The following is a 72,089-nucleotide window of genomic DNA, read 5'->3' as shown; positions in this document are numbered from 1 at the left end:
CCTTGATGGAATTGTGAATGCAGAAATCTACCATCAGATTTTGATCCACCATGCAATCTAAAAACTGTCTGGTTGGCAATGACTTAACTTTTCCGCATGACAATGGTCCCAAACACACTGCCAGTGCAGTAAAAGCATACCTAGATAGAAAAGCACACAATGCACACACAATCATTTATGGATTGGCTTCACAAACCCTGGGTCACAGTGATAGAGAAGCGGTGTGGGATCATCTTGATAGAGAACAGAACAAAGAGAAGAGCTTTGAATGTCCTTCACGAAGCCAAGAGATCTATTCCTGAAGACTACTTAAAGAAATGACAAGAAAGCTTGTATAAGAGAGTTTAGACAGTGTTGAAGAATAAAGGTGGACAAATATTGACTTTCAAGCTCATTAGAATTGTGTAAACTCTGTTTTTACCTCATATTCTGTATTTCCATGTATGTTTGCACACGTTTCAGTAAATCATTGCACCTTTTCCTGACTGACTCAAAGCTTTTGCACAGCATTGAATTATGTCTTGTGGTGTTTTTGTTGTCATTATCAGCTAATGACTGATTTCTCTGACCCTGACTAGTTTTTAGCTCTTGAGTGTAAAATGATTGTCCTAGCTAGCAGCTACATCTTACTGAAAAACAACAGAGAACTGCAAATCAGAAAAGATGTATAAGAGTTGATGAAATACCGCCTGACACAAGGTTTGCGGGAGACACTAAAGAATATGGTAATGTGTGTTCATACCACAACAATAACAATATAGAAGCTAAAAACCACTGGCTGAAAATTGGATGAATGCACTGTGGGTTGGGGTTTGATGGCATTTCATAAATTCCAAATTCAGTATCAAATCCACTCATCACATCCAAATCGAATCTCCGAGTTCATCCTTTTTAAATAACTATATAAATATAATAAAAGCTCTCAGGATGTTCCATTCCCCAACATAAGCAATATTTATAATATGCATTTGTCAGAAATATTGAAACAAACTTCAGCTACATTGTAGCATCCCCAGGGGTTGTTCTGGCAGGGGGCATTTTGCCTGCTGGTTTTATGTGCTGACTAAGAGTTCAGAAAGTATAGTGTATGGGATTTGTGATGTCGAAAGAGACAAACGCTCATGGCTTGTCCTGGGTGTTTTTTAAATGGCATATCTCTTCCTATAAAGCCATTGATTTGTCAATGACTTGTATTGTGGCAGAGGTACGTGCACTACTTCTACTGCAGTTTCTCAGTAAAAGAAACCTTTATATGGCTTCATTCTTGGCACTACAGTCACAATCAGGCAGGAGGCAGACTGCATCCAAACATATTGAAAGGATTCTTGTTATGCATGCTACACATTTTCCCGCATTCATGTATTTGGTCACGAGGGCTTTCTGCCGAGAGGGGTCTAGAGCACATTAAAAGTTGCTGTAGGGTGCGTTTTAATCAAAAGCATTTTCCCCCCAGTCAAAATCGAACCATTTTGTTTTGTTGTCTAAATTAACCATAATTAAAAGAAACCTCATATTGTAACTTAAACTGTAAATAATAATAAGTCAAAAAGTCTAAGAAAACAAATCACTTCTGAACTAGAATCCATATCTCCTGGGTGTAAATCCTGTGTTTAACCCAGTCATCCTGTGCAGCCTGCTGCCTCTGCGACCCTTCTGCCTCTGGTACACTCTTTCTACTATCTCACCTGACTTCCTGAAGGCTTTCTGGCAGGAAGCCTTGAAGACAAGTTTCTCCCAACAGTGGCATATCTCGGAAGAAAAGTTTGTCAGCACAAATGGTATTTTCCTTTCATTTTAAGTCTAATTCATGTTATTAATTCACATTACGGAGAACTGCTTTCCAAGTCAGACTTCATGATGCACCCCAGTAAGTAAAAATCCACAATTTCCTTTTGGCTCATATTTCTAAAAAGTAATTTTACAGTATTTAATCAGAGATGTGTAAAATTGGTCTTTTCTTCGCTGGATTCCACTCACTGCTCTCAGGTAAAGACAAACTAATTAATCTGTAATCCATGACAGGCTGTATTTTATTGAGATGAAGTCACACACAGTGATTCTTCTCCACTCTGCCAATATCCACACTCTGAGTAAAGTATAATCTACAGGGAAACCGTGCTACAACAAAGATGCAGATTCTGGAGAAACCAGCAAATATACAGTCGGCTTCCTGCCCTCTTCAGTTAAATGTGCTTGGTAATTCATCTTGTTGAATGTTGCTCATCTTTTATGTATATAGCTTTGCTGCGTTGTGTATATTTTTGCTTTTTCTTCAGTGGCTCAGGGGATATCAGTGTTGCCTCTCAATAACAACACCCCTGTTCTGATTCACATGGTGATTTTTTGTTGTAGTTTTCTCTGAGTTCAGACTTCTATTTGATGGATTGCTGTGAAATCTTCTACAGATAAATTAGCAAAATTAGCATGCTAGCACGCTAAACTAAAGCTAGTTCCAGGCTCAATCAACAGTATCCTGCATCAATCATGCACTCGTAGTCACTTCAATCTATTTGCTTGAAGTTTGTCTCCATTAGTCATAATTAATCTGTGGCTCCCTCCCAACACCTCCAACCGTTCCCTGTGGTTAGTGGCTCCACAGGGCGCTAATGCGCCTGCCACAGCCCCATGAACTCAGGCTTGGCCACCAAATGCTTACCTGCTCCAGGAGAGGGCCCAGTCTCTCATTTTCAGGCAAGGTTACCAAGCCTCAAACTTTTAGCTTTATTGGAAATTTCTGAAAAATGTCACACAGTGTTTGGTCCAAGCTTCTAAAAATGTGAGACTCTCCTCAGGGACAGTGTTTTGTGGACCAAACAAGAAATGAAGTAGCTTCATTGTGGACTGCAATATAAAATCAATTTCATCACATATGAGACTGGCAGAAATTCTCTAAATAATCAGTCAATTAACAGGCGTTTCACCCATCAATTGAAAATAGTTATTCATTTTTCACTAGCTACTCAAGGGAAGACAGCATACAGACAATCAATGAATCTTCTGTATTTCACTTAAGTATTTAAATTCTGAGCAATCGTCTGATTTAACTTATTTATTCACCCATTATTTATTCAGCGAGATACTGAACTAGCGGCAGCTCATCACTCACAAGAACACCTGGTTTTCATGAAACACTCGATTCTATCCAACTCACATCCAGCAAATTAAGTTTGTTTGCAGTGTTCAAACAAGGAAAATGAAGTGATGATTTAGGTGTTTCAGTTGCTATTTGTCGGCTGACACGAAACAAAAAAACAAGACCATTAATGCCACGTCAACAGACAGTGCAGATGGGAAATACATTAGATTGTGCTCATGTATATCCAATGGAAACATAAAAGGAACAACTGAGTGCCCTTCATAACAATAGACAGTTTACAATGGCCCAGGGGGATGGTGACACAACAGGGGAGAGGAGACACAAGTGTCTTGATTAGTAATACTAATTATCATCAGACCGTTAGCAAAGACGAGAGAGCATTAAGTTAAATGGCCTGCTCCAAATTCTCTTTGTTTCAGCAACATAAATAGCTCGACGACAAATCAGATCTTCATCTTTTTCTCATTCTCTCTCTCCCACTCCCCACTTTCGCTCCCTTTGAGGAGAACAAAATGAGTCAAAATCTTGTTCGTTACAATCAAATCAGACAACATTAAATTGTTCGCCTATTAAATCAGCCCTTTATCAGACGAGATATTTTCAGTACATAATGCACAAAATGACAACCAAGTTCACACAAACGCAGGTCTCTGCAGACCAGGGAATGGACTCCAGCTCTGCTGCCACACTTAGATGATAATTATAGTATATATTGTCACAGTGGATGCATCCTGACAAAACACAAACACACCATATGCAGATTGGCCAGTTTAACAGGCTGAGGATAAATCAACATTTAGTGTGCAGCAACGCTGGAGAAATATTTATCCTGGAGGACAAATGATGTGTGTGACAAAGCAGCCATATTGGGCGAAGTAAATAAGGCAGATTAACCGTTCTGTTGTTCTGGTGATGTTGTGTTCCCAGACATGTTCTAGTAGGACAGATGGAGGCAGTGAGACATACAACCCTCATTGTTATCACAGACTGGGCAAAGCTGCATTAGAATTAATTAAACAAAAATAAACTCAGCATGAGGAGGGCTTCATTACTTATCATGCAAGGACCTAAAATGAGAATTAAAAGATCAAAGTTATTACAGTTAAGATGCAGAGAGAGTAGAGTATTCACAAATAATAGTTTTTTTGCTACTGCTGTATATTTGACCTTATGTGTCAATACAAGATAGCCTGTACAGCTGTCACCACCTTGGTATTTTGGAGCCAGAATAAGGGATGTATTTGGATGAGAGGGAGAACCCAGCCATGGAGGGGCCACAAGCCAGTCCTTCTAGTGCCCAAACCACCAGATAAATGGGCAGAGTTGTGTTCAAAAAGCGCATCCGGCATAAAACCTTTGCCAAATCAAACATGCGGATCATCAAGAATGAGATTTCCATACCAGATCGGTTAGGGCCTGGGTTAACAACGACTGCCTCCGGTGCTGTTGGCCAACAGGGTGGCAGTGGAGACTGTTGGCTGAAGACAAAGGAGGAGGACAGGGGGAAGGCATGTCCAGAGGCAACAAGAAAGAAGGAAAGGAAGAAGTGCTTTGACTAGTAAAGGGAGAGAGCTGCCTGATAGGACGTAGAGAAAGAAGGAAGATAGATATATTGCGTGCTCAGGAGACCTTGTGGAAGGGAAGCAAGGCCAGGAGTACTGGAGGTGGATTCAAGCTGTTCTACCATGGTGTAGCTAGAAGGGGCAATCCTGAAGAAAAAGTATGTAACAGTAAGAGTTTTGTGGAGGTGAAGTGAGAATCAGACAGGATCATGAGCTTGAAGTGTTAAGTGTTATCAGTGCGTATGCCCCCACAGGTTGGATGTCAGTTAGAAGAGACAGTGGAGTTCTGTGATAAGTTGGCTGAAGTAGTAGAGTGTCCCCAGGAGGGGGAGAGTGGTGATTGGAGTGGACGTCAATGGATGTGTAGGTAAAGGGACCAGAGATGATGAGGTGTTGGGTAGGTATGGAGTTAAGGAGAAAAATGCAGAAGGGCAGATGATGGTTGACTGTGGATGAGAATATCAAAGGGAGACATCACGTTGAGTGTTTTGGAGAGGCATGGTGGGGATGGCTCTGACATGGTGGCCAACGGATGTTGATGATAGAGCTGCCAGGAAGACCCCAGGGCAGAGACATGGATGTGATGAAGGAGGACATGCATAGGGTTGGTGTGAGAGAAGAGGATGCCAGAGATAGGGTGAGATGCCGAGAGAGCCGAAAGAAAAAGGAGATTTGGATGAGAGGGTGGATACAAAGTTGCAGTTAAGCTAGTATGACACATTCACAGACTGCAAGGATGTATCACACAGCAAGAGATCTTCTAATTACCGCTAAATAATATATTATTGAAATACTAGAATTTGACTCATAAACGGTGGAGCAGGCTTATTAGACGGGGTGTTAATTAACCAAACGAGCCATATTACTTGCTTGATTATCGCCTTAAAAATGATGCATCATCACTAGCAACACAAACATGGTGAAGAGGTCCATTTCAGTTCATTCAGTGAGCCTAGATGAAGGCTAGAAGACTGCTACCTGTTTGTCAAAGCAGAGATGCCTGTAATGGTAACATTAAACATTCACAAGATTTAAACAAGTGTGTGTAAAACCATTCAACCCTATAGATTATATAATTCACCCCAGATTATTTAATGCAAGTATTGTTATAAATTAAATTACTAATGACTAATTGGCTCTTTCCTCCTTTCTCCTGTTTTTTAGAGCTCTGCCACTGTTTGCTTTAATTCCACAATCCTACTGTGTCACAAAAAGGGTGCGAGTTGTTTTTTTCTCTCTCTTTTATTTCTGTCAGACAAGTCAGTCTCATATTGATGTCAATCCATTGGTAAGGTCTAGCCAGTCGAATGAAAGGTCAGAAGACAGACTCTGTATTCCTTTTCAGTAGCAACCAAAGCCACCCACATGTATTACTGTGCGCTGCATTATCAATCCTGATGAAAAGACACGAGGCAATCTTTCATCTCACCTGGGAAATGTCATCTCTTTCAGCGGGACCTTGCCTGTGCTGAAGTTTGTTTGTCATTTCTGTGTACTGATCGTCCGCTGAAAAGATATGTGTTTCCTTGAGGGATTATTCAAATTAACAGAGTTGAAAATGATCAAGTGGTATTTGCTTCTTCTTCTTTTTTTAAATTCATGCTACATACCTTTGATTGGCTTGGGCTGAGCACACTGTGAGAAAGACTGGTTAAAACATAATGCCTTTTCTAAGTGAATATCATATATTTCCCATATGAAATAATGCACACGCGAGCTTTAGCAGCATTTACCTTCAAGCAAAGATCAGGCTGAGAGCCTGAGACACAGATCAGTGGAGGAGTCTCTGGGGAAAAGTAAGTCTCCCTCCTGCTCCTAATGATAATAACATCCATGGTTACAGAGTCGAGAATGCAAAGATATCACTTTCTTTCTTCTTTTAGGGTCTCTTACACACACACACACACACGCATGCACGTGTATATCGATATATATATATATATATATATATATATATATATATATATATATATATATATATATATATATATATATATATATATATATACATATATATATGTATTTACATAGAAACATTGCAATTACATTCATTATTACCATAAAAACAATCTCTGTGTATATTCACACACCAGAGGGACCTATCTAATCGAATCTATTTCCTTTGCAGATGATGGATTCACCTTCTGTCATGGTGGATGTTGTCACATTTCCATGCTGGTGGAAATATGGTTTTATTTCCCGGCTTATCTCGACTGCCTCTACCTCATCTGCTCCTTGTTCCCGCAGCATCTCACACCCGTCTCTGCCTCTCTCGCTCTCTCTCTCTCTGAATCTCACTAACATTACCACCAGCAGCAAAAAATGATGGTAATTGGCCATTTTGGACTTGGACAGCTGCTAACATGAAAGCAAAAGTGGCTTCAGCTTGGAGTGCTGGGCTCTATAACCTCTTCAACAGTTTTCCCCCTAATAACCAGGATATCTCTTTCCTCTCACATAACCTCGATAAGAATGCATGAAAAGATGAATGTGGAACCCAGGTAATACATACAGGACACACAAACACACACACACACGTGAGAACCATCTCTACTGGTTTTGCTCCGTCTTGGCTGATTGGAACTGAGAGCTGAAACAGAGGTATGTCTCCCCATATACAGATTAAAAAGCCTCTTATCTTGCTTCTTAAAGCCTTTAAGCAAGGACGATGTGCTTCACTGAATTATAAATGAGAAAGTTCCACTTGACTTGTAGTTTTTAATTTAAACCAAGCCATTACCTAACTTGCATCAATTAGGCATCCTTGGATTCTATGGAACTGGCCAGGAAAAAAGTGGCAGATCATGTTACTGTTATTTTTCTCAACATTTTTGCAAACGTGCAAAGCAAATAAAATGATTTCACAGTGTTACATGGGAAAATCATGATATTGAATGGAGGGATTCCACTATTTTGAAGAACATCCCGAGGCTCGGTACCTTGTAACAGAGATCCAATCGATGCCTGTGGCTTTAATCACATCTAAGTTTAATGCTAGCCACATCTCCGAGGTCTAATGCTTTACTTTCACACCAAATTACTTTTTAGCCCAGGGCACATTTTCTGAAAAAAAAAAAGTATCTGTGGTCACAGCTTGAACAGTACGGCCATGATCCATTGATTGACACACGGCTAAAGGCTGAATCCCACTGGAGAGGATTCCTCGTAAAGCACATACAGTAGCAGGAATCCTGCCTGTTTCTGTGGAATTACTGCACATGCAACGAGACCTTTATTACAGAGTACGGTGCCCAAAGCCTTACGACAACTTTTTTTCATTTATAGCGAGCCTAGATTCAGGTGCAGACTAGTGCTGAACACAATCACAACCCCTTTATCAGGTTTGGTAGCAGTTTCTTATTGAACCTCCAACAATTGCCAATAATCCGATGAGAGAGTGAAATAAACCTTGGAACTCTGGTAGTTAATTAAAATCCTCATTGGAAATTTGGTTCATTTCATTTCATCATTTTAGATCCATTCCTCCAGTTTCACTTTATCATTCTGATTCCCCTGAAAACTGGATTTGCCTGTGTGGTATTACTCCTGAAATAGACAATATTCTCAAATGCATTGTATATCTGATTTTTAATAATAAAGGATTGTCTTGTAATCCAAAGCAACTCGTGAGATGAAGCGGCATGCTTTAAAAGAACCAGAGTGCCATCATGTGGAGGACATATTTAACTGCAGGGTGCTGTGTGGACTGCATTATACAAAACTGTTACACTATTAAAAGTATTTACAGGAGAGACAGCATATTTCAGTGACCTAAGTTGTTGTTTTTTGAAACTTATTGTGTATTTTCTGTTTAGGGACTTGATTTAGTAGAAGAAAAAATAGCCATCCCTCATGTCCCTGGTGTAAAAAGAGAACAGTTTCAGTTGGTTCCTCCAGATGTCTCTCTTTACCCAAGTGTATTTGCATATTTGGCAAATCACACAACCCCAAACAGTGAGGATCTAGGGGGGGACAGTTGTTCAGATGGCACTGAGTGTACACAAGTACATGCAAAGTCCAGAATATACAATGTCTGTCCATTTTCCATATATTGTAAATACTGGTATGTTGCCATTTGCACGTTTATGCACTCTTCTCAGCGCCAAGAGCTGAACCATATTCTGCTATTGTAATCTAAGGGTCTGCTGTGGTTATAGAAATAGCACACAGAGCTGGGTTGGCCCATAGACATAAAGACTGCAACTAAGTAATTAAAAATACAATTTTTAGTTTAAAGAAATGAGGCGGGTGTTAGAATTCCAGACAGTACTTAGTAAGTGACTACCAGATAAGCAGCATTTGTTTTTGGATGAGTTTTGTGGGATTACAAAAGAATAATTTAGTTATGCTACTTATAGAGGCATCCTTTTACCACCTTCCTTTATACAGAGTATCTGATGATTGGAAGAGCACTTCCATGTATTTCCCTTTGCCAGGAGACAGTTCACAGAAAGCTGAAAGGACACAGGGAGAAGAAAGGGATCCACAGATAAACGATAGGCCTCATTATAGAGCTATTGTTTCATATCTGTTAAAAACACAGTTGGTTAAACTTGATTTCAACAGCTAAACCAGCACAGCGGACACTGACCAGAAACAATGACGTGGTCAGAGGTCAACATTCATCACGGAGATAAAACAGACAACTCTAAAAGGACTTTTCCAGCGACGACTCAGTGCGAGGAATGCCGGTTTACTATCAATCATGCTACTGATCGTGTAGGAGATCTCGCCTAAGATCTCAGGCCTTGACTCAGCTCAGCTGTACTGACACATTGTGCTGAGAAGATGCAGAATGATCTTCAAAGTTTTTATATCCTTTTGTTCTCCTCAGCCCTCCTCTGCTGACTATAATCCCACCCTTCTTTTCCAAAGTCCCCTGGGTTTTCCCAGTCAGAAACACTGCTCTCCGAAGAATCTGGAAGCACCCAGATGAGTGGAAATGGTGCCAGGGTGCTTTTCTGTCACTTTTACTGACCCAAAAACACAGCCAAGTTCAGTTCACCCCAAGGGCCCGTATAGAAAGATACAAATAAACAACACACTGATAAAGAACTGGGGTGAATATCTGCATCATCGAAGTTTAGATTTTTGACAGCCACAAAACACAGAGGACAAGCAGGAACCTACTGAGCCACATTCAAAACTAGGCCGGACAAATGCTGAATGCTAAAAATGCCGAAAATGCCAAAAAACAAGAACATTTAATGTTTTATGAAGAAAGTCCATCCAGAGTGCACTTATGACTTAAATTCCTAAAAAATCTGCTGTTTCCTCCCTTGCTCTAAAACAGGAAGTAGAACTGTGCTTGCCTTCCGCTCGTCTTGTTTATTGGAACCCGCCTTCCTGTTTTCAGATTCATCCTGATAATGGCTGAAAGTCCCCAGCTGAAAGCCTCTCTCTCTCTCTCTCTCTCTCTCACACACACACACACACACACACACACACTGTCAAATCCCCCTCATTCCATTTTTTTTCCTCCCTCCCTGCGCCTCTTTCTCCCTCTTGCTGTCTCTCAGATCACTGCTAGATAAGTCATTTTGTGAGACCTTCCAATCACCAGCAACATTCAGACCTTTCAGCACATTCCAGCTGTCCGTATGCGTGTGCCGACTGAGGTGGTATTTATGTGTGTGTGTAAGTGTGCAAAAAAAAAAAAAGGCCCATGATTGATTAACCCAAAGTGATTGGAAGGTTCAAAGAGTCAAATGTCAAAGTGTTAGCTTGTAGGATGAGCTCAGATGTGTGTGTGTGAGTGAGATTTGGGGATTGTGCCATGTGCACCCAAGCCAAGGAAATATGCAGGTCAGTGCAGAGGGAATGTCAGGAATGTCAGTGTAATTCAAACTCTTGTCTGCCACCGGAGGCGAGTGCTACCTGGAAATACTTTTTACATCAAAAGTGGGCAAATATGGGTGTGTGTGTGTGTGACTTTACATCAGAGCATGGTCATGCATAAGGAGTCTTATACACGGTCGTGACAGCCCACTGGCTTCTCCTGCCAGCAATCGGTGCCATCTAGGGACATGTGCTAAAGTTCCACAGTGTTTTCCAAACACCTGCACCGAAAAACAAGATTTCCCCGACTTCCCAGCTGTTCTCACATGACCTACACCTCCCGAATCCAGTTCCCAGGCTTTTAGTAAGCCTTTCATTTGATATCACAACATATCGGCCAACCCCTCCCTCCCTCCCTCCCTCCTTCTCTTCCCTGTCTGTCTGGCTTTTTCACGGCAGCTTGTTTTCACTCAGCGGCTTTGACAAAGACTGGCGAAATAATTACAGCTGGGCCTAAACTGGGTTTGTCTCCAGTAATCTCCACCAAAAACCAATGAGTGCGGACCGTGTCATAGGAAGAGGAGGAAGAGGCTGATTGTTCTGAAAACGAGAAGCCAGTGACATCATTTCAAAGAGCTCTGTTCCGAGTGTTCAACACTCGGGGTAAATGGGCAACAAAATAAACTCGCTGTAATGCACGCGGCTCGCCAGACACCAACAGAACTTATCATTTCAGGCAGAAGCCCATCTCCATTCATCACCCATTTCCCCGCTTTCTTTTCCCTCATACAAGATGCTGCTTTAATGAGTTTATTTTCCAAAGATCAGAGGCTGCTTTTTCTGTCTGTACAAACCAGATCTGAGCTGAAACATTTGTCCCGTTTCAGCCAGGATGTCTTTTGTGATGGCCCGGGGACAGCAGGAAGACTGCTTGGGGTTCTGAGGAAGTGTGAGTAAGGGGAGGGAGGAAAGGAGTGAGGGACTGGAGGCAAAGGAGAGGAACAAAGACATAAGTTAACTTTATGAGAAAAGATGAACAGAACACATAAGAAATGACAGAAGGCATTAATTTAAATCAGTCAAATGTAGCTTTCTGTATATATAGTATAAAAAAAGGGGGGGCAAGCCATTAGCTCGGCAAATTAAGACGTGACCTAAGATTCTCCATCATACGAGGGGGTCATATGAAGATGAGGTGGCTTTAATTTGCAGTGACAGCTGCTTATGAGTTATCTGGGGAAGTGTAGCATGTAAATCACCGTCTTGCTACTACTACAACCGCTACACCCTGGAGCACTCCAGGGACAGCAGAGGAGAGGAGTACAGCTCCATGGGCAAGCAAGGGAAGCATGGACACGCAGAGATATTTACATACAGTCAGACAGACTTCCTGGCATTGTCAGCCCGAGAGCGTTGATGTCAGATCCACTCCTTCCTGTGCAGAAGGGAGAACGCTATGCGATGACAATGGGCCCAAAAACAGGACAAAGAGGAAATGTTTAAATTTAGGCCCCCTTCTTCCACCATCTCCTCTTTCACGGCTATGGAGCTCTGGAGCTGTTTAGTTTTGTGAATTCCTTCAGCCCCCCCACCACCACCTCCCTGCCTCTCCAGAGCTCCCTCTCCCCATTGTGTCATTTCAATAGAAGGATTTTCACATTCAGAGCAAATCCCAAAGGAGGATCAGCTAGTGAGACCAGAGTTCAGTCAATCACTTGTTTTCACTGATGTTCCTTTAGAAATTATAAGTGCTTTCTCATAAATCCACCCAACAAATAGAAGAGAAAAGAAAAAACAAAAACATACATAAATATGTGCTTAAAAAAGCGAGTGGAAAACAGATGAGGGGTTTTTAATGAGCTGGAGACTTAAAATGGGATTAAAAATGTGATAAATATTCTTTATAAAATGAAATGTTTCCAGCATAACTTAGTTCTAAACGCGCTGTTGTGAGCCTGTTTAACTCAAATAATTACAGCTGCTCTGCTGGTGTGCAGGCATGTGTGTCTAGGTGTGTGTGTGTGTGTGTAGGGGGTGTTGGTGTGTGTTTCTCTGTCTGCGTGAGAGCTTTATCACAAATCAGAGTGTCGGCGTCTGTAGAAGCTTACAGGGCAAGAGTTCACCGGTTTGTCCAACTCGTTCTCGGAGTCTGAGGATAGCGGACGGACTTCACAGGCAACAAAAAAAGCCCCAAAACACACGTGATCGGCAAAGGAGTCGCTGTAGTCCACGACTTAACTCATGGATAGAAGTTAAGCCCGCAGAGGACGGCGGATAAGTCTGGCTGACGTTAATAGCGACTGCTGTTATTGACTTTGACGACAGCAGCGACGATGCCTGTTTGACACGGAGGGGGGAAGCTTTCTGCTTTCAGGTAAGTTGTGAGCTCCAACAGCTAACTTCTCTTCAGGAGGACTCGGGAATTGTGAGGGAGAAGAAGACAGTTCGTTTTTCGCGGGTGTTACTTGACAAGCAAGTTTATGAAGTTCGTGAATTTCACATCGAAGCCCACGTCGGCTGACTTTTGCGCTATTTCGACTCCTTGTTTTCACTTTTTAAAACACTTTTAAGGTGGTTAAAAACTTAAAAGTCCGTTTTACAATTCAGCCTAGCGTTAGGCAAACGTTAATTTTATTGACGCCATTTTTTTTAATGACTTAAACGCCCAGTGCGGCAGCCGTCTGTCGTTCACTGACAGCGGGGTAGAGCGAGCTGCTGGTGCCCTTAAAAGTTTTGTGGCAGGATAAATACTGAAAGCCAAAACTTAGTGAAACTTAGTGTATATCTCATTACAGTATAACTACCAAGCAGGGTGTGTAACACTGAGCAAAACTCATAATGCTGCTATCAGAGAATAACAGTCTTTTAAAGCCATTTAAAAAAAGGACATGAACTTTTCAGTTTAAATGCTAAAATAAATACTAGCTAATGTGTGTAATTAGACAGCGCTTGTAAAACTGTCATTTCGTCTTTTTCTAATTCTTTTTTTTTTTTTTTACTTTTTGCGCAGCTACTGTTTATTTAAATAGCCCTCTGAAAGGCTTATCAGTAAATTGAATTGTAAAATTGTGCTGAGAGGCCAGCTTAATTGAAACGCATCTTTCGTTGTGATCTGAGGGAACAACACAGATGTGTGCTGGGGGGCCTCCAATTACACAAAATGCTTCCATACATTTAAAGGGATTACAGTAGGAGGGGGTGCTATTAGCATGTGGTGGGTTTGCTGTGTCACCGAGCATCTTCTTCCTCAGAGGGAGCTTATCTGAGCTCTGATGATGTCACAGCTGGAGCGGGCCTGAAATAACCACACATCTCTGTAGTGGGTGTTTCCATGACAACACATCCTCCCGGTTTAAATGGTGGATGGCAACTGTGTCTGAAATAATTACTTTGAATAATATGGGCAAAATACTGGGAAAGTGGGGCGCTGGGTGTTGACTTGTTGCACAGACGTCTGCCTCTCGCAATCACAGAATGAGACTTTGAATACTGTCATGGCGTTTCAGTATTTAAGCTCATTGTATTGGTTATTCTTGAATGTTTGACCTGCGAATAAAATTCAGTTTATTTAATATCCTCCGCTGATATTTCCCACATTTGTGGTGCCCATCTACAGGCAGGCATTCTGAGCGAGTTACATTGGAGTAAGGATGATATAAAATGACAAGGCAGTCAGTTTAATGTCAAACTCCTGAATAAAAATGTGGTTTTGTTCCTCTAGGTGATTGAGAAAGGGAAGGGCCTGAAACATGATGTCCATTGGAACTGATAGCTGACACCGTAGAATGAGAGAGGATGGAGCAGACAGGCAACCCTGCCCTTGAGAGCAACAACCCTAATGGGTTTGTCAACCGAGTGTTTAATGTTTCTCTGGATGTGGAGAATGAGACCAGCAGTGTTTATATTCAGGAGACTGGAACAGGGCCTGCAGAGGGGCAGGGAGAGACCCAGGGTGCCTCTTCTCAGACCCCTGTCAAGGACAGACAGGAGGTCAACAGGAGGCCTCGTGCCACAGGGGGCATCTGGAGGATCCTGAACCGAAAGCGAGCTGTCTCAGAGCTGGAGAGGAGACCCCACTCCATGATCTTGCCAGGGGAGGCTTCCATCCCGAAACTCTCATTCGCTGACAAAGTTCGATCCTTCAAGAAGCTTAAATCCCCGGCTGTATTCAGAGGGAAGGCAGGGAAATTGTCCACTGCAAAGTTTACCAGCTCTTTGGTGGATGAGGAGTCTTTTTGCCGCGATATTGGCACACCTCAGCAGCCCAGTGGTGGCACGCTTAGACAGCGTGGCCAGAGGCATTCGTATGCTGGCTATACAGCACAGTTTGACTGTTTGTTTGAAGACATTGACCTCTCAACTTCTATGGATGGCCATCAACCCACTGTAACGGGTGAGGCTGTGACTCAGAATGGCTGCAAACCATCTGAAAAAGTTTCCTATACTAAAAGAAGCCACAACAATTCAGCCAACTGCAACAAAGCTGCTGCAGCTTGTGAAGAACTAAGCACTAGAGATAGCCCGAGGACCCACCGGAGTGGAGGAAGGAGGCACAAAGATGTGTGGAGTTACCTGAGGAGGATTTCCCTTTTGGGGAAGACCAATCCTGTGTATTCAGAGAGGAGCTTTGACTCTGAGCTTCCCTCGCTGGACAAAACAATAGACTCAGACTATGGCTCTGTGGACTTTGAGAGTGTCAGAGACTTTCAGCCACCTCCCCCAAAACAGTCGGACACCAAGGGGCACTTTGGTGGTCTCTTCAAATTTTTCAACAACTTTGCAGAGACAGCTAGACGATGGCGAACAACATCACGCTCCTTCTCTCCTCCGGAGGGGGAGAAGACTCCGATGAGCTCCCCACGGGCCCCACAGCGTGCAGTGGACAATGTACACAGTGTGTCTCTGACACTTCACAATGAAGGACTTCCATCATCCCAGCCTACCCCTTCATCACCAGTGACTACTAAATTCTTACACTCCAATAGCTTTGATGGTGACACTCCAGCACCTGTGACAGGTGGACGATCACCTACAGTGGTCCTTAAAGCCTTTAGGCCCTACTCAGGACCTCAGGCTGTCAATGGCCTTCAGAGTTTTGAAGTTACAGACAAACCTGCTGACAGAGAGACAAACCTCCGGTCCAAGGCCATAGTAGAAAATCATGTCCCTCATTTAGGCTTAAACACGGAGGCTGAAAGTGAAGCAGAAGTTGAAAGGGACCAATCAGATTCTCTCTGTCAAGAGGAAAATGTAGCGGGACAGACAGGAAATGAGCAGGATTCCCAAGATGCTCCGCTTGACTCCCACCAGATACAGGAAGTGAATGTCCAATCACAACAAGGTGATAAAGAGAGCACAACCAATAGCGTACCAGCATCAGATTCCACAGAGGAAATATTTAAGGTAGGTAACTTTAAATAGCTAATGAGCCACCGAATTCAAATGAATGCATTCAGTAAACAAGTGTGTACTTTGTGTTGTTAAACCACCTTTGTTTTTCTGTTATTTTTTAGAGAAAGGCATTTTCATGTGTAATGGGTCACGTTTTTATGCCATAACTACATTCCATTGCAGGCTTTTATTCACAATATTAACACTGCCAGAAGCATGCGTCATGTCATTACTTCATAAATGCTGAAAATATCATTTATGTAACTGCTTTAATCATGGTCATTCTTTTGCTTCTGAAAAAAAACAAACGTAGAAGCTAAAAGGGACCAGGGGTGATTTGGTTGCATGCAGGTAGCATACGTGTCAGAGAAAAACAAGAACCATTCAAAGAGCTAGACTATGACATGATTTGGGCACCTGCTTTGCAGTTGTCCTTTTGCCCCATCTGTTGGAGAAAAGAGGAAATAGTAATTGTAAAGGTGCACAACACCATAGTGGAGGAATTTGGCCTTTTCTTGCTTAGTCGGCCTTTTGTAGCCTGCAACGAAACCCCACGTTTCCCACAGAGCCAGGCGTGTGTGTGTGTGTGTGTGGGACTGCGGCAGCCCAGAGTTCTGTGACATCCGCGCATCATGACAGCACCCTTCCCTTCTCACTCCAGTGGCAGAATTAGTCATCTCCCTTCTAGTCACACCAACGAGTCAGGACATGTTGGCCCCAGCTCCTAATGACAAAATCAGATATGACATCTCAGTACTCAGCACACTTTCATAGGGGCTTATTATGCAAAGGCAAGGGCTTTGGGAGCATGTGTTTTGGGAAGGGTGCTAATGTTTGGTCCCACAGTAAATTAGCAGGGTTCTACGCTGATGCCACTCTTTAATGGAAAAGATAATAGGGGCAGAAGGAGGAATTAGCAGATAAAAAGAATTCATGTTTAACAGTATTACAAGATGTAACTTAACTTGAAGCCTACTGAAGAATTTCAAGATGGAAAATGTTTTGAGCCTTAAGAAGGGCAGAATTTCACTTATTTAACCCAAATCCTTTTAAAGGGCTTAGTAAACCTGCGTGTGTTGAGAGTTCTGCTTTTCGAAGTTAGTGAAAAACTAAACAAGTCTTAAAAGAGCTAGCTGAAATCTGTAGGGTGAGAAATGTCAGCCTAATTAAGGTTCACAAGCCAAGTAGCTGTGGCATGAAAATGGAATAAAACACAACTTCATTTTTTTGCAGAACTGTTTGTGCCAAATGTGTACACAGATCAGCAGTAGAAAAAAAACTGCAAACACTGATTATGTATTCACACACTGACTTAACTGCAACCCACTGGCTTTGGGGGAACTTGTTTCCCTACTAATACAAGTACCATAATACTTAAGCCTTGCTTCAAGTATTGTGGTACCTCATTAAGTGAAATTGATCTATTTAATTCAGCCGTGCACTCGTGATTTTGAACGTGAGAGGCTGGTAGTTACAAAGTTTTTGCTGCTATCAGGTTTGTATCACCTGCTGTCAAGGTGATACAAACCTGACAGCAGCACAAATGTGTTTTGGCCTGTCATCAAGATAAGTTATTGAATTAACACAAGTTTGGCAAGAGCATTGCACATGGACAGCAAAAACTGTGAAGCTGTGTACACCGAGCTTTGCTAAAAAGAGCGTTACAGCTCAAAGTTGTGCCCAAATAATTTGTCACATTTACACTGCAAAGCCCTGTTTAGGGGACGTGATGGCGTGTGACAAGAAAATCCTTCTCAGTAATCACAAATTACTTAAAAATGAAATCCACATGTCTGTTGTGCTGATGTTTCCCTTGATTTGCCAACAGTCTTGGCATTCAGTTACCTACTGATCCACTGCAATTAAGCTATCGGGTAGAAGCTTTAAAATAAAAAAAATGTGAGGTATATTTTGTTGAACCTGCAGAGACATTTTTCTCAATTCCCTACACAAGAAATGCATTGTTTTACCTTTATCTGGGCCAAACTGCTGAGTATCTGTGCCAATCACAGCTGTGTGAGCAGATTGCCAGCCAGACAGGCTGCAGTGTAAGACAGCCTGGCCCGGCCTTGCCCCACTCGAGCACAGAGAAGACCTCTGTGCCTCAGAAGCGCTTGCGCCCTCGTCCTCGCCCGGCATCAGCTGTCCTGGACCTTTGGAGACCCAACCCGGACCGAGATCTCGACAGCCATTACAGTGAGGTCGGCTCACTTTCCCGAAGGAGACGCAGGCCTGCTACCACAGTGCAACACTCTCTGGGGCAGAGAGGGATGGCTTCCCGCGCCAGGCCTTGCTCTGTCATAGAAACCAGTGTTACTAGGGAGACGCAGTCCACGGAACTGCATCACAGAGTAAGATGTTAACACAGGCATTCATGCAAAAACTCACTAAAAGCAAACATATAAATATGAACATAGACACGACAAGTAGTCCCATAAATATACCAACACATGCAGCTATGTAAAGTCTATGTAGGTGTGTCTATTACACATAAATATATCTCATTTTTACACTGAAAAAGTGAAAATAGGTAGGCCAAGTCTCACTAGTAGTCTCCACCAACTCACTGACAAATATAGCACAAGCCCATAATGAATCAAAGACACACCACAGACTATGAAGGGCATCCCAGTACTAACCCAGTATTTATATACCACTCACTGTTTAGCTGCAACAATGCTCTGCCTCTGCCTGCACTTTTGGATGCAGCTTTTATCCGTAGCTCTCATACTCCCTTTCTGCCTTTCTCTCTCTCTTTCTTTCTTTTTACTTTCTTCTGTCCTCCCTTGTGGTTCCCCTTTCTCTCTCCTTCACTCTCATTCTTTTTCTGTGGCCAATTTTCTGCCTCATCGCTTCCATAAGCTCTACCTCTCATTGCCCTAACTCAGAGTCAGTTCATTTTAACCTGAGAGACTGCCTGGTTGGCATGATGTATAGTCTCTCATGGTTTGCTGCAGGGCATGCACACTGACCAATGCACCAGAATAGACTTGCTGGATGTGAAATACTTTAATTCTCTGCACAAAAAAAGAAAAAAAGGAGGACAAGGCAGTAATGTGAAGGGCAGGAGAGAGTGTGCATTCAGCCTTGTGTGTGTGTGCGTGCATCTGAGTAACCGTGTATGGAATATTTGAGGTGTCCTGACTAGTCAGTGTTCTCCAGGCCTTGTCTCGCCCCCCGGGTGTGTCACCGTTAGAGCCCCCACACAGGGCGTCTCTCCAGCGGTGTCGCTCCCTGCCTCTCCCCCCCAGCACTCTCTCTGCATTGGCCCTGCTCCTGCCACAGTCAGGTATTGTTCCATATTTTTATTTGTGTAAATATGCAGATTGTTAATTGATGTGTGCTTAATTCTGCGTGTCTTCTTGTCTCTATCCAGCAGACATGGGGCAGTCCTCATCTTCAGTGCGCCTGCGGTCTGGAGGTTCTGGTAGCTGCAGTAGGAGGAGGCTGTTAAGACCTGGGTCAGAACCACTACAGGTCAACATAGTGAGTATGAGATATACACACACGTGCAATTAATGGCATTGCATATTTTTATTTCTTTTATTTTCTTTTAGACTTTTCAGGCCTTTGGACAGATTTATTTAAAAAAAAAAACCACTGCACACAGTGGACGATATGATGACTGATAGCTTCTCTCTGATACCGTTAATATTGGAGTTTACAAGGCGTTGCTCAGCGTTTCATCAGATAATGAAGGGACTGATCCGTGAAGATGGTGGCCACGTGGATTAATGTCACGCTGTACTCTTTGGCCATTACTCATCCCGAGTTGCACACCCAACATTTCAGATGTGTTGTTTAATGTGTCGAGTGCAATTCACTCAGACCAAATGGTTAATTTTCACAGCAGATAGAGAAATAGCAGTAAATTCTAAATAATACTCTTTGCATGCTGGATTCTCTAAAAACTGTCTAGAGTGTCAGTTGTGTAAAATTGGCTTTAGAGTATGCTGGAATAACGCTGCTCGGGAGGTGAAACCAGGCATTTCGGAATCGATGCTTTGAAGTGGAAGTGGCCTCTAGAGGATTCTAGTGAAAGGAGATACAGAGTCTTCTGATACATCCTGACAGGGTAGTGGCACACATTTCTAGTGCTGGGTCCAGCAGCTCTGCTTACAGAACTATAATGCATAAGACAAACACTTTTTTGTTTTGAAAAATATTAAGACTAAAAATAAAACCATCCAGAAAACAAAGAAAAGGAAAACAACAGAAATAGAGGTCAAGTGTCAGGAAACCACTCCTCTTTTTGATACATGTGACCCAATATAGCAAACAGTGCCCAAAAAGGGTCCGCAAACCTTTTCATATATTGTCTGGTTGTCTTCTTTATGTTATTCTTTCTACCCCCCAAAATTGCCATGATATGTCTAACTTTGAGCAACATTTGAGGGTTTTTTCTACCACTAAAATTACACTTTTAGCTTTTTGACACAAAAAGGAAAAAATTAGGTTCACTGATGTTTGTTCCTTTTTTAATATAACTGTGCTTTTGTGGGTACAATTCAAGTAGAAATGACTTTGGGTCTAATGAAATTTTTAATAATTTGCTCACATTACTTTTTCCAGAATGTTTTAATCTCTCTGCACTCCCAAACACACTGTTCCTTTCACCTCTGTGCATCACTTATTTATTGCAATAATTAAAGTGCTTTAATCTGAAGCGCATCTGAGTAGCTAATTTCCAATCCTCCGCTGAGATTTCAGGTTCCAAGTCTTTGTTCCATGTGCGTTCAGTTTTTCTAGCTCTCTAAAGAACTGGATATAAACTCGTAAAAGATGTTTTTTCCCCAGAAGCAGTCTTTTGTCATCATTATTTCGACAAGTGTAGTGAGTGAATTATGTTTATGTGTTTTTAAAAAGCTCAAAATAAAAAAAGGCTTCTTTTCAGATCAGATGTATCCTTCAGGTCTTTAACATCACAGTTTGGATGAGACAGCTCTTAAGCCTTTTCATTGCTTTAGAGGGCCAAAATTTAAATGTAGAATCTGCATTTCCTGTGGTGTAAAACCGGTTAGACCACACTGTGACAGAGTCTCTTTGTTTTAAAGATTTTTCTTACATTATATCAGAATGGAGCTACATGTTTAAAAGTCAGCTTACCAGCCCGCTTTGGGGTAAATATGGAAACTTCAAAGAATATTATTTATTTGTAGTATCAGAAAAGTTTGGTTTTTTTTACTCAGAAATCAAATAATTCAGTGCTTTTAGTTGCAAAGGTATATTGCTACAAGTTGCATTTTCCACATCAGTCTCAAATTTCCAGTTATTTACAAGCAGTCAATGAGGACTGACTACAATATATGAATTACATTAAGGAGTCTCTTCTCATAGCAGTAATGCTGTCTGCTCAGCTGCTGAATTATGATCCCCGGGCTTTCGGTCCTGGCATGTCTTCCCATTGAAATTTTGTAAACTGTGCCTTTGAAGAAGTGACACTACTGCATTTATAGGCTTTGATTATAACTTTTTTCTCCTGCTGATCTAAATAGTGTTTGTGAAACACTGCGCACTGTTGCCATGACACTCACTGGCTCCAGTTCATCTTCTTGCTTCTATCTTTAGGCAGCCTTTTTAAGCGTGAGCTAAATAGAGAAAGTGTGTGGGTGAGAGAGAGAGAGGCAGAGAAAAAGGGGTGGGAGAGAAAAGAAGAGAGATGCTCCCTTTGTCATGGTCCTCCCCTGGGGTAGGGAACATGGACACATAACACTGGCAGTGTCTTATGTGTGCGGTTGAGTGGTGAGAAAAGTTTATTTGGAGCAGGCTCAAACGCTGGGATCCAAATAAAATCAGTAAAGATAGCTTTATTGTCATTATAGTTACTGTTTAACAAAATTTCATATGACTCCTTAAAAAGCAAAGGGGTGCATGGTGACTTAACCTGATAGTATACAGATGATTGATGGATGGATCTCTCGGGGTCTTCATTGTTAAAAAGCTCTTGTTTGTGATACAGCGTAGTGTATATTATAGTCTTCCTGTTAGGATGACTGGTAGAGGCCGGAGGCCGCAGGCACAGAGAAAGCATTCTCACTGCAGTGGATTAACTGCTAATGCTGACGCCTCTCTTCTCCCTTTCATTTAAATGGATTTCTCCCCCAGTCAACCTCCTCTCCTCGTCTCTCCTCTCTTCTCTTCTCCTCTCCTTTCCTCTCCTTTCCTCTCCTCTGACAAACTCTGGCAAGAGGCGTCTTTAATTCCTATGCAGATGAGAGGACAGTTTCCTGTGTGTTACTAATGCTGTGCCTGAAGCTCTGCTGTCAGCTTGTCAGTGAAGGGGACTGTCTTATTAACAGCTTCATGCAGATTAAGAGTTTCAACAGAAATCTTCTATGATTAAGTTTGGGCGAACCTAGGTCTGTCTGGACATAATCATATTATGCAATGCTATCTATTTATTATGAACGCATGACTCAGCAGGCTGTGGTTAGCTGGGCAAGAAATGGAGCAATGATGAAAAAGGACAACGTCCTTATGCACACACTTAAACACACGCGGGGAGTACCAGTGCTCAAAATTTCTGTTCGCTAATTTAATCGGACACACTCGCAGATTTCGCTTGTATTTGCATCCTGGGTCTTTGGCCCCCATGTGATACACCCTCTTTGCAACCCTCTGATGCACACACACACTTCACATGCTCTTCTGATGTATTCAGTATTCATCTGTCAGGATGTATGAGTCATTGCATTGACAACTTCATTATTTGGTGTGGAATGAATAGCACCAGCTAGTGATATTTCTGTCAACCACACTATGAATGTGTAGCGTTTGTTTCACCCTGGGCTTTATTTTAGAGTCCTGAGAGAGAAACCATGGGAATAGCTCCACCTCAAAATAACTGCACGTTTGTACAGTTTGCACTCAGAGCCAGTGGCGACCTAGAATCCTTTATCAGTGTTCATTCAGCATTGTTCCTCAGTCAAGGTGCTGTAACTTACCGCAGCCACCAGCTAATGCTGTTTTGTAGGACGCTGTAGAATCTGATAAATAGCAGTGCCACTGACTAAACCCGAGTAGATGGTTGTGTCAGAGCCTCCCCAGGCTGTTTCTTCTTAAGAATGATTTTCTGCCTGTCAGGTGTGTGCATGTTGTTGTTAATGGTGCATAAATGCCCATGTGACTGTGCTTACATGTATGGGTGTGTGTTTCTGCGTGTCAGCGTGTGAGGCAGAGAGGCTAAGGGCCTTTCTCTTATATAACTGAGGAGAGCATTGCCTTCACTCCCTACAAAACCCATTTCCACTTTTCAGATGGCTGCACGTTCCCTGGGACTGGAAGAACAGTGCCTGCGTATTAATTCTCTGAGTCACTGGTGTATCCTGTTTTACAGTAGCTCCGCGTTACACTCTGTATTTTGTCAGAGCATGCATGCCTGTGCAAGTACTGATTTGCGTTCATGCTTTCTTGAAAAACACTCCACTGTTCTATCTCTCAAGCTGTGATATGTTGTTGACAGTGTGGGACAATGGAGAAATACTAGTGGATGATTTCAGCAATATCACAACATGCAGTCATTTCACCTATGAGACCGTTTCAGACCTAAAGGACTTAGGGCTTGTTATCCAGCACCAGGTGTAGTTTCATTTGTACAAGTCTTCCCTGGCTGATTTTACCCACAGCCACCACTGTCCACTGCTAGTGTAGCACCTTGAAGGTGCACTGCATTGTCCTGTATAATATATAAAACCAATTAAACTAAGTTTGTGAGAGAGACTTGTGATGATGCCAGGTTTAGCAGAGAAAGCTGTAATTTGAATTGCCTATTCAGAAATAGGTTAGAAAATACAAATGTCAATAAATAAAAAGTAGCTAACTTTCAATATGACATATATTCATAAGGAATATGTGTAAAATATATTTATTATATTTAACAATTTATTAAAAGAGCTAACGCTGGATGTATTCAGTTTATATTGATGGTCAGCTCTTTGAAACCCCTGTTATCTGTGATTCTTTACTCTCGCTGTGCACATTTAGAGACAGTCGCTCTGATTTGAATTACTTTAACTAACTTACTCGGTTGAGTGTTTGGAGTCTGAATAAAGAAATAGCTCCGGCCCTGGTCACTTTATCCTGCATTAAAATAATGAGACAGAAGCTAACTGTCTGTACAGTGTTCTCCTAGTTAGAATGTATCCTGCAGGCCTCTGTGAAAGATGGGCTGGATTTTTCTGGCAGCTGCCACTTCTTGTGTACATTATTTAGCTTAACTTTCTGCCTTTGACCTCCCCGGCTCCCAGCTACGCCACATGCGGCTTCAGAGAAAACCCTCCATCACATCCACGTATTATGCAATCTCCTTGCTCCTTGTAGTTCTTCTTCTTCATCCCCCCCCCCCCCCTCCCCGTCTCGATCCGCCTCCCTTTCTTCATGACCTCAGCGCTCGTCATCCCTCCCTCCATCACATCCATCTCTGTTTTCTCCTCTGTTCACATCAAGTTTTCTCCCCCCCCACTGCTTTCTGTGCTTGCTTACCTTCTCCCCCCTCTTCATCTATTCCTCCCTCCAGGCATGTGAAAACACCTGCTTCCTGTGGTCTGTTGTGTGGATGTGAAAGCTTGTGTGTGAGCACAAGAGCACAAAGTTTTAGAGCCTGTGTGCAGTCGTATATTTTAGCTTTTCAATGGAAGATGGTTATCAGACAGTCTATTAAGTCTTTGATGGCAAGAGCTACCCTAACAAAAAAAAGAAAAGAAATAAGGTGCTCAGAAGCAGAGAACAAGCCAAACAAGCTTTCACCCAAATATGGTTTCACTGCAGAGTTTTGCATTTCAATCTGCTGTTCTGCTTTTGAACTCTTGTGGTGTGGAAGCAGTGAGAATGTAAAATCGTTTTCGCTCAGAGGACAGGTGGAGGTTTCTAACCATCCCTTCAGTTTGTAGCTAGTCGCACATCTATGGCATGCACTGTGTGATAGTAGATTAGAGTGAAAGCGTGGACTCATCACTGCTAACTGCTGTCCCACAGAATATGTGAGAAATGTTTTACAGGAAAAATCTAAACATGGACATTTTTTACTCCTGAAGAGCCGTACTGGAGCACAAATACCCAACAAGCAGCGCATGCAAATCATCCTGAGTTGGAAAAGTCAGGAAGAACAGGAAGGCACTTCTCTCTACATGCTTCCGGGGGGTCTGGGCTGCAGGTGGCAGCCAGTGGCTCTGATGAATGGTGACAATAACACATGCTTACTACACACACAGCCAGCACAGTCGAAGTGTAGTGAAGCAATGCCAGTTTATACAACCAACCTAGCAAAGGCCACTTGACTTTATCCCTCACACTTTAGCTGGGGTCTCTCCAGCGACGAGTCTGTGGGCTTCATGAAACCACACACTGACTCTCACGCTGAACAGAACCATAACTAAGAAATTGCAGTTACAACAGTGCTTCCTATTGGTTGCAATGTCTTAAAAGCTGCCTCACCGTTACACACTTTGTTACGTTAGGTAAATATTTTAACAGAAACAGAGTTCTCCCCTCTATTAGAAGACATTTGAAAGCGGTCATTTAAATGCATGTTTTATCACTGAGATGATTCAGGGAGGCAGCTTAATGAGTGAAAGGGATATCAAGATGATAATTTAATGGCATCTTTCATCATTTGATGAAATAGTCACTTCTGTTATCTTCGTTAATCGTCTTTAAAGAAACATTTTTTCTGTTTGGGAAATTACACGTATTTCTCAAAGAAGAGAGATGAAACTATCGTTACAACTCACATAAATGTGAAGCTACAGCCAGCAGCTGTGTGGCTTACAGCAAACACTGACAGCTTGAACAAGTGCTTTCAATCTCATTAGGATTTTTTCTTAATAGAAGTGCGGGAGGATAATGCTGAGATTCATTTGTTTATTGCATGTTTGAAGCTATCAATGCACAATTAAATTACTCTCTGTTATACGGTTATGACAGTAGCGTGGTAAGCTTCTGTCACAGAAGTGCGGAAAACAGGTGAGGCGTGCATCAAATGAGTTTCTAATTTTATATGTTTAAAAAATCTTCAAAAGGTTGCTTTCATTCCACAGAGAGACTTGATGTGGCATTCCCTAAGTTCAGCCTGTGTTTATTCAAAGACTTTCCGTCTTTAGTTCTGCTAGCGCTGCACAATGCTATGCAGTCTCACCAGGGACTGACCCAAAGACCACAGTCGCTGGACAGATTCAGTTTGTTCTGCAGTCTCAAGAACACACAGATACTGTATTGATTTGTCATTAAATAGCAATTCATTCTCATGACTGTATCATGCATGAGCAGGACTATTTCTCTTGAAGCTATTAGGCCCCGGAGTGTTTTGATATCACTTTTGAAATATGTATCCGTGATTTTGTCTGCCCTACTTGGCATCTATCTTACTCTATTTCTCAAATCTCTCCGTGCGCTGACCCACTGACTCGACTTTACACTAAAAGCCAAATTGAGCTGAACGAATAAACAGCTGATGCCTGAACAATGGTGACAAAACTGCGTTCAGGAAAAGTCCAGCACTTTATTTTTAGGGCGCTTTTGTGGCTGAAAGGCCTGGGAGGAAGCAGGAAGTCAGTGTGGTTGCCGTGGGGATGGGAGGAGAAGAAAAGAATTGGAGCAGACAGAAGGGAAATGGGTGTGGTGGGCTTTGCCTCCTATTAACTAAATACCTACTGACCACAAACAGATTCATTTGCTAGCACTGAAACTTTGCAGTCTTTTTCAGAGAGAGGTCATAAGATAGTGGCGACTTTTAACTAATCCAAAAATGAAAAGTAAGAATTAAAGTCAGTCTCAAAAGAGCTGATCCCAGACCAGCAAATGAGCAGCGCTTGTCTTAAACTGATATCATGTAGAATCCAGCTTTTACCCTGGGGCATAAATTACAGGTTAATGTTCTGTCATATGCAGGGGTTTTTCCCACATTTTGCCAGCCTTGTTCAAGGACGGCTGTTTTTACTTAGCTTTATTCTAATATTATTTAACCACCAAGTTGATATATAAACATGCACTGCATTAGCTGCTGTTCATTGGACCGACGCATTTACACAGCTACCGTATTGTTCAGGGGCATCAGTATCCCCTAATGTATTCAGGCCTGTAGGAAAAAAGTCTGTCTACCTATTTTAAGCAGTTTATCTCAAACAGCACATGTTTAGTATTAGATTTAATAAGCATTACACGTGTTAGCAATTTACACTGTGACAGAAGAACAGCAGCAAAAGTGAAAGGGATGATTTACAAGATGGTATTGAGACCTGCTGTGATGTATGGTTTGGAGACGGTTGCACTGACAAAAAGAAAGGAGGCCGATCCGGAGGTGGCAGATCTGAATATGTTAAGATTTTCATTAGGAGTAAACGGACAAGAATATTAGAGAGACGGCTAAGGCTGAGTGGCTTTGAGACAAAGTTAAAGAGAAAAGGCTGAGATGGTTTAGACATGTGCAGAGGAGGGATAGTGGATATACTGCACAAAGGATGTTAAAGATGGAGTTGCCAGGCAGAAGGAAAAGAGGAAGACCTCAAAGACGATTTGTGAATGTAGATGAAGAAGGACCTGCAGAGGGTTGATGTGACAGAGGAGGACGATAGGGTTAGGGTTAGATGAAGGCAGATGATCTGCTGCGGGAATCCCTAAAGGGATCAGCCGAAGGAAGAAGAAGCAATTCACAGGAAATTTGTAAAGATGCTTAGGAAATGTAAAAATGCTCCTTAATTGCATTGAGTTGTTTGTCAAGTCTTTGGGTGTGTAATGACAACAACAGTTGACTGAAAAGTCATGTGACTCACTGTGTTTTTATCAAGGCTGCTGTCTACTAACTTCTGGGAACTTACACAGTAAATGAGTCTGTGTGAATGACGCTTTCTACATGCTGTTACAACTTGATCACTTACATGCAAATTAACTGTCAACAGTGTGTCATGGACATAGTTTGGGACTCGTTAGAGACATAACACAAGATTTTACAAAAACCTGTCACCATTGGAATCTTCTTCCTTTGGTGCTTAGTTTTGGCTTTTAATTATGTTTTTTTTTTTATTAAAACACAGTAAGCAGAAAAAACATTTTACAGTAATAATATCTTCAGAGAACATAAAGTCACTGTGAACATGAACATCATGTTATAAGGTTGTATTGATCTCATATTAAGATCTGCTGAGGTCTAGATGATGTTTTTTTTCTTATCAATAAACCCATAGAATTGAAAAAGGGTGCACTTTCTTTTCCACAACTCGATATACAAAAGAATCAGTAGTTATATTCAGACCTACTGAGCCTGGATTTCACCCATTAAAAAAAATTCCCACAATTTACCTTTTATAAATTTCACTCATCTCTCCTTCAAGGTCATCTTCTGATGGCCCTTTGGACTGCCTTCCACACAGATGCTATTTTTAGATCACTCTGCTCTGTCCCCTTGCACTTGTGTCATTGGTATGCACAGTGGATCTTCCCGAGTATGTGAAAACAGCAACATTTCAACTTGAATTTGAACCCTGAATTGTGTTAGCGTGGCTTAAGTAACCTATGTTTTCAGTGCACAGAAAGACGATTGTCTCCCTCAGATGCTGCAGGACATTACAGTACAACTCTAAATTGGCAGTCTGACCCTCTAGGACGAATTAATACTGTACAACCCTGTGAATACTTCATAAAAACAATAACCATGGTCCTGGTTTTGCTTCTAACCTTAAATGCTAATTTGAGGTTCACTGTAAAATTGCAAAGCGTGCAGTGCAGGTAGTCGTGATGGGACCTAAATATAGCAGCAGTCCTGGAGAAAGTCCAGAGGTGCACGATAAGATCACCTTCGGATTGGATAAATACTGGTCTGGTTTGGTTTTTAATGTCTGTGGGAAGAATCCCAGAACTTCCTAATCGTTACTCGGGTAAATATGAAAGTCAGTTATTTGTAGACTAGTAAAATAGACCTTTGTTTACGATTTGCATGTGAGCAGTTCTCTCATGGGTAAAACATGTCCCAGTGAAGTGGGGAGCCAGCAGCTGCTTCTGTGAAAGCGGTTCAGGGTCATTTTCACATGAGTGGATGAAGAGTGATGTCACTAAATTGACTGTCAGTTCGGTTTAGTGGTTGACAGTCCTGAAATTGGTGCAAGTCATACGACTGAGCTGCGTCTGTGCTCGTTCCCTAAGTAATGCACATTCACTAAGTGTAATTTCAGACTCATTTAACGTAATTCTCTGCCGGTGGGAAATATTCTGCCGTTTATACCATCTCTTTTTTTTCTTCTGTATATGTATGAGTATATTAGCATTGGTGTCTGTGCAGATTTAGACTTTCAGATGTGACCTTTGTTGTCTAAATGTCAGGGAGATTGGAGAGGGAGCCCACAGAGGTAGGGCAGGCTTATGTAATCTCCTCACTCTGTGTTGCACACACACAAGCAGAGAGAAGGGGGAAAAAAAGCTTGTTTGAGGACGGTTGTCATATCTCAGCTGTGATGCCTTGTATGGCTCTCTGTTCTCTGAAAGCCAAGCTTTCAGGAGCCATTGCTTTTATCAGCATGTATGTGCAGAAAGTGCCCTGGAAATTATTTATGGCTTTAAAAATACTGATATATTGCACTCCTTTGGTGTTATTCTCTTATTCTGAGGTCTTTTGATCCATTCCAAAGCTCACAGCTCAATGTGAAGTTAGAGTGTAGTTTGGAAAGGAAGTGTGTATCTGTGTGTAGCGTGGTTGACTAGGGAGATGGGACAGAACGGAAGTGATTCTCCTATGTTAATTTACTCACAATCACGTCGTGCTCCACTCATAATCTGCCAACAATCCCGCAGGCTGGGATGTGCTCATGTTCATCTAAGGTATCACTGTGAACATGAAGGCCAAAATTATGTGCATGCCAATGGCAAACATGTGCATCAGATCGGAGCTTGGGCCATTTTGTCCTGTCACTTTCGATAAACTTAAAACAACTCAACACTGAAAAACATTGCACTGCACACCAGACACTAGTCTCCTTTAGGTCTGAAAGGCTGCTCTGTAGTTGTAGTAGTTGTTCCTCTCTCTTTTTCAGAGGACTTCAACTGTTTCCTGCACAAACTTCTAGCAGTTAGAGTTGATTCTGATCCGCAGAAACTTAACAGAACAACCCCACAAGCACAGCCTCCTTTTCAACCATTCAATCAATATGCTCAAAATGCTCCAGTCACACTAAAAGATATCAAACCACAGCTGCACTTGTTTATGTTGGCCATGGGTGTAAAACGCTAACTAAGCTAGCAGTAACAGCAGTCTGTATTTCACATATTTCTGTTGCAAATGTGACAGTTTAGAATATATTGCTACTGACTTTTAAATACTTTATTTCTACAGTGGGCTGCTGTTGAAATCCTCCTCATTTCACGGTGACCGTAGAGTCAGAAAGTTGTTCTTGAGTTTTGTTACTTATGTTTCACCGAATCACAACAGTAATCATCTCAAGGTACTTTACAGTGTAAGCTACAAAAATGACAGAAACGAGAAATGAGCAGGCATTTGGCAACAGTGGAGAGAAATAACTCCAGCAGAACCAGGCTCAGGGAGGGAGGCCATCTGCCACGAGCGGTTGGGGGGGCAAAAAGAAAAGCACAGAGATCACAAGTAACAAACAGGACAACACACAAACAAGAGGAGAGAGAAGACAGAGAAACGACATGCAGTTGTGGCATCTAAGCACATTTGGTGTCGAGGGGAGGGGATCGAAGGAGAAGTGATTTACAGGGAGCCGCTGAGCCAGTGTGGGCGGGAGATTTGTGATCTCCCTTTCTAGTGCCTGCACCTTCAGTTATTACTACTACAGAAACATAATTTAAGACAATAATGATGTCACATGGCTCATTATGGCCTTTAAAATACACTTTGGGGTATAATTACAGTTGTTGTTTTTTAAAATATCCTTTATTTTTGGGAAACAGTTACCATGATCTGGTTCTTTTACAAGTGATGTATATTGTTTAGTTTTTCTCAACTCTAGCTGAGGGTCTGAGGTCTACCAGCACTGTCAGGTTTGACATACTATGTCCATAAATCCATGTTTGCATAGATCATTGTCAAACAAAGCACATCAAATACCCAATCTTTTGATGTCTAAGATATTAAAATGTAAAAATGTCCAATGGGTGATTTCTTTTAATTAGGCACCGCTTGGAACTGACATTTCCTCCGTGAGATCAGTTTCAGCCTTTTTATTGCAGCAGGCAACTGAAATAATTTTTCAAAAGTGGATACCAGTGCTGAAATTTACACGTTTGTCCCTCTGGAGCCATTAGTTTTATGAAACCCATTAGCCACTTGAAGTTTCAAAATTTTCCAACTGACCTATCATTTTTATCTAAGGAAACTGATTTATTACACAATTTCAACCACTGGATACATTTCACAGGTATTTCTCTTGATTTATATGATGTCAAAATTTCTATGAAGTCAAATTTATAACTTAGAAACCTAAGCACCTAAGAGCTTCTTCATTGCAAGTAAAATAAAATGATGGCAATGACACATACAGCATGTTCATTAACGTTCATGTAGTACCAGTTTAGTCCTGTGCAATTCAGTGAACATCATATATTTGATCCCTGGTTGCGCTCTCTCGTTTTTCTTTTTCATTGTTTTATAACTATTATTATTATTAACAGGTTAACCCAGAGAGAACGATGACTATTTACCACCACACCAACAGCTGCTTCAGTTAGCCTGACAAAGCAGGTCTTTGGACCGGTCCAAACCTAGAACCTTTTTCGCTGCGAGGCAACAGATGCACCACGGTGCTGCCCACCTGTTTGTTATATTGGCTAACTCATGTAACTAATTTAACTACACAGTCAAGTTACTTAATGTTCTGCCCTCTCCTAATTTAGTCAGTGGTAAATGGGCTATAATTTACATACATAGTGCTTTTTTTCCCCTCGAAGCACTTTTTACACTGCAGGCTGCATGCACAGATACATTTTCAATGCTAACACACATCAGGGGATTCTTGGGGTTTGGTTTCTTGCCCACGGTCACTTCAGCATATAGATCCAGGATCGACTCACCAATCTTCTGAAAACTATGCAACCCACTCTAAATCCTGGGCCCCCATGAACAGGATATCTGGGGGGCATAGGTGAGAATTTTGCCACCAGTGAGGAGTGCAAGGGTCCACCCAAGAGATGTGACAAACACCATAGAAATAGTGAGACTACTGAAGACATGTACATGGTTAAACGTGTATGATTTAACAATAAAGTCATTCAGAAAAAAAAAATCTAGTTTACTGGAAAAAAATTTACTTTGTTGCAACTTAATTGTTTAATACTACATTTGGAGGCATCTTCCATTTTAAAAAAGCAACAACAGCAACAGGTAACATTAAAACTGTACAGAAATTGAAAAAAAATAATTGCAAGGAAATGGTGATCTTAATTTTATCTCTGCCCTCTATGGAGAGTAGTGTCAGTGTCCTCGTCTTTTATGTAAGGAACTCTTTCTTTATGGATGCACTTCCTTTGTTTTTGGAGCACTTTATTAGATACTAGAGCAAAGGTAAGTCTGCATCAGGCAGAATTAATGTAGCATAGATGTGGCTTGGATTTTGAACTGCATATGCAAAAAAGGTTGCACTGCAAATGAAAGAAATAACTTTTAAGGTTAGCTCCACAGAGTACATCTAGTCCAAGTTCTCCAGTTAAGTGCACGCTGGACCGGTCTTCACACGATCTTAGAACTTAAAACTTGATGTTCATCTCATGAGGTTCATCCACTCCAGCAGGACTGAATTGGACACTTTGATCCCCGAGAAACCGTTGCATGTCCGAGAGATGGCACCTTTAAACGATCTTCTTGCATCAGTGAGGTGCGCCCGGTGCACCAGTGGTAATGCAGAAAGTGCATTTATTTGAATGTCAAACCAGCTCCTGTCTGATGAATCTGCTGCCACTGATAAATTGGCAGACATTATGCCAATAAAATTATAAGATGGTGATCACTTTGAGGAACATGCATCCATTACTCTGACATTTGTTCTCCTTCATGCCGGGGTTGTTAATGGTAAATGATAAATCACCACGGCACCACCGCGATATTTTTAGATGGGGTGGGAGATGAATGAGGTTATGATTCTGGTCTCAGTGGTCGATGTAGTCAGCGAGGGGCTGGCTGTGCCCCTCCCCCGGCTGTAGGTGATGGCTGACGCCGGTAGTCTAGCGGCAGAGAGCTGATCACTATTAACACAGGACCGCCTCTCAGGCTCACAGCCGTTCTCCCTGGTCCCCCACTCACCGGAAGGCAGCTCAGCAGCTGCGAACAGCCTGCGCACAGCCTCCCTCTTGTGTGCTCTGAGAATCTATTGGCCTGAGAGACGGTCGGGTTGAGGGAAGAGGCGAAACACCGGCAGGTGTTGACTAGCGGGGAGAAATCGCGGTGCAGACTGATGACGATGATGATGGTGAGGATGATGCATCTCTTCCCGTTATCTTTATGAATCGCATCGCGCTGTGTGGAGAGAAGTAGGGGCATCTTTTCGTCATTTCTTGCCTAACTGTAATGGAGGATTTCTGGTTGCTTTGAGGCTGCGTGTCTAAGCGTGGAGAGCTGAATACCGCCCGTAACTGAGAGCACAGCTCAGCATCGGCCCGCAGCGCTGCGCCATGGCCTTGGACGTCCAGACTTGCGCGGTGTTTACGGTGATCGCGGTTCTGGTGCTTGTGAACGTGCTGTTGATGTTCATCCTCGGTACTCGTTAAATGGATCTGCGCTTGGGGCCCGGTTCGCAGCGCAGCGCACTTTCACACAGGAGAGGAGAGAACAGCAGTGCGCGTTGGTCGAGAGCGGGGACACCCGGCGCTCCATCACGGCTACGCGTTGAAATGAATGACGTTGGTACAACATAATGTATTTCTGTTTCTTCCCACCACCCTACCACCACCCCCCACCCTCTCCCTCCTTCCAATCCTTCGTTATGTTTTGTGTCCTCCTCCCCCCCGTTTGTGATAGCTAGTGTTGTCTGGTGGTGGTCGTAGTTGTGCGGATACAGATCTGTGATGCGCTTACCTTTTTCTGTGGTGACTGGAAATTCATTTCCCCCGCATAATAGTATAAACATCTCCCCTCCAACCCACCTTCCCCAACCCCACGTCGATCTTCCCCTCTCCTCCATGTTGAATATTGTGGATTATGCGCATTGATGAATTTTATTCTATAATAATATGACTTTTAGATGGGGAATGAATGTGACGGTGTTTTTTAAATCATTCTAACAACATCCTACTGCTGCGTAAGGACTTGTTTTTTTTCCTCCCTTTTGTGATCCACTGTAGCCTCATCCACAATATGGCAGCTAATAGCTGTGCTGTGATATCTCCCCACAAGTCAGTGTGATATTTGTAGCAAATAGCGGTGCAAGTGAGAGGTTTGTGCTGCTGATCGCACACTCTAGAGCATCATTGTAGTCTCAGCTGAACAGTAACCAACAGCATGGCAGGGCTAGGCCTAATAAAGAAGGGCCTCATCACTCCAGGTTTCCCCCATTTTAGATTCAGCTAAACTGAGCTCCCATTTCACAGCCCCCCCGCCCCCTCCCCATATTGTGCCCTGTTTTCTCTCTTGCACTTGTAGCACCTGTTTCTGAAGCCCACACGTTATGTCACCCAGGCACTAAATGGTGACTAATAAAAAATGCATCATTATATATTTCTTTCAGATGAAATGCAGTCCAAGTGAAAAGGCTTGTCAGCTGGAGATGACAAAAAAAAAGTCTTTTTCCTTCCATTCCCTTCCAAGTGCACCGCCATAGTCTAATAAAGGATTGGAGGCAGGTGTCATGAATGTTGAATGAACGTCTGAAATAGATATTCTGAAAGCCCTATCCCAGAGCTGTCCATGACAGTCCTATTAATAGGGATGTTAGACTCGCCAGGTTTTCTGAAGATACTGTATGTGCTTCCTCACACTCACTGCTAAGTGCTGTGTGTTTTCTGTGCGTGTGCAGTTAAGTGATAAATGTTGTACTGCAGGTGCCGTGAGATGTGTATTATGAACACAGATACCTCCATCACATGCTGTTGCATGAGGGCTGGTGTTTTCATCTCTGTGGCTGGTACAAACTCATAAACAGCATCCCCCTTTCGGAGACCCCCGCAGGACTGTAAGCATGCAAATCGTCACAACGTCATAAGATCGTAACGTACACCGCAGTGGCTATGGGTCACATGGCCAACAAACAGAGTGCTAATTACAGATGTGTTGCTCACATGTAAGTATGCGAGCATGTTAAGTGATGTGGGTGAGAGATAGTCTCGAGTGGGTGTTATCTGCTGTGCCTTTTCAGTCTGCGTCCTGCGCACATCCCGAGCGTTCACACGTTTGTAATTCCTCCAGGGCAGGTGCCTTCTAATAGAGTTCTGTTAAATGCTGTGCAGTCAGAAGTGTCAATGTGCAGATGGTGTGCGTGAGTGGGACAGCGGCGTGTGTGAGGATTTGTGTGCATTTCTCACCGGTTTTAAGCAGAGCATCTTTGATTGGCTCCCAGACTCAGGGTATAAGTGTATTACATAACAGGGTTGGCAGACACAGGGAGGACGGACCGCGAGACTCACTCGGTGCATCGGAAAGAGAAGCCTCTTTCTGGAATACACTACCTTGTTACTTTACAGCTCAGGCTCTCGCGGAGGACCGTCACCTATTCCAAAACAGGGATTCGATTATCATGATCGTATGAACCGGACTTCTCCATGCATACACTCTCCGAACAGTTACATGCCACAAACATGGTAAGGTTGGCTAAAGGCGTATGTGTGTGTGTGTGTGTGTGTGTGTGCGTGCGTGCTTGTTCAGGGATGCTATTGGTACTTTGGTGCAGCTGTGCTAAGGCTGGATACAGAGGAGGATGTTGGAATGCAGTGGCTTTGCCAGTGCAGTGAATGCTGATGTGTTGCGCTGCAAAGATGATATAAGCAAGTGAATCTGCTTTCTATTCGTACACATTTCTGTGTCAGGCTCCATGTCTGTGCTCTGACATGTAACAGAAAGCACTGTCACATACGCCTATATAAAGGGAAAGATTCCTCTGCATTCATTTGCATTGACCCAAATACGGGTTTTGCGGTTCAGAGATATCTGCTTAGCCCTCTGATCTTTCATGTTGGAACTGCAGTGTGCCCATAATGATGACATAGGTCATGACAGCTGATAGACACACATGTAATGATGAGTATGATGAGCAAGCCCTCTCTGTGCTTGGCTCTGTGTGTTTACTGTATTATCCAGCTAGGTATGGGGCCGTGCTTAGGCGGGAACGGGGCAAGATTGATTATGTAATGCTTTTAATTTATTCAGACATGTAGAGGGAAAAAAGGATGCAATATATTGGAGAGGGCAGTACTGATCTCATTAGAGAGATGGAGGGATAAACCGAAAGAACTGAGGAGGGAGGAACACTAGCTGTGAATGGATCTCCATCCCTCTTTCCTTTGCTCTTTCTGTCTGTTGCCCGTATTACAGCAGATTGATAGGGACAAGAGAGATTGCACTTGTAGTGAATGGGGCTGAAAATGGAGTGGTGCTGGAGGGACGACGAGGGGGTGGGAGGGCAAGAAGCAAGGCTGACCTCAGTGCCAAGGCTCATCTCTTCTATGGGCTTCTTTTTATGGTGTAAGTCAAGTGGAGCTGATTTAGCTTCCACTAGTTATTCCTTCAGGTGTTTTTTTCCTAATAGATCATTTAAATTCCCTTTCCTGAACCAGCAATGATTTTTTAATGTTTTTGAGCACTACTTATTGGTCCTGTTTCCATGGCAGCGTGACACATGTTTTTGCGGTAACCCTCCTCTCTTCCTGAAGTGAAGCGCTTTGAGATATAGGCTACAGCTATTGTTACCCCAGCTACCTGTCCAAAGTGATGCCTGACTAAACAGACCCGCTTGATGGCATCTTTGATCTCCGAACTGTCTGCAGAGGCCCGTGCTGTTTTCCTTTGCATTTTTAGATTTAAATTGAAATTGCAGTTTGTGATTGATTTTAATATTTAATAGCTGAGTGATACTGCAGTTATTCGGTGGTCACTCTTTGTGTGTGACTACTCTCTCACACACGCACACGCGCCTAAATGTGGAAATATTGTGGTGCACCCTGAAATGTCCTTGCCTCATCCCATCATCTTGTCAATATCAGTGAAGCATCCTCATCTGTCACCATGACGACGGCTGTTCTTTCACTTCCAGGCATGGAAGTCCGTCCCTCCCTGTATTCACTTCTCTGCCCTGATTGGCTTATAGCCCCTGTAGCTGTCTTAGTAATCCATCAGGGTGGTGGTCTTGTCTACAGGTTGGAGGGCCCATGTAGCTGCTGAGTTTGACACACACACACACACTGTGTTGTTTCTTATAGACACACTGCACACTCACTGCATCGGCAGGAAGGTAGAAAAGCAATTTTGTGCTAGAATGAGGTAGAGGCAGGAGGGTCATTTTTGTCTTTTACAATAGGCAAAATAATCTTAGATAATTAAAGAGAAAAGAAACAATTAGCTAAACGTATAAAATGAAAGTAGCTCAATAGGATTATGCAAAGGCCTTAAGAGAAGTAAAGAACTAATTTTGTAGCCATCCCTGTGACAGCTATTTCTACAGGCCTTTGATAAGTCCTTACCTAGAGCCACAGCATCCCTTGTCAGGGTTGGTTAGCGCTGGCTGCTCTGCCCACAGCCCCAGGGACTGGATGCGTGGTTAAGCTCCGGACTGGAGAATGCTGATGAACACTACTGTGGAGAGAACAATTGGGACAAACAGTTGGATTTGTTCCACGGATGCATACACAAGTTTCATGCATACAGAGTAAAAATGTGGGGCTGCACGCGTGCATGGGTTTGCGCTTCAAAAGGTAACAGAGCTAAGTGATCAGTGTGACGGATGGTGACGCTTTAGATTGATGATTTCAGGCACTTAAGAACATGTCTTTTAATGAGAACAACCTTTAGCTTCTCCGGTTCCCCCTAAAGAATACTGATCACCTTACGATCTCTAATTGATGCACATCAAATAACTTTGCTCATGTACGTTGCACAAATTCAATCTTTATTTTTAGTGTCGCATAATGTCCACATTATTTATTCATGATTTTAAAGTCAATAGAAAAGATTTGATGAGTCATCCTTTCATGTTCGGTAGAAGACTGCTGCAGATAAAATAACAAGCCCCAGTGACAGCATGAAGGAAAGGAGATTATCCCTTCACATTTGTTTGCTCCTTAGCATTTATATTACATTAACACATGTAATTATTCTAATGTCATAATGGGCCAATTACCGTCCCTGTGTGGAGACCGGTGCTGTGCCACTGAACACAGAATGTTTCCCCACTAATGGCTCTGCCTTTTTTGTATCGTGGTTTTATTGTTGTGTTGTACTATGATCTGTGTTGGCTATTGTGCTGTTCTATTTGCTATGCAGTCCCAGAGCTGCTAGCGGGCCCTGGCTTTGAGGGCGTATGTTTAACTCCATTAGAAATCTGAGTGGGTTTAACAACAAGGACTCACACATACCGAAGCCAAAATCTGGCATATTACTGTACTGCATTCAGTTTCAGATTTGATTCATTTACCGTTTTGGATCACGTTGGATTGTGTTCTGTTGATCAATGTTTAGTGTTTACTCCTGCTTCACAGCTTCACGTGATCAGAATAATACATAAGGTATTTCTTGTCTCTCCTTCCAATTTCTACAGTTGATAAGTGGAGGTTCAATCGTCAACGCTGAGGCGGTATGGGACCATGTGACCATGGCGGACCGGGAGTTGGCGTTTAAGGCCGGCGACGTCATCAAGGTGCTGGACGCCTCCAACAAGGACTGGTGGTGGGGCCAGATTGATGAGGAGGAAGGATGGTTCCCTGCCAGCTTTGTACGGGTGAGTTAGCTGCAGCCATGGCTGGCCAGCGACCACAGACACAACAGACACCCACACACGTACACAAATGGAGGCACATGAACATATGCACCCGAGCTGATAAATAAACATACTGGAAGGTACACATGCACAATTATTCCGCCTTACACAAACACACTTTCACAAAGCACACACATTAATATGCTTGTTCCACAGTTCCACTGTTAAGTGCTGCTTTATTTTAATAATACATAACACTGAAGAGAGGAGAAAACAGCTAGCGAGGTGCCTTTATCGGATGTTCAGGGACAAGAAAACAAAGATGCTGATGAGCCCCTTTTTTTTTTTTTTTAGCGTAGCATCACCTTCAACTTCTATCCTTGAAATCCAATTAAATTTGCAACATCCTCGCATTACATCATGATTATGTAATAGCACCCATGTCTTAGTTCAGCTTAATCTAAAAACTGCACGCTGCCACTGCTTTCCCTACTACTTTTACTTCTGCTTTCTGTAATTGCACTTCTCTTGGAATGGTGAAGCGTGACTGTACAGGAAGATGTATATTCATAGTTTAACGCTGCGATATGTCTTTGAAATTTCTTTGGATGAAAGCAGAAGGCTTCTCACCTAAAGTCTTAGTCCAAGGCATATATTTGCGGCTATGATATTTGACATCACAGCAAATTTGGAAGCAAGCAGTGAGGCATGCCAGTGGAAATCCATAAAATTGTGATGCGGCAACCCTGAAATATACATTTCAGATACAGCAGGAAAAGGCTTTTATCTGAAAATTAAAAATTTGAAATGAAAAATATTTTAAAAAGACACAATTTATGATGCAAAGTTGAATATATCGTTGAACATTCCTGATGTGGTTTAGTGTCTTTATGAAGGAAGGAAGAATTAGCATCTTTGCTGCAGTTGAAGGGATCCCACAGCAGACAACCCACCCAGACACTTTCCATGGTCATTCCCACCTGTCCACCCTTCCATATTCACTCCTGAGAGGGCAGGGCAGACAGGCTGACTGACTGTCAACCAAAAAGTATCTTTCTGTTCTGTCATTCTCTCTTTCCAAGGTGGAACCCCACCCTCCTCAGCCCCAAACAAAACAGGTTTTCTATATCAACCCCATAGCAACTCCACGGTTCCAAAACACCACGTCAAAGGTGCGTTTTTTTCCCAGCTTCATCTACCCATCCAGCCTGCCCGCCCACCCGCCCGCTCCAGTCTGTCCACGCAACGTGCCCTCGACATTACCAAACATTAACGTTATCACATCATTCCTCAACGGGGTCGATAGAGAGGCAGAACTGATGAGTCAAAAGTAAAGCTAATGTGAAATGTCTCCTTAAAGGGCCATTCTAAAAAAAATTGTACAAATGTATTCATATAGAATTAGATGGATTTTGGAAAAATTACTCATGAGAATGGATCATTCTCTTCAGTACTCTTATTTACTATTGACTCTGACTATTTCTCAGTCTTAATGCTGCGCTACTAGTTCTCGTCTGCAGTCAGTGCTCTACCACCCGTCACTCTGCTTGTCTGTGGCGCTACATTTCTCATCTTGTGTTTGACATTCTACCCGTCGGTTCTTTGATGTTCTCTTGGCAAACTGTGTGTCATCAGGTGTTGGCTGCTGGGCATCTGAAACCACGCTCACTTGGCCCTTTCTATGAGCGAGAGTGGAATACACGATGTATGTGGCTCTCTATGTGTGTGCGTGAGTGTCAGTGAAATCATGAGGTGGTATTTGAGCGTATATGCATGCATATGTGTAGGGGGCAGATTTTGAGTCACACATTAAATGCCCTCAGAATATGTGCTCGGTCTCTGAGAGAGGCTGTTTTATACTCTGGAGTGTTTGGCAGTATGTTTTTTGACATGCTGGACCGAGAGAGCGACTCACTGTCCAAACTACCAGAGGACCTCTTAATGAAGCGCTGTGTTTATGTGTGGGATGTTTGGGTGTGTATGCTTTCATGTGTGACTGGTACCATATTAGGAGAGCTAATATTACTTGTTAATACTAACAATAATCATTATATATGAATATGTTGTCTAATCCTTTTTTTCCCCACCCAACCTTTAAGAAAGCTCTTTACTCATTCGAATGCATGTGGCTCTTGTGTGTGCATGAATGTATTTGTCCTCAGCTGTGGGTGAACCAGGAAGACGGTGGAGCAGAGCCAGCTGAAGGAACCAGTGAGGTACAGAACGGGCACCTGGATCCAACCAATGACTGCTTGTGTCTGGGCTCACCCCTCCAAAACCGAGACCAGATGAGGGCTAACGTTATAAATGAGATTATGAGCACAGAGAGACATTATATCAAACACCTCAAGGACATCTGTGAGGTACTAAACATTGGCACACATTCATAAATCACACATCTATATACACTACTGTTCCCGGCTTTGCTTTAATATGTCAAGTAAGAGCAGGACAGGTTATAAACTATATGGTATGAAGCTGAATTAATTAAAAAGCAGCAGTCTTTTTGATGCTACGCATCTAGTATCTTGCATAAATTCGTAACACTCCCACATTCACACTTTTATTCCAGGCATTTTTTTCCCTCTCTCGTTTGCTAAACAGGCCAAAAATAATGCTTTTTTAGCTAAATGCAAAACCGCAATATGTCAGCTGTACACAGTGGTCCCAGCAGTCCAGACTAAATTTGTCATTATATTATGAATCATCCTGAAGTGACAAGCTAAAATTCACACCTAATAAAAATAAACAAAACCCTGGCCATTTTTTATATTATTAGAATTGCAGCTCTTTAAAAATGCTCCCAAGCCAGGAATCTCAGTCTAATATATAATAAACAGACATGTATCCTCTATAAAGTGCACACATTTGAATATATTAATATCTTAATTTCTAAAATATTTGGAGCTGGTACAATTTTGCCTCTATATGCTGCATCATTTGATTTAAATGTCTTTACAACATACACTGTATACGGCCTGCTTTTCCCTGGCATGTGTCTGGTCTTTAAGCAGTGGTATCTAACTCGCTAAGTTAGATATTTGATATCACTGTTATTTACTGGCCACCACACTGATGATAAAATGCACTTGACTGATTAATCATTAGCAAGTGTGAGCACCTAACAGAAGACGTTTTGGCACTTTGCTGTTCAGGTGTGTGCTCACACAATCTTCCCAGGAGTAAATGTCCCAGCATATTCACTCCATCATCAGACTGTGTGATGCTCGTAAAACCTCCAAAAAACCCCAACGCTACATCTCAGACTCTGCAGCCCTCGGTTAGCATGTTAAAAGTTCATGACAGTACAATTAAAGAAAGACTGAACAAGTATGGCTTGTTTGCAACGTTTGCCAGGAGAAAGCCTCTTCTCTTTAAAAAGAACATGCTAGCACTGCTTATGTTTTCATAAGCATCTGAACAAACAACAAGACCTCTGGAACAGCGTCCTTTGGACAGACAAGACCAAAGTGGAGATGTTTGGCACTAATGCACAGCACACAGCAGTGCTATATGCTAGAATAAACAGTTTTGAATTTAGACGATTTCCATCACATATTTTCCAATCATCTTTCCCTAAACTTCTCTATACATGTTTGTATTTCAAGTCATATCTAGGTAAGCATCTTGTTTAAGAATAGTTGCAATAAAGCGTGAATTTTACCTCTGCACGTCTTGCTAATGTAAGCAACTTTCATCTTCCAAATATTCACGGACATGCACGGGCAAAACAGTCTAAGGATATTTCTGAGCTGAGGAACAGATTTGAACAAGCTCACTTTTAAATAATAAAAACTGAAGTTGAAGAGCTAAAAACCAGACCAAGCAATCAAAAATACAGATGTAGAATATTCTGGATTTAAAAAGCCGGTCAGTTCATTAAAGTAAGTTGCTTCGGTGTTTTAGAAAAGTTACAGAGAAGAAGAAATTTTGCACTGCTGAAGTCAAAATGATGCTAAGATTTTTTTTTTTAATTACTTATTAGATGCCTGTAATGGTTTTTATGTTTCTCAGATGTTTTAATTCATCACCAGTAAATGACTTGATTGTTGAAATGTCACATTTCTCAGATACAATAATGTGAAGTCCCTGTTGTGATTATGCATATTTGAACTGAGCCTGACTTCAAGAAACAAAACAAAAAGGATTAGCATGCATATTTCACAATGACAGCAGGGAGAATTCTGGCTATCTTATATCAGATCTGTTCCCAAAGTGCCAAAGCTTCAGGGCATTTAATTAACTACAAGCAGCCATGGCACAGTTCGAGACCTGATACTCATTTTGAAAAATGTTTGTGCTCATCTGAACAGGATCATCTGTCAAAGCCTCACTGTAGCTGTAACCGGTGTTGTTTGCAGGGCTACTTGCGCCAGTGCAGGAAGCGCGTGGACATGTTTAACGACGACCAGTTAAAGGTCATCTTTGGAAACATCGAGGACATCTACCGCTTTCAGATGGGTTTTGTCAGAGATTTGGAGAAACAGTACAACACAGAGGAACCGCACCTCTCTGAAATCGGGCCGTGCTTTTTAGAACACGTGAGTATATTTTAGACAAACTTAGACCAAAAATAAAAGAAGAAGAAGAAGAGAATAGATTTTTCTTTTATCTCGTCTCGTTATCTTGAGATAATATTTAAATTGTGGAGCTAATTAACCAGCTAACAGCATCCTAAGATAAGAAGAAATTAATGTTTTAGAAACCATAATCACTCCCCTATTTATATGATTTTTCTTTTTAATTATCCTGATGATGTCCATCTCTACTCCTTTGCACTACAGCAAGACGGTTTCTGGATTTATTCAGAATACTGCAACAACCACTTGGATGCCTGTATGGAGCTGAGCAAACTGATGAGGGATGGCAGGTACCAGCACTTCTTCGAAGCCTGTCGCCTCCTCCAGCAAATGATTGACATCGCCATAGATGGCTTCTTGCTCACGCCCGTCCAGAAAATCTGCAAATATCCACTCCAGTTGGCCGAGCTTCTTAAATACACCGCACAGGAGCACAGGTACAGTACGCCGAGGCCACGAATAACTTTTCAGCTGTTTCATTTGTTGCCCTTTCATAGAAATGCATTTGCTTCTAAAAGTGAAGTCATTACTGATGCATCATTTTGTTCCAGATGCATTGTGTTGCAATGCAGCTGTTGCAGGTGTTGGGTTTAAACCACTGAAGCGGTAATTATCCATGCATGAACTGAAGCAAATGTTGTTTTATACTCTTTTTTATTTCCTTTTTATTTTTTGAAGAAAACATCTCATTAAGAACGCTAAGTTGTCTTATATATGTATATAGAAAGAGCGAGATAACAGGTTAAATATAAATTGAGGATTTTTTCTTCGGGTGTTGGCACACACACACAGCAATCTATGTTTTTGCAGCACAGAAGCAGAGTATGTAATCTAAACATTTGCTGATGAGCTTTCATGCATTAAACGCATATGTGCGCATCCAGATGTGCAAACTCATGCGTGCAAACCCACAGAAACATGGTGTAAGTGATTCAGCATGTCTCAGCCAGCTCCAGGTCATTCACAAACCACGCGTTCTCAGCCAGAGAGGGACAGGTGCCAGCTCTGCCAGCGAGGCCTGCCAGATCGCAGTGTTTGACTGTTAGGAGCAGTGGAGAATCTGCCAGATATAGGACTCTCTCTGTCACACAAGCACACACACACACATATTATCTTCCAAAGTGAGGATTGGATCTGCAGCACATCTAAGCCAGAGGGATAAATCCAGCTCAGTTAGCAAAGACGCAGCCGGAGTTAACTGTGAATAGAGAAAGTGGCTGATTAAAATTAAATAGCAGTGTCTTTTTTCCTTTTTTTTGAGTGTGTTCCAGCAGATTTACTACTGTTACTTGAGTTTATAACCCCGCTCTTTAATAGGCTACTCTGTATCATTAACTACTACAACATTACATGCCTTTGAGTGGCCAACCACCAAGAGCTACAACACTCTTAAACACCCAAGAGTAATTATGTGTGCACTGTGTCTGTAGTGACTATCGATACGTGGCAGCAGCGCTGGCAGTAATGCGGAACGTCACCCAGCAAATCAACGAGAGGAAGAGACGGCTGGAGAATATTGACAAGATCGCCCAGTGGCAAGCCTCGGTTCTGGACTGGGAGGTATGTGTATGAATGTACCGTACTGTACAGCTTAATGTTTATGTTTTTATGTTTCCCCAAATGGTGCCATTAATTCCTAAAATGTGGGGAGTTTACACCCAAAGCATCTCAGACTAAAGAAAAGGGTCCATCAGCAACACCTATGCCTTTGTTTTCATTTTACCACCAGAAAGGGTCTTTGCACAAAAGGCAATAAAAGAATCCAGCCATGGCCAGCAGCCCATAGTAGCAATGTAAATTACATTGAATGGTTGTGATATGCTACAGTAAGCTCCCCCGCCACTGCTTTTCCCTGTGGGCTTTTCTCTAATTTTTTCGTGGCAGATTCGGGTTGAGTGAGTTTAAAATACTGAGATATTTTGGCGGCATTTTCAGAAGTTTAGTGTTAACTATGAGGTGCCAAACTGGAGCAAAAATGTTAAGAACAGCGATACAGAGAGATTAAAGCGGCTAAATTGCCTGTTAACGTGCTTATGACTGACGTGTGCGAGAAAGTGTTTGCTTTGAGAAAGGGAAACAAATGAATGCAGATGATTTGATCTGCAGACTCTTTTCAAGAAACTCTGTGAATCAAGCGCAGGCCTTCCTGGGGGCAACAGTGCTGCTCGTTGATAATAATTAATTTACTCTGATGGTAGTAGTTTCACTTGCAGAAATTCACACTGCGACACACTTACTCAGAGCATACTTTTTATTTTACCACCAACAAAAACAGTAACATACAATAATAACAATAAGAATATATCAAGTATTTCTTTTTTATGCTCTCTCTTTCATAAACAAGCAGAAGAAAATCAGCAAAAACGCAAAAAATAAAATCCAAAGGTTACGTTATTGTCTCCTGCTGCATTTCAGATTTGTCCTTTGTATTTAATCTGTGTATGAGACTGGATATAAAAACATTTACTTGTGCCGGTAATTTTTCATTTCTTTGCAAAAAGTGTTAAATAATAAAGAAATAATAAACAAAATAATGTCTTTATAACTACTTCAAGGCATCCTGGTGCATTTTAGTTGACAGATGAACACCTGTTGGGAAGTTTTAGTTATACTTACAGTAACGTAGTGGCTTGACTTGAAGTTGAGTAACATCTTTCCTCTGCTCCTTTTTCATTGTTACACACATAGCTGAGACACGCTGAAACACAGAGCAGAGGAGACTAATAAGGCAGAGACTCTCACGCTGGGCTACAAAGTAATGACTGCAGTAAAGTAATGTAAATAACATAAATAAGGTAGTTTGTTTTGACTTGCTTTGCCAGCTGAACACTCTGGACTGCCATCTTATGTTTAAATGATGTGACTAGTCTCTTTTTAAATGCCTGTAGGCCGACAAGTGCTTTTTTACTAACATACCAAAAAACAGATGAGCTAGGATTGAAACACACACAGCAGGAAAGCGAGTGTTTAAAAACTGAAAAAGACACCTTGATTTTCAGAGCAGGACGTAACTGTGTTGACTGATTTCCAAAGGATTAATCCAGCAGTTTACTACTGCACTTTGCAAAGTTGGGCAGCTTGTAATAAGATTTTATTTTATTTACTAGTTGGTTTCAAGATTGGTTGGTTTCAAGCACTCCCCCTTCCTACCTGGAGAGACATTTAGATGTTTCAGCCTGTAAAAAACGTTCCATAATTCTGATTTATCCCTGATGACATGATTATGACATTATCAGGTTTAATTTCCAAGACTTCTTTTTGAACCACAAAATATATTATGTAACTGTTTCCACAGGCTGAGTGCGACTAACAGTGATGAGTAAATGAATTTTTGCTGTAGCAGGAGTATTCTTTTCATTCTTTAACTCTTTAACTGTTGTGTTTATGTCTAGGGGGATGATATATTGGACAGGAGCTCAGAGCTCATCTACACTGGGGAGTTGTCATGGATCTATCAGCCGTATGGACGCAGCCAGCAGCGAGTCTTCTTCCTCTTTGATCACCAGCTGGTCCTCTGTAAGAAGGTAAGGCTGTGTCTCTCTTCAACGTCTTCCCTTTATTTAAAGACTTTATTGAGTGAAAACATGCTTAGAAGCTAAAATGTAGCCTCCGCTCGTGTTCTTGGAAGTTGCAAGATCACATGGCTGGTGACAGAGACGCTTGAAGACAATGTGAATTCTTACAACCTGAGTCAAGAGCTGAAAGCAGATTACATAATGCTGCATGAGACACACCAGCCCTCGCTGAAGATGCGTTCAAATCCTCAGTGCCTTTCACAAAATGGAGCTTTGGTAGTTTAGGCTCTAATGCACCAAGGCTGTGCTCGCCTGTCAGACGAATGTTCACGCCTGGATAGACTCAATACACGCACAGAGATACAGACACAAATGCAGGCAGACACTTAGACACAAACACACACAGAGGCTGAAAAACTGCATCACGAACACACACGCGTGGAAACAGAGGAACAATAGTTTTATCACTACACAGACAAACACACACACAGAACAAAAAAACAAAGACTTGGAGTTATATTGTCTTTCCACGCACACACACAGCCTCCCCTGACTTGTCACATTTGAACATCTCTGGCACCAGAAATGAACTCAGGTATGTCCTCAGACCTCTCTGTGTGCCTGCTGTTCTGGTCCACTAACAAAAATCCGCTCCGAGTCATTCTAAATTATAAATTCCAGTCTTTGTTTTTATTCTTGCTTATCCAGCATCCTCAGTGCTACATATGTATCGGCTCCTGAGAGCCCTCGGGACGCGTGAGGAGCACATTACATGTTGCCTGCCTTCTTTTCCTCTCATCTCTTCCTTATCAGCACAAAGATGCACATTTGCCTCTGCATGCTTATTAAAAGACGCCCGATCCTTTCTTTGTACCTTCGTCGACCTCGCAGCGTAACGGGATGTTCATTTCCTCCTGAGGGAGGGGTCGCGGCGAAGAATTTTTCATGTGGCCATCTTGTTCCTGCAAATGATGAAAGTTAGAAGGGTTACAGTTATTGTTGCTGTGTGTACTCGTGGAGAGCTGAAATGCAGAGCAATAACAATGTCAGTCAATACTCATTCATTAGTTGTGTTTGTGTCTTTTGCAGTATGTGTTTTATAGCTGCTGGTGTGTTGGGCTCAGGTACTCAAAAATCATGTTGCTCAGAAATTAATAGATAGAAAGTTGAAATTTCAGAACATACATTTTGAACCTTTAACTGAAATTTCTTCTTACTAAAAAGGACGTATTCCATGACCTGACATACACCAAAAATTTTACAACAGAATTTTCAGTTTTACACAGTAAAAAAAAGAAGAAGATATTTTCTATGAATTCACATGAGGTGTATTTTTTAAATTTCAGGTTCTTTTATTTCTTTATTTCCTTTACAGTGTAAACCCAAAGGGCCATCTGAAACATTTCTGATTCAATAAAATGGCTTTTCTTTTAATGCGAAAAAACTGAGAGATATTGCTAAAATTGCGCCTTTTCATCTTAAGATAGCTCAGGAATTACTTTTGTAGTTGAACGTCTTCATGTGCTTAGTAAATGGACATTTTTTAAAACGTTATTAGGCACTGTTATCAGGCGTTATTAGGCACCTTCACTGATGTGGCCCATTTAATATGAAATTACGCTGGATGTGCCCCGTGATGTTAAATGAGTTTGAGACCCCTGCTATACAAAGATTCGATTCATGGCAGTGTCATTTTACACTCATTCATCTGGTTTTAGTGGTGTATCTGATAATCTAGTGCCATGCGTCCTTTTTTGTGATATTAGGCAAAGAGCTGAAAAATGGGGCTGTTTTCTGTGGCGTGTGAGTGAAAGGTGTCGCGTAAGGCAGACTCTCGAGATACCGTGTTTGTCGGCACCTCTAAGATTCAGCACACACACAATGACAAAAATCTATCTGCTCTTCACCAGGATCTGATACGCCGGGACATCCTGTACTATAAGGGCCGCATTGACATGGATCGCTACGAGGTGCGGGACACTATAGACGGGCGTGACGAAGACTTCAACGTTAGTGTGAAGAATGCCTTTAAATTGTGCAACAAAGACAGCGAGGAGATCCACATCTTCCTGGCCAAGAAGCCAGAGGAGAAGATCCGCTGGCTCAGGGCCTTCGCCGAGGAGAGGAAGATGGTGCAGGAGGATGAGAAAATCGGTTAGTCACACTCCGCTCTACACCTCCCTGTTTGAAAACTATTAGTTTTGTTCACAAAATGCTGGAACTTCAGTTTATTCTTTTGTATATTTATCACATTTACATAGATGAGATCGTCAAACACATTTTAATATTTTACTAAGAAAACCTGAGTAAATCCAAAATGCAGTTTTTAAATGGTGATTTCATTCATTAAGGGAAAAAAGCTATGCCAGTCTACCTGGCCCTGTGTGAGAAAGTAATTACAAAGCCATTTCTAAGGCTTTGGGACTCCAGCGAACCATGGTGAGAGCTAATATTCAGAAAGCGGTGACAGTGGTGAACCTTCCCAGGAGTGACTGGCCTACCAAAATTACTCCAAGGACGCATTAGTGGCTCATCCAGGAGGTCACAACAGAACCCAGAACAACATCAACAAGAACTGCAGGCCTCAGTCGTCTCAGTTAAGGGCAGCATTCATGATTCAACAATAAGGAAGAGGCTGGGCAAAATGTTCCAAGGCTGTGCCACTGCTGACCAAAAAGATCACAAAATCTTCTGTTGCATTTGCCAGAAACCATCTTGATGATCCATAAAACTGGGAAATATCTTCAAAAGCTGAACTTTTTGGAAAGTTTGAGCCCCATTGCATCTGGCAAGGAGCTAACAAGGACATCGTACCAACAGTCAAACATGGTGGTGGTAGTGTGATGGTCTGGAGCTGCTTTGCTGCTTCAGGACCTGAATGACTTGCCATAATTGATGAAACCATAAATTCTTCTCTCTACCAGAAAATCCTGAAGAAGAATGTCTGGCCATCAGTTCATGCCCTGAAGCTCAATAGCACTTAAGCTATGCACCAGGACAATGATCCAAAAACACACCAGCAGGTCCACTTCTGAAAACACAAAAATTAAGGTTGTGGAGTGGCCTAATCACTTCAGCCCGATTGAGATGCTTTGGCATGACCTTAATCAGGCCCTTCATGCTTGAAACCCTCCCCTGTGGCTGGATTAAAACAATTTTGCAAAGAAGAATGGGCCAAAATTCCTCCACAGTGATGTGAAAGAGTCATTACCAGTTATTGCAAGCACGTTATTACAGTTCTTGCTGCCAAGGGTCACACAGCCAGTTATTAGGTTTAGGGGAACTACTTTTTCACACAGGGCCAGGTAGGCTTTCGATAGCTTTTTCCCTTAATAGATTAAATGCTCATTTAAACATTGCATTTGGTATTTACTCTGGTTATTTTTGTCTAATATTAAAATTTTCCTGATTATCTGAAACATTTAAGTGTGACAAATATGCAAAAAGAATAATAAAAGAAGTAAGAAAGGGGCAAATACTTTGTTGGAATTCACTGCAAAAAACATGAGCTAATATCAAGGGGACAGTTCACCCAAAAAGTTGCATTTTTTCTTCCTCGGCCATTTATCCATTTAGATCGTTTCAGTGCAAGTTGTCTAATTTTAAAAATACAAGTTTTAGAACTATCTGCCTTCCCTTGAATTGAATGGAGATGCAGGTAATCAAAGCTTTACAAAACAATTTTTGGAAACATTGCAGCAGCGCCCCTTCCTAGAAATCATGAACTGCATAGCCCGCAATGTCAACAAACCTTGTTGTCAGCAGTTTCATGTGCGACCTGTTCTTTCCAACCAAAAGGAGCGTGGTTGTAGCTAACGTTACAGATCAGCAGATGCAGACATCAGTGTTGTTTTCTTGTCACAAGCATGAGCCTCTTGTGATGGTTAAAGGGCCATTGCTGTCTGCAGGGTGATGCAGCTTTTTTTATCTCTGAGGTTTGTAGATTTTGAATCTGAAAGACCAAAGTGATAATTGGGCTTTTTCTCCGGCTGGCTGGGCTGTGCTCAAAATGTAGCAGAAGGTGATAAACTACAAAGTGTTTTTCAGACTGGGCAGGATTTTGTTTATTGCTGGGACTCGTTCAAAAAGGCTAGAACTGAATGATGCTTCCTCTAGTTTCCACATACAGTAAAATTAGCTCTCAGGAGGTCCGTGAATTCCAAATTAAAGAAGCTTTACTGTATTTTAAAGTTATTTAAATAAAACTTTTTTAATCTGCAGACCCTGTGTGAAACTTCTCTCTAGCACATAACGCTGTTGTCTTTTAGGTTTTGAGATCTCTGAGTACCAGAAGCGACAGGCAGCCATGACAGTGAGAAAAGTGACCAAACAGAAAGGTGAGGCAACAAGAAGATATCAGGTGATTTCCCTTTTTTTTTTTCTTCGCTGGTGTGCTCTGTCTTCTCATCGCTGTTTACTCTTCCCTTTACCTGCTCTGTTTTTTTGCTTTCTACACCTTTTTTGACACACTTTGTTTATGGATGGACCTAGACTAGCCTTGTAAGTCTAAATAAGCTAGAAAAGTCACGAGCGTTCACGTGTTCTCGCTATATTACTTCAGATGTATCTCCTTTTAAGTTAAATGTCTGTCAGCCCATACATGAGACGACGTTGAAGATATGACCTGATATGAGTTGTAAAGCAGCTGTTAAGCATCAATGAAAAGACAGAGGGCTGTTTGCATGAAGTATTGAGTTTAAAGGAGGATGCCGGTGTTCATGACATGTGGGTCCTGTGTCACGCTTGCCTTGAAAGTGATTTAAAACATCACACAGAGCTTGAATTTTTCTTCTCTTACTGAGGAAAGGCCTCTTCCCACTGCACGTTTCCCAGAAGGTGCTGAAAAACGTTTTATCACTTGTGATTCTAATGCTGAAACACCCAACACCCTGTTTTAGATTTAAACAAACTGCTTAGTTTCTGAGCCAACTACTGTTTTGTGTATTTTTACTCAATGCAGACTTCTTAAAATTAATTTTATTTATTTGTTTATTCAAATAGGCGCTACATAGCATGAACCATGTCGCGCAGCACAGCATGAGCTAATAAGTTAATTTGCAATGCCAAGTATAGTATATAAGAACTTCAGGACTCAGGAGCATAGCAAAGCACACACTGTAGTACAGTGAAGTGCCATATGACAGGGATCCGATTATTCGGGAACAGCAGGATTGATCCCTCTTTGAAGGAAAAGTGATCCTAATCCGGATCCAGTTTGAGTCCCCTTATATGAAATTCCACATCTTGAAACCTCTTTTTTACAGTTGGGGATATAGACTATATTGCAAAAGTATTCACTCGTCTGTCTTCACACGCATATGAACATGAGTGACATCCCATTCTTAATCTGTGGAGTTTAATGTCGGTCCAACGTTAGCAGTTTTAACAGCTGGGAGGGCTTTCCACAAGGTTTAGAAATGTTTCTAGGAACTTTTGACCATTTTTCCAGGAGCTCATTTGTGAGGTTGGATAAAAAGGCCTCCACCCTAATTCATCCCAAAGATGTTCTGTCAAGTTGAGATCGGGACTCTGTGCAGGCCAGTCAAGTTCTTCCACACAAACTCGCTCATCCTTGTCTTTATGGACCTTACTTTGTTCACTGGTGCACAATCATGTTGGACTGTGTTAAGGGTTCCTAAGGGTTCAAGCCCAACTCCTGAAAAACAACCCCACACCACAATATCACGCCCACCAAACTTTATACATGGCACAAAGCAGTCAGACATGCACTGTTCTCCTGGCAACCACCAAACCCAGACTCGTCCATCGGATTGCCAGACCAAGAAGCGTGATTTGTCTCTCCAGAGAACTGATCGAGCTCTCTAGAGTCCAGTGGTGGTGTGCTTTACACCACTGCATGTGACGCACTGATCTTGATCTGAAGGCCACATGAACTTTGGAGGTCTGTAGCGAATAACTCTGCAGAAAGTTGGCGACTTCTACCCACTCTGCACATCAACATCAAGTGACCCCGCTCTGTGATCTTACGTGGCCTACTACTTCGCTTCCACTTTGTCATAATAACACAAACAGTTAACTGTGGAATATTTAGAAGTGGGGAAATTTCACGATTGGACTTGTTGCACAGGTGGCATCCTATCATGGTACCACGGTGGAATTCACCGAGCTCCTGAGAGCGTCCCATTCTTTCACAAATATTTGTAGAAGCAGTCTGCACGCTTAGGTGCTGGATTTTATACACCTGTGACCATGAACGTGATTGGAACACCTTAGTTCAATGATCTGGATGGGTGAGTGAATACTTTTGGCAATATAGTGTATATACCCGGCCTCACCAATCCTACTAGATGCTTCACATGTTGCTGATCCCAAAGCTCATACTGGAACTACAAGGGCAACCTGATTACGTAAGCATTTATGTATGAGTAAAAGTATCATTAGAAAATCTAATAAAATGATCAAAACTTAGCTTATTTAATTTCTTTTGTTTAATAGGGTGAGCTTCCCTACTTCCTATCCACACTTTTATATCATCACAGGGGGACTTGATTGCAGTAGATGCTGCATGTGACCAAGAGGTTATACAATAGCTTAAATGTGCAAAGCCTACAGAGCGTAGCATTGGAATAGCAGACATTCTCATTGGGTATTCATAGTTATACAAAATGTAATGAGAAGAATCATCAGAATTGTTTTTTTAAGGAATGGACACACAAGCTTGCGGTGAATTTTAAAATACATGGCTTAATTTAAAGTTTTTGCATATAAAACTTGTTTTGTTCCCCAGACACAATACATATGTGTGTAAATTAGTCAAACTCATCCCATTCTTTAGCATGTCTGGAGTCACTGCAGCCTCTGCTGTTGTTACAGTGCCTACTGACAACCACGTGAGACTCATGAATCTCCTCCTTCTAAAAGTACATGTTTTGATAGTTAGCGGTGAACGACTAAAGCATTTTGAAATCATATGATTTTTTTTGATTCATCCTATATTTACCTAAAGGATTGTTGAAATGCAAACAGTGACATCCCATTGATTTTAATGATCAGACATGATTGTCTGTCTCATGCAATTTTATAAGACAAATGCTGCATTCAGTGGGAATTGGCCATGAGAGTGGTTGTTGGTGCTTCTGGTGCAACCAGAAACAAAACAAAAGCTGTTTTGGTGAACACTGAACGCTGTGATATCTCGTAACATGTTCCACAGTTGGTCATGATTTATAATAAAATAGGAAGATTATGCCCTTTCTTCTAATTTACAGATTGAAAGTGTTCTGTTTTAATGCTACATATGTGACATTAAAAATCTATGACACATGTGTGGTATCAAAAACTGCATAGAGACCTACACTTACCACTTATCTCGGTAAAAGAAGGAAGACGTCGAACAAGTTATTCAGAATGATAATTTCCGATGAAGCATCGGCGACAAAGCACCCACATGTCCGAACTGCCGGTATCATCCTTTACTATTTAGCCATTTTAGTGCTAGGCTAGATGTTTGTACATTTACCATTACTGATGTTCTTGCCAGTTTCACAATAAGCATGACCATCCATTAAGGTATTAATGAACTAATGACCACTGCTGGAATGTTCTCTCTGACATTAGGAACCCAGTAGATGTCTGTCAGAAGTAAATGTTGTCTGTTTCTAAGTGCTGTATGTGTACATTGGCTGGCACAAGGTGAAGTACTCTCTTGAATTTCAGATTCATTTATAGATTTCATCTTGAGAAAGAGGGCCATGTTGTATGGACATGGTTTGAAAATGATAAAGGTATATGCATTAGAGTTCTCCTTAGAGCTAGCACAATAAGATGCCATGGCAACTGCTAAGCAGCATTGGGAGGTGTTGTGTCTAACGTTGGCATTGGAGCATGCGGTCACTGTCCAATCTGTTTACAAGCATAATGCTGTCTATAAACAGATAAACAGGTTCCACTAACACAAAGAGATCGAACCCTTCTAACTGCTAAAACAGCGTCTGGCCAAAAACAAAAGACACTGTTTCTCATCTTCTCATATTCTTTTCCTAAGATGCCATGGCAACTTTTGAATATTCATCTCCAAATATTGATTGTATTTAATAATGACAGTAGCATAGTTGTGATGCTTGTAGACTGTAGCTCGACGACATTGTAGACTGTAGTTAAATGCATATTAACAGCTTTCTGTTGGCTCTATTTTCGCCACTCTTGTGTTCTCAAGTGTCGAGGGTGCTATTCAAACAAACGTGCTGTTAACAAACATGGTGGAACAGCGCCCCTTTGTCCAAATGCTCGATTTCATCGGCGTATCAGTTGTAATCTGCTGCTTCTCTTGTTTGCCCGCCACAGAGTTTGATTGAATAGCATCCTTAGTCTCCCTTGTGTCATTGCTAGAGCTGAATCTCCCAATTCAGCTTTCATCATATATTCATCATATTTTCGGGATTAATATGCAGGAATGTTAACAGTGAAGGCCCATTTTGTATGTCTATGTGCCTGTTTTTTGTGGAAGCATGACTTGATGTTGTGTTGTTGTGCCTGTTCCAGATGCAGTACTGATAACGTTTCCTCTTTGCTATCTACCTCCCTCCTTCTTCTTTTTTTCTCTTTTGCTTTGTGCCCTGCACTGCCTCCTTGTCCCCTCTCCCTCCCCCACAAAACCTTCTTGCTCTTTTTTTATTTTTTTTTGGCGCCTGCCTTCCCAGGTGTAAACAGGTGCACGCCCCCTTCATACCCGCCCCCACAGGACCCCCTCAGTGTGGGGCAGTATGAGGTAACGGAGGACATGGCACAAGGAGAGGTTTTTGAATTCAGTCAATCCAAAAGAGGCCAGGCTCCTTTCTGGCAGAATTTTAGTAGATTAGCTCCATTTAAGAAATAGAGATACACAGACTCTTCCGATGGACCAGCTATTTTTCTTAGAAGCACTAAACACTGGATGATCATGTCCCCCCTCCCCCCCATGATGAAGAAAAATACAAAAAAAACCCACACAAACACGAGACTTTGAAGTTAAGGACCAATGTTAATATAGAGTGTGATTGGAAGCTGCGAGAGGACTGAAGACTTGGATTTAAAACAAAGAAAAAACGTATAAAAAAATAAACACAACTTTACAGTTCATATATGTTAGTAACATTCTTAGTTATCATGCTTCTCCGGCTGAGTCAACTGTCACGAACTCTTCCCCCCTTTCTGGATAATCACGCCATCTGAATGTCCTGAAGTCATCGAGATTGTTACATGAGTTCATTTTCAATCCATCTTCTGGAAAGAAACACGAGGCCAAGCCAAGTCATTCCCAGTAGTATGATTGTGACCAAAACAAAAAAACAACAAAAAAAAGCTGAGATCTTGCTGTGCTGCTATGTGAGATTGTTTGATGCATTCTTCTGAATGTGAGACGACAACCTCAGCCGATCGCCGCGGCCTGTGAAGGACCTGCCAAGCTCGGCTGTCAGCCTCACCTCTCAGTTAGCTCCATCCTGCCACTGATCACGCACCCATCAAGCCATCTCTGCGCTGCTGATGTCTGCGTCTGGACCTCCTCCTCGCACTCAGAGCTTCATTCTCTTCTCTGTAGCAGCTTGCATATAATAGCCCCCCCTCTCTCTTTCTTTTCACAGTCTGACATTAGGTGTTCCCTTCCTTCTCCACATCCCACTCGTCCTCTCTATCTCTCCATCCACCTGCTCTGCCTCTGTGAGTCAGTGGCTCTCAGAGGAAGACTTTCACTCTTTTGGAAACCTGCCATTGGCCATGATGTGATGATGGGTCAGGGAACAAATCAATAGGCGGAACATCAATAGTATATTTACATCCGTTCACCAACCACTCGTGACAGGGTATTCATGTCTGATCGCGCTGAGGGGGTGTGTGCGCGCGCTGGATTTGGCGGTGAGCTTAGATGAAGCAGCTGGGAGCAGGAGATAGGCCGGCTACGGTCCGCCTGCCTTGTGCCACAGCCCCTCTCCCACCCCGCCCTCCCTAGAGACCACCCCTGTAGCACTGTGCTGGCACCTGGGTGGAAAAGAGAAAAAAAAGCACAGCCTACCTCCAGAAAACTAGCGGTAAAAGTGAAGTTGTGATGCATTGGCCAAAAGAATAACATGTCAGCTGTCAAAGAAAAGACTTCGGTTAATTGTTTTGTGTCACTCCCACTGTAAAAAAGCACAGCACGTACTCCCGTTTTGAGTATGAGCAATACAAATATCAACACGTCAGTGTGACCAATAAGTAAGAAGCCCATCCAGTATTCAAGGGGGTGGGGGTGTCTAAAAAAGTGATAATGATTTGTGAAGTGGACCAAAACTAACTGGGGAAACAAAAAAGTCCACTGCAGCAGTGCAAGCCGATGCCATATACGGAGGTAGAAAGGCGAATTTAATCTGTAGCATGCAGGTTTCCTCTGACACATTCATACATCTCTATAGACTCCAGCTCCAAACCTCTGCTTTCTGCCTCACCCCTCCTCACGTTGCCCCCCTCCCCTCAGATCTGGCAGTTAGCTCCAGCTCTGCTTAAGTGATTTCCAAAGGACTGTGGCGTGATCAGATTGGTTTTGTTTAATCAACAAAAAAGTGCGTGAAGCCGTGGTCTGCGAGAGATCCTAGCATTATAGAGTCCTTCAGCAGTAAAAGAGAAGATCTGAGGAAGTGAAGAGGAAAATTTTACATGCATCGTGAAGACGTATTCTTTTTTTCCCACACTTGGAATGTAAGTGAAACATCTGTCCACGGTTTGTGACCACGTTTTGACCTCAGACACAGGAGTACATTTTGTGTTGAATTATATCACCAGATGGACAGTACATATACAGTTTGACAATTTGTGCAATGTGATATATCATTCTATATCTATCACTATTCACTACAGCGTGATATGAAAGAGTTATATTGTTCTATGTCATTTGTTTGCCTTCTTATAGGCCTTATAACCTGTTGGAGAAAAAACAGACCTTACAATTGCTTTGTATGTTGTAATTTATGTTTTGTTTCAGTAAAGGAAGTTGAGAAATGGGTGAGTTGGCTGCTGGTGTCTGTAGAGATGGCTCCCAGTGAGATTGTTTTGGAAGATAGTTCTCCTGGCTGGTACGGCAAAAAAAGATATGGTTCCTAGGCTATCGTAACCTCAGGTCCCTTGCTATGGCCCGCCCTGCCAACCCTCCTTGCTCCCTCCAACTCCCTACTTAACACTACCACCAGTACCAACATACAGATACAAGCATGCAGGCAAACACACACACACACTCAAACACACACACTAATAATCATGCTTACTTGCTGGCCCGTTCTGCTGCGGAGAGGAGAGATGCTATCTAACAGTGCCTTCCAGCATTCCACTAGTGATTATCTATTCAGTTTCACAGGCAGATTTGAATTAGTCATGTATTTTCCCTTCAGTGCATCTCTCACTCTCTCTTCCGTTCTGTTCCCACAACCCCCGCCCCTTCCCTCATGCACACTGGGAATTCCTCGTTCCCCAGTGCACGAGAGCCGCTCGGACAGAAACTTAGGCTACGTTCACACTGCAGGTCTTAATGCTCAATTCCGATTTTTTGATCAAATCCGATTTTTTTGTCTGCTCGTTCACACTGCAAATAAAATGTGACAGCAAACGCGCTCTAGTGTGAACCCTCAAAGCGGCCCGCATGCGCAAAAGAAGACGTCACACACAACGCGCTCTGTTTAGACCCAGACCAAACAATATTGTTTGACTGTTTCAGACTTTACACTTCCCAATTTTGCTTTAAGTTATAAAGTTATTTTGTTATTTACATATGGCCTAATAATGATCCTTATTGCTGTTTTAGAGAGGAGCGGTGCTTCAAAGGATAGTTGCAGATTTCTGTCAGAATCTGCAGATTATAAAGTACAAATAAAATGTTCACGTTTCTCCAACGTTGTCTTCCCAACATTTTCACTGACATCTACACTGGATGGCCAGGAAGCGTTCGCGATGTCTTCTCGGGCGCTTCTCCGGCGCTGATAATTGGTGTCTGTCTTGTGTTAGTGACATAAAAGACGGATTTAATGCGACATGACCATTTAATTAATGACCATTCAGCAGTCGCTTTTTAAAACATCAGATATGTATCGGATTCAGTACCACATACGAAAGTGACCCAGATCGGATTTGAAAATATCGGATTTGTGCTGATCGGATATGGGTCGCATAGGGTCAAAAAAGTCGGATTTGATGCGCTTTAGCCTGCAGTATGAACGTAGCCTTAGAGGTCAGGCCACTTTTTCCATATAAGTAGATACTGTGCTGTTTGATTGAGACCCATTTAAAAATTGAAAGACGACTCATTTTCATATATTATCGCACATTTACATAGGAGCAGTTTTATTGCACATTAGAAATTAATTCCAATTTCAGATGTTTAGAAGCATCGACTTCTTTTATTGTGTATTTAACACGCTGAAAAACAGTTTAATTTGAATATATAGTAGGAAGCAGATTTCCATTAGTCAACTTAGGTTCGCGTGTCGATCTATATTATTAAAAGTGAGTTATGAATCAAGAGTCATCTATTTTACCTTTAGCAGCTACACACTGTAAATACTGTAAAAAGAACAGATCATATATTTGGATATCGGTATTTTGCGTTGGAGACGAATGTTGTTCCAGTTCTAGCGTGCGGTAGATCTCAGTACCAGGTAATTGCATGCTTGTGGCATCCAATATTTTGCATGAGACTTAAGGCAACACTTAACGAGATCATTTAGTTTTGTTTAACTTCCAGTTGAATCTTCTTTTTTCTTTTTTTCCCCGGCAACACGGAACCATTCATTTGTGTGTACCCATACCATCTCACTAAAGGGAGTTCTTTTCTCTGTCCACCTGTCTCCTGCTCACTTGGTATTACAGGTTGTAGCTTCTGTTTTTTGTATTACTATTATTAATATTATTATTATTTATTGACACATAAAAGGGGAACATCTTTTCTTGAATTAAACACTGAACTGCTGATAGGGAAAATCAAAGGCACTGATGTTCTCTTAGCCCAGATATGATGGGTACTATAAACTCTAGCATCATTTTAAACCCACACTGCTATGCTACAGACTGCTGGTTAATATTTTTTTCCTAAATATATGACTTTTTTTGGTTTGTTTTATTTTTTTGTGGAATGCCATTATGTGCAGAGGCAAAACGGGTAATCATTTTTCTACGACAACAGTGAACCAAATATGAGTTAGCACTGATCTTGGGTGTTTGTGTATAGATTTAGAGCTGAATAAATTCGAAACCTCTTGGGACGGGCTAAAAAAAACATAATCCTGAAGAGACACACACACAGTATTTCATAGCTGTTCATATCACACTCTTGTTCCTTTTAAGTACAATGACTTGGCATTACAAAGCAGTTCCTCGCTTGTATTTATTGACAGCAGTATTAAACAGTACCATTTTGGCCACATGGTTTCAATGATGTATATACGCTGGTTTGAGTTTTCTTATAAAGCTATCAATCTGACCTTGTGCTCCGAGCTGAGAGGATAGCCTTCTGTGCAAATTTATTTCTGTTTTTTCGCTTTCTCTTTCCAGTCATATAACCAAGGCAGCCAAGTTAGTTGAATGCATCAGAAGTTGCACAGATTTATGTAATTCCTTCTAGTCCAGGGTGAGCCAGTAGGCGCGTTCACTCACAGTTAGCATAGCAACATCTTCAGTAGGAACTCCTTGGAGTCGGTTATGCAGTCCCGTGCTGTTCCAGAATAGTCAGGGTAAAAGTCTTCAATGAGCCATATGCCGATGTTGGTGTTCAATGGCAACAAACAGAAGACTGACATCCCACATTTGGACACTATTCATTGTATATTACCATCTGGTTTCAGGGTTTGGTTTGGGAGGGGGGGTGTCTGGATTTTTTTTCAAGTGAAAAATGTACTCACAGAATCCATATCCTTTGTCATCATATGCAAACATTTGTCATTTTCTTTCTTGCTGGCTTTTGAGTTTGATTATTTGTTGTAGAGATGAAAAACCTGAAAAATAATGCCTATTCAATCCAGAAACTGTGAATGGGAGAGTGGAAATGTCAACTGTATGTACATTATATGTTTTGATGTAATCAGAAGCACTGGGAATATGTTGTACTTTGCTGTAAAAAAAAATCAATCCATATCTGATATAGCTGTACTTTTTGTTGAAAATAAAACTACAGAACTGCGGGGGGGAGGGTTCGAGGCATCAGTCTGTGAGTGAGAGCATTGTGCTGGCCTTCCTGTCGTGTGACATCATCTCCTGTTTGTTTGTAGGGCCCATTCCTAACAGCTGACACATTAACTCCAGGATATATTATGTAAGATAAATAATATCACAATGGTAATCACTAATCTCACACACACACACACAAAAGAAAACATTTTTTTTAAATCAACAAACTTCTAAACACTAAAATTGAATCCTGAAAATAATTATGCTCTAATCAATAAGTAATGAGTGTTATGCATATATATTCTCCCAGCTGGGGGCACTGAAGTGGAGGCTTTTCATTCTGCTTCCTGGTGTTTTGAAGTCCAAAGACACAAGAATGTTTTTCAGGCAAGATCTAAGACATCCTGTTGTGGTGCAGACAGCGTGTGTGTGTGTGTGTGTGTGTGTGTGTGTGTGTGTGTGTCTGGATGTCTAAATAAGTAAGGTGACTACATGTGTCTGTGTAATGTTACCCGACTAAAGGAGTGAGCCAAAGTGGATGTAGTGAGGTAATATCAGAATAACAATAGTGCCTGTGAGGAGCCTCAGATTTGGATATCCACAATGTATGGTGCTACTGTGGTCTCTAGTGGCCACTGATGTTGTTACACTTCCCAAAGATACAGTGGATTTTCCAACATGGAGCCCTCCTTTTGCTTCTAAAAGCTTCATAGACATGAAAGAAAATCATCTGACTTCACAGCTATAAACAATTCGGATGTAAAACAGTCCTTTAGCTTGTTCTGGTAAAAATTTAAAAAATGTATAAAAGAAAGAAAATTTTTAAAAAAAGAAAAGCATCACATGACGTCTGAGGTTTCATGTTTCAAGTAATTTCTCAGGATCAGAGGAATGTCCAAGCTGTCAATTGCAGGCTCCTTGTTAGCAAAAGGGAGGTATCCTCTGATTGCCAGTCGAGCCTGTGACATCAGAGATTTGGGGCAAACTGTTGAAGAAACAGAAAACAACATTTGTATGCTGAGGCATTATAGCACCAACTCATAACAAAAGGCACCTTACGACAATTTAGGTAAAGACCCCACAGAGTATTAAAGGGAAAACCACAACCATCAGATGACCCCCACTATGAGCGAGCGCATGGTGACTGTAGGAAGAAAAAACTTCCTTTGAACAGGAAGAAACCTCTGGCAGAACCGGGCTCAGGGAGGGGCAGCACGTCTGCCATGACTGGTTCGTGTAAAGAAGAAAGACGAGAGAATATAAAATTGAATGGCATGCAGCAGTGGTGTATAAACGCATGTGAAGTGTAAAGAGGTAAGTAAAGAAGAAATCCTCATTGCATCATGGGACATCCCCCTGCAGCCTGAGCCTATTATAGCATAACTAAGTGATGGTTGAAAGTCACCTGATCCATCCTTACTATAACCTTTATTTAAAAAAAACAAAAAGGAAAGTTTTGAGTCTAATCTTAAAAACACAGAGGATGTTAGTCCCCTGAATGCAAACTGGGAGCTGGTTCCAGAGGCGAGGGGTCTGAAGGCTCTGTCTTCAAGATTTTGTATGTGAGGAGAAGGATTTTAAATTAAATTCAGGTGTGAATCGCTCTCACCTCTCTCCTTGAGGAGCAGAAGCAGAGCTTCGTTCTGCTTAGTGGTTTTGTCAATGATGAGTGTCGGCAGATAGACGTCTGCTCCAAAGTCTATAAGAAGCTGAATGTACTCCACCCCACAGCCGTAGCGGAGACACACCTCCAAAACTGTCTTCGGCTGTTTGATCCTGGCCAACATTTTCTCATCCGTGCAGTTGTAGTTGGGGTTTGCACCGTGAAGAAGGAGCAGTTTAAAGCAGTCCAGGTGTCCATACACAGCTGAGATGTAGAGGGGCCCTCTGCACGCTGTGGCATTGGAGGCCCATTCGGGGACTTTGGGCTTCACATCTACCTCAGCTCCAAACCGAAGCAGCTCTCTGAGTATGTCGACGTCACCCTCTCGGGCAGCGGTCAGCACCGGGGAGCAGTTGTTGTACTGGCTGCCATTGGGATCTGCTCCAGCATTCAGCAGTGAAACTACACAGTCCAGATGTTTCCCACTGACAGCTGTGAACAGAGGCGTCTGGGCCTTCACGTCCAAGCTGTCAACCTGGATTCAGACATAAGAAACCAACAGGCTTTTTTAAAAGTAGAAACAAAGTTTGTTGATACAAGAAGTACGCCACTGATTTATCACCGCAAGTACTTTTCCCCTGAGTAAGTATCAAATACCGTCCTGTGTGCATGCAAGTAAGTGACTGGATCACAGTTTAACGCCCTTCTAAGTGAAGGTATCATTTGCACAACCCAACATCCACATGTGTGCCACCGCAAGCTGTCACCTTTACTTCAGTATGACATGGTTAGCAGCTCTGTAGCTCACTGTAAGTGAAATGCTGAACTGACAATGTTGACTCTGCTCTGCTGCTGTGGGAAATCTAACCCCCCAAGGCTACTGATTAGGCTTTGACTGAAGATAATCAATTCATTCTGCAAATCTGTTGATAGACATCTGCTGGCTTGTGCACTGAATGCACTGGAAACAAAGAGAAACATTGTTAATAGCTTGAAAAACCCAAAGAAGCATCTAATAGATGCTCCGCAGAACTGAGACGAGCTGCGAAGTTGGACTGTGTTGGTCTTGTGACTCCTAGTAACTGCTTGCACACTGCACTTAAAAATTTGATCTATTGTTCGAATTTAAAATATCATTACGCCAGCTTTAATGCCCAAATTGTAAAATGTAATGTAATGTAATGTATTGTAATATCACACCTTATTTAATTACTCTTCCCTTTGAATAAATAAAAAGAAAAGTTTTGGGAGCTTTTAAATGAAATCCATGATCTCCAAGTCCAATATGTCATTTTTGTTAATTAAAAAAACGAAGACACCTTGTTACACCCTCAACATCTCATCATCCTTTCCACAAAGACTCACCTCTGCACCGTGTTCCAGTAGCAGCTCCAGGCACCTCAGATGTCCCAGTGCAGCGGCAGTGCGCAAGGGAGTTACGGGGACCCCCCACCCACTTCGAGCATTGATAGACTTTCTGTAATCCTCCTGAGACAGAAGCTCTGAGAGCAGAGCTACATCGTCGCTGCTCACGGCGTTGTTCAGAGCCTGACTCTGCTCGCCGTCCTCATCCTCCTCCTTGGGCTGGAGCAGGGAGAAGATCTTAGAAATGTCCATCAAACTCATGTTGGCAGCTCGGCCCAGAACCATACTGGGACTCCAGGCTAGTTCAAGTTAAAACCCTTTCATCTGCAACAGCAGAGAAAGACCATAACACCATAACTTGTCATTCGGCTTATGTTTTGTTAAGACAAATTTTTTAACATCAGAATAGCACAAACATGAAAGAATAAGGCTCACAAGCATACACCGCAATCACGAGATAAATCAGTTTGTGCCAACTGCAACTGCAGCAGTGTGGGATTTACACTGGGAAGACACCTACCTCACCTTGTTGCTTGTTGATGGTGTTTCCAACGGGAGAAGTCGAAACCCTTTCAGAGCTCCAATAAAACACAAGTCACGTGAAGTAAAGGTCCTTGAGGAATGCCCAATGCTTCCACTGGTGCAACGAGTTGAGAAAAGTGCAGTGTGCGCTGTGTGTGTGTATGTGTGTGCTTAACCCTCATGCTCCCCTTTGGGGCAGCCCCAGACCCCGGGGGTCTCAGAGTACCCCACCCTCAGTAGAGACCGGTGAATGAAAATGTTAACCCTCATGCTTCCCTTCGGGGCAGCCCCAGACCCCGGGGGTCCCAGAGTACCCCAACCTCAGTAGAGACCGGTGAATGAAAATGTTAAAAAAAAACCAGAATGATCATTTGGGGTCGAAGAGTGCCCCAGAGCGATTCTAATGGGTTCGTCAGGGGATCGGGAAAGAAAACGTAGCACTTGGGGACCACGCACAGAAGCTGCTGTGGCACCATGGGGGTCATTGATACCCCAGCACATGAAAATGAAGCATAATCACAATAATAATAATAATAATGATAATAATAATAATAATAATAATAATAATGAGAAGAAGAAGAAGAAGAAGAAGAAGAATACAACACACAGATGCTTCTGAGTTTTATTTTATTTTATTTGAAATTACACTCACGATACAACTGAGGCAATCTGGAAGGCAAAATAAAAGTCAACAACGGGGTTGAATCAGCCTTTCAAGACAAACGAATCTCAGTAGATATGTCAAGAACAGGTTTACATGAAAAAAAAAGAAGGTTTACATTAAAAAAATATCAACAAACTGTCTGTGTTTCAGGCACTCGGTGCTGTACAGCGCCTCTGGTGGCTGTGAATACATGATATAAATCTCACCGTAGGATGCGTGCATTGAAAGAATCAGCCTTTTGTTACAAATGAATCTCAGTAATCTCCTTTGTAACACTCTGTGACCAGCCGCAGCTGGCCGATTTTCACCACATCCTCTCCCACCAGTTTGTCGCCCTCTGCCTCTTTTCTGAGACAGCTGTCGGTGAGAGACTCGGGCGAAACGTCCTCTTTGAAAGCGTACGCATCCCCCAGGATGGTGTTTCCGGACGCACTCTTTCTCGAGCCTGTTATACCGACCAGAAGGAGTCTCAGTTCTTCACGGGTCGCAGAGCCTGCGGGGTTGGGGAAACGATGGTTACATTTGAATCATTCTAGAAAAAAACAAAACAAAACATGAAACACTACGTTACACTAGGCTATTCTTTTGTTATCTTTGTATCGATGTTGACAGCAAGCAGTTTGTCTACATAAAGCGAGTACCACAAGCAGCACACAACCCTGGGATTGCACTTTACCTTTGTATCGATGATGACAGCGAGCAGTTTGCCCACGTAACGCGAGTAGCACAAGCAGCACACGTCCCTGAATCCGGCCTTTGGTCGCCAACATTTTCAGTAAGCTAAGAAAAGGAGAAAGGAAAAAGAGGTGAAATTAAGGCACATTCAGGGAAAGTCTTTCAGATCAGATTACCAAGTTAAACCACACCAAAAATACGCGTTGAATAAACCATGACCCCAAACTGGTCGGTTGTCCCACGTGTTTCCCCGTAGCTACTCCGGGCGCGCACACAATGAGCCCTGGTTTCGCGACGCAGGCGTAGCAACAACCTCCTTCTCCTCCTCACTGCCTCGTGTGTGTGTGTGTGTGTGTGTGTGTGTGTCTGTGTGTGGGTGTGTGTGTGTGTGTGTGTAGGAGGTACTGGGTTCCTCAAAAATGGTGGTGTTCGCGTAACCCGCCCTCCGCAGACCTAAGCGTACGCTACCGAGGCACTTGAGAACGATGTAGAGGGAGCAAGGATGAGGAGGAGGCAAGGAGTGTCTGAAGTCCAAACGGAGGGCGGTGTTCGCGTAGTAGGCAGGCCACAGAGCTGCTCTTTCACTAGCGAGGCGCTTGAGAAAGATGTAGAGGGAGGAAGGAGTACGAGGAGAAACGGAGAGCCCGAGGTCCAACTAGAGGGCGGTGTTCGCGAAACCGGCCATCCGCAGGCCTAAGCGTACGCTCGCGAGGAGCATAAATGGAGGGCCATGTTCACGTAATGGGTAGGCCAAACGGCTGCTCTTTCACTAGCGAGGCACTTGAGAACAATGAGAGGGAGCAAGGAGGAGGAGGAGACACGGAGAGCCCGAGGTCCAACTGGAGGGCGGTGTTCACGTAATAGGCAGGCAAAACAGCTTCGCTTTCACTAGCGAGGCACTTGAGAACAAAGGAGAGGGAGCAGGGAGGACGAGGAGCAAAGGAGATCCAGAGGTCCTCACCGATGGCGGTGTTCAAGAAACCGGCCCTCCGCAGACATAAGCGTACGCTAGCGAGGAGCATAAACGGAGGGCGGTGTGAGGCGCTTGAGAAGGATGTAGAGGGAGCAAGGAGGACGAGGAGCAACGGAGAGCCCGAGGTCCAACTGGAGGGCGGTGTTCGCGTAATAGGCCCTCCGCAGACCTCAGCCCACTCTCGCGAGGAGCATAAACCGAGGGCGGTGTTCGTGTACTAGGCAGGCCAAACAGCTTCTCTTTCACTAGCGAGGCGCATGAGAACGAAGGAGAAGGAGCAAGGAGGACGCGGAGCAACGGAGATCCCGAGGTCCTCACCGAAGGGGGTGTTCGCGAAACCGGCCCTCCGCAGACATAAGCGTATGCTAGCGAGGAGCATAAACAGAGGGCGGTGTTCGCGTAATGGGCAGGCCAAACAGCTGCGCTTTCACTAGCGAGGCGCATGAGAACGAAGGAGAAGGAGCAAGGAGGACGCGGAGCAACGGAGATCCCGAGGTCCTCACCGAAGGGGGTGTTCGCGAAACCGGCCCTCCGCAGACATAAGCGTATGCTAGCGAGGAGCATAAACAGAGGGCGGTGTTCGCGTAATGGGCAGGCCAAACAGCTGCGCTTTCACTAGCGAGGCACTTGAGAATGATGGAGAGAAAGCAAGGAGGACACGGAGGCACGGAAAGCCCGAGGTCCTCACCGAAGGGGGGTGTTCGCGAAACCGGCCCTCCGGAGACCTAAGCGTACGCTAGCGAGGAGCATCTGAATGATGTAGAGGGAGCAAGGATGAGGAGGAGGCAAGGAGTGTCTGAAGTCCAAACGGAGGATGGTGTTCGCGTAATAGGCAGACCAAACAGCTGCTCTTTCACTAGCGAGGCGCAGGAGAATGATGGAGAAGGAGCAAGGAAGACGAGGAGCAACGGAGAGCCCGAGGTCCTCACTTAGGCCCATTTACGCGTAACCCGAGGCCCATCCGGCAAAGCGCTCACCTGCGAGGAGCAGGAGAACGGAGCAGAAGGAGGTCGCAGGATGGAGAGGCAGGGAGAGTCCGAGGTCCTCACTTAGGCCGGTTTACGCGAACACTGCCGAGAAGGAGACATTGATGATGATGATGATGATGATGATGATGATGATGATCTGAAGTTGAGAGTTGTTTGCTCCGGCGGTTCGGGGTCCCTCCGGACCCCAGTGTTTGCCATCGTAACTTTCGAATGGCGGTTCGGGGTCCCTCCAGACCCCAGTGTTTGCCATCGTAACTTACGAATGTGTATTGGGGTTGCGAAATACCCCATCGTGGGTACGCTTTGACCCCATAGTAATCGTGGAGTAGAGAACATCCCTGCTCCTGTCGAAGGCCGTTTTACGCGTAACCCGAGGCCCATCCGGCTAAACGCTCCCCTGTGAGGAGCAGGAGAACGGAGCAGAAGGAGGAAGGAGGACTTGGAGGCAGGGAGAGTCCGAGGTCCTCACTTAGGGCCATTTACGCGAACACTGCCGAGAAGGAGACGACGACGACGATGATGATGATGATGATGATGATGATGATGATCTAAAGTTGAGAGTTGTTTCCTCCGGCGGTTCGGGGTCCCTCCGGACCCCAGTGTTTGCCATCGTAACTCACGAATGGCGGTTCGGGGTCTCTCCAGACCCCAGTGTTTGCCATCGTAACTCACGAATGTGTATTGGGGTTGCGAAATACCCCATCGTGGGTACACTTTGACCCCATAGTAATCGTGGAGTTGAAAACATCCCTGCTCCTCTCGAAGGCCGGTTTACGTGTAACCCGAGGCCCATCCGGCTAAACGCTCCCCTGTGAGGAGCAGGAGAACCGAGCAGAAGGAGGAAGGAGGACTTGGAGGCAGGGAGAGTCCGAGGTCCTCACTTAGGCCCGTTTACGCGAACACTGCCGAGAAGGAGACGACGATGATGATGATGATGATGATGATGATGATGTGAAGTTGAGAGTTGTTTCCTCCGGCGGTTCGGGGTCTCTCCGGACCCCAGTGTTTGCCATCGTAACTCACGAATGTGTATTGGGGTGGCGAAATACCCCATCGTGGGTACGCTTTGACCCCATAGTAATCGTGGAGTAGAGAACATCCCTGCTCCTCTCGAAGGCCGGTTTACGCGTAACCCGAGGCCAATCCGGCTAAACGCTCCCCTGTGAGGAGCAGGAGAACGGAACAGAAGGAGGAAGGAGGACTTGGAGGCAGGGAGAGTCCGAGGTCCTCACTTAGGCCGGTTTACGCATAACCCGGGGCCCATCCGACAAGGTGCTTGCCTTCGAGGAGCAGCAGAACAGAGCAGAAGGAGGTAGGAGGACTAGCAGGCAGGGAGAGTCCGAGGTCCCCACTTAGGCTGGTTTACGCGAACACTGCCGAGAAGGAGACGATGATGATGATGATGATGAAGATGATGATATGAAGTTGAGAGTTGTTGCCGTGGCGCTTGGGGGTCCTTCCAGACCCTAGTGTTTCCCATCGTAACTTACGAACGTGCATTGGGGTTGCGAAATACCCCATCGCCATTACTAAGTGGTCACAGAGTACCCACGGAGTAGAGAGCTACCCCAGTCCTCACTTAGGCCGGTTTATGCGTAAACCGGGGCCCATCCGGCAAGGTGCTCGCCTTCGAGGAGCAGGAGAATGGAGCAGAAGGAGGAAGGAGGACCAGCAGGCATGGAAGGTCCGAGGTCCTCACTTAGGCCGGTTTACGCGTAACCCGGGGCCCGTAAGGCTAAGCCCTACCCTGCGAGGAGCAGGAGAACCAAGAGGAAGGAGGTAGGAGGACTAGCAGGCAGGGAGAGTCCGAGGTCCTCACTGAGGCCGGTTTACGTGAACACTCTCGAGAAGGAGACGATGATGATGATGATGAAGATGATGATGTGAAGTTGAGAGTTGTTGCCTTGGCGCTTGGGGGTCCCTCCAGACCCCAAGGTTTGCCATCGTAACTTACCCGATCGATGGAGGGTTACAGCCGATTAGGTGCCTTTGTCCGACGCTGTGACGAGACCCGCTATAGCAGGGGGTCCACCTGACCCCCATCCGCCCCCACCCCGAGCCGGGGCCCTGTTTCGCGACGAGACCTGGGTCTGCGCTGCCGGGGTCTGTGTGACCCCCCCCCCCCCCCCCTCCCTTTTTTTTTTTTTTTTGGTCCAGGGTGCACAAGGGTTAAGGGATCGAGCGCCTGAAACACGGACAGTTTGTTGATATTGTAAAAAAAAATTCAGCCACAGGGGGGCGTTTTAAAAACGCACTCCCCTGTTGCGCATGTCCCTAATGGTATGCCCCCCCGTGCATCATCATTTCCCTCCGTGGATACCACGCCCATTTAAATTTTTCTCCTAGTTTCGTGCAGGCCAATATTTTGTACAGTTCAATATCGACACCGCGCTCGGTCTTCCGACCGCCATATGATTCTCCTGACCGACCTATGATTATATCGGGTGCGCTTGATTGCAATAAAAATAAACTGTTGTGGCATACTTGTAACTACCTTGCTTGAATAAAAGTGTTCACATTTCATGTTCGTGTGCGGTGTTGTGCATCACATTGGACACTTGGAAACACTCACCTTTTAGATGAATTTCAGCTATATAATCTGTGGCTGCATGTGTAAGGAAACACATTGACGCTCATTTGTCATGTATACACAAGGTGTTTATTTGAAATAAGTTGCACTTCACAATTAGCACACCTACGATAAGCCGCATCACATTTGAGTAATTCATCCACTCTTATTACTTGAAATTTGGTGCACATTCAATATGTACATGTAGTCGTTAGTTACAGTTGTACAGAGCTATCCAGAATGGGCCTTCTTCTGAAGTAGCTCCACACGATGTCACATAGACCAGGATCACTGGGGTGATGAGACCTGTTGGATGCATACTGGCTGGTCGATGTGATCAACAGAGGCTTCGCTTTGACTGAGTATGCTAAATACAACATATTAGCGACGTGGATTCTTTGCACCGTGGCCTAGTCGTGTAACCCGACGTCTTATAGCACGACGCCTCAAGGTGACCCGTTGTCGCCACTTTAAGCTCATTCGGACATTCTCGACCTATATTGGGAATAATGGTAACCCGTAGCTTGTTGGTTAGCGAACTAGCCTGCATGTATTGGTGATGTACCTTGACTTGTGAACTTTACCTAAATAAAGAAATGTAATACTTTGCCAGCACTGTGTCGTTCAATATCATACAGACAAAAGTGTAACATTTCACTTCTATCTTCACGTGTCTTCACAAACACTAATACAATGGGTGCGGGAGAATCAAGAGTCCGTGTCACAGCTGTGTTCTTACTCGTAGGGCTCACGATCGTTAATGCTACCCTTAGCTTTAGGGGTCCAGTAACGTATCTGATGGATTCCGGATCCTACAGGTGCTCCGTCTTCATGGCGGTTGCGTTTGACTGGATCTTGGTTCACTTTGGACTGTTGTTCCCGTAGTTATAATAAGCTGCCAGCAAAGTGTAACCCTCCCCGAATCCGACAGGGTCCTTTCCAGATGAGCTGGTGTTTCTAACAGGCAGAGGCCGGGGTGTCGCTTCGGCGAAGAGTGTGGGACTGTCATTATTCGGCTTCAAGTTTCTGTGAACGACAGGTGGATTGTCTGACGCCGACCTCGGGAACACTGTCTTTATTGCACGTCCTGGGATTTAGATCCCTGTCAACAGGTGGTGCTCTGAAATCCGTAGGTTGTACAGCCCCGCTTCTGTGAACAACAGGCGGATTGTCCGACGCCAGCCTCGGGAACACTGTGTCTGTATTACGCATTCTAGGTTTTAGATTCCTGTGAACGACAGGTGGCCCTCTGAGGTCTGTACGCCGGTCTATTACCTCGCAATGCGGATCTGATCTCAGTTTTAAGCCTTCGAGCTTATCACAGAACTTGATCTGATCGGCGCTTTGAGTCTGGTGACATTGCAGTTCTCTGATCATGTCGTAGTCTTCTTTGCCATCTGAAAGCTTGCTCACATCCTTCATACAATAACGTATGAGCGATTGCATGTCTGGGAACGTAAGCTGGTGAGGCGACTGCGCGGTAGACAATAGGATGTATCGTGTGTACGTGTCGTCTGCACCGATTGCGTATTTCAATGTGGTTCCCTTGCCTCTGATCAACAACAAGAAGTCGAATGCAAATCCTTGTGAACCAACTGTACTTGACACGTAAGGAAGTTATCGCTTCGTTGCGATCTTGATCGACTAACCACCAGGCAGAGCATCTCCACTCGATCTCTTAGTTCAACCGAGGTTTTTTCAACCGCAAGTATGCCCTGCTGCGCAGATCTCCAGCTTCTTAAGAAAAGCAAGTGCCTCACGCCAAAAAACTAGCTCATGTACACGAGTGTCACTTTGGGAAATGCAAAGTGTTGTTCACTTGGATGTCTTTTGTGTACAGCGGTACGGTT

The 72,089-nt window shown here is 43.0% G+C and overlaps 2 protein-coding genes across 9 annotated transcripts; one reads left to right on the top strand and one right to left on the bottom strand.

Moving 5' to 3' along the window:
- The first annotated feature begins 12,619 nt into the window (after positions 1–12,619).
- Positions 12,620–60,938, top strand: LOC134645520 (rho guanine nucleotide exchange factor 9). 8 transcript variants are annotated; one of them, XM_063498994.2, is made up of 14 exons: positions 12,620–12,811; positions 14,159–15,840; positions 18,991–19,117; positions 19,205–19,314; positions 38,505–38,684; positions 39,746–39,835; positions 40,826–41,026; positions 43,025–43,204; positions 43,448–43,680; positions 44,674–44,803; positions 46,636–46,767; positions 48,669–48,912; positions 51,027–51,095; positions 55,419–60,938. In XM_063498994.2, exons 2-14 carry the CDS (start codon positions 14,233–14,235, stop codon positions 55,592–55,594), a joined length of 3,480 nt encoding a protein of 1,159 aa, XP_063355064.1. In that variant the 5' UTR covers positions 12,620–12,811; positions 14,159–14,232; the 3' UTR covers positions 55,595–60,938. The 8 variants fall into 8 exon arrangements, with proteins under 8 accessions (XP_063355064.1, XP_065325997.1, XP_065325998.1 ...); XM_065469925.1 differs by lacking the exons at positions 12,620–12,811; positions 14,159–15,840 and having other exon boundaries at positions 19,208–19,314; XM_065469926.1 differs by lacking the exons at positions 12,620–12,811; positions 14,159–15,840; positions 39,746–39,835 and having other exon boundaries at positions 18,996–19,117; positions 55,419–60,937.
- A 320-nt stretch (positions 60,939–61,258) lies between these two features.
- On the bottom strand, positions 61,259–64,132 carry LOC134637323 (ankyrin repeat and SOCS box protein 12-like). The gene is made up of 3 exons (XM_063487729.1): positions 63,848–64,132; positions 62,489–63,017; positions 61,259–61,864 (listed from the first exon to the last, which is right to left on the bottom strand). The coding sequence occupies exons 1-3, from the start codon at positions 64,130–64,132 to the stop codon at positions 61,719–61,721; spliced, it is 960 nt and encodes a 319-aa protein (XP_063343799.1). The 3' UTR covers positions 61,259–61,718.
- Between the last annotated feature and the right edge of the window lie 7,957 nt (positions 64,133–72,089).

This window comes from Pelmatolapia mariae, linkage group LG2 (assembly GCF_036321145.2).
Source record: "Pelmatolapia mariae isolate MD_Pm_ZW linkage group LG2, Pm_UMD_F_2, whole genome shotgun sequence".
Classification (NCBI taxonomy): domain Eukaryota; kingdom Metazoa; phylum Chordata; class Actinopteri; order Cichliformes; family Cichlidae; genus Pelmatolapia; species Pelmatolapia mariae.
Note: the sequence above shows the minus strand (reverse complement) of the source record. Positions and strands in the feature narration are given on the sequence as shown.

Bases quoted from the DNA above. Each gene is read 5' to 3' on its own strand.
- LOC134645520 (XM_063498994.2), top strand. From the start codon at position 14,233: ATGGAGCAGACAGGCAACCCTGCCCTTGAGAGCAACAACCCTAATGGG. The intron at 48,913-51,026 runs GTTAGTCACACT...GTTGTCTTTTAG, and splicing joins GCAGGAGGATGAGAAAATCG to GTTTTGAGATCTCTGAGTAC. The intron at 51,096-55,418 runs GTGAGGCAACAA...CTGCCTTCCCAG, and splicing joins AAAAGTGACCAAACAGAAAG to GTGTAAACAGGTGCACGCCC.
- LOC134637323 (XM_063487729.1), bottom strand. From the start codon at position 64,132: ATGGTTCTGGGCCGAGCTGCCAACATGAGTTTGATGGACATTTCTAAG. The intron at 63,018-63,847 runs GTGAGTCTTTGT...GTCTGAATCCAG, and splicing joins TACTGGAACACGGTGCAGAG to GTTGACAGCTTGGACGTGAA. The intron at 61,865-62,488 runs GTGAGAGCGATT...TTTCTTCAACAG, and splicing joins TCTGCTCCTCAAGGAGAGAG to TTTGCCCCAAATCTCTGATG.